The sequence below is a fragment of the Borostomias antarcticus genome (genome assembly GCF_949987555.1).
Source record: "Borostomias antarcticus genome assembly, chromosome: 3".
Taxonomy (NCBI): Eukaryota; Metazoa; Chordata; class Actinopteri; order Stomiiformes; family Stomiidae; genus Borostomias; species Borostomias antarcticus.
In genome coordinates, this window is record NC_140236.1 from 28555881 (window position 1) to 28627969 (window position 72089).

General features: G+C 43.9%; 4 protein-coding genes across 6 annotated transcripts; 1 reads left to right on the top strand and 3 right to left on the bottom strand.

Annotated features, from left to right (window-relative positions):
• Positions 1-731: 731 nt before the first annotated feature.
• Positions 732-12014, bottom strand: mindy4 (MINDY lysine 48 deubiquitinase 4). The gene is made up of 18 exons (XM_084461852.1): positions 11885-12014; positions 9424-9543; positions 9103-9296; positions 8176-8452; positions 7695-8035; positions 7503-7555; positions 7284-7393; positions 7076-7192; positions 5547-5635; positions 5286-5387; positions 5109-5172; positions 3748-3813; positions 3510-3577; positions 3244-3307; positions 2898-3059; positions 2187-2367; positions 1528-1612; positions 732-1420 (listed from the first exon to the last, which is right to left on the bottom strand). Exons 1-18 carry the CDS (start codon positions 11942-11944, stop codon positions 1372-1374), a joined length of 2202 nt encoding a protein of 733 aa, XP_084317978.1. The 5' UTR covers positions 11945-12014; the 3' UTR covers positions 732-1371.
• A 1079-nt stretch (positions 12015-13093) lies between these two features.
• nexn (nexilin (F actin binding protein)) lies at positions 13094-26703 on the bottom strand (the record flags this gene model as incomplete). Its single annotated transcript, XM_084436118.1, has 13 exons — positions 13094-13477; positions 13619-13807; positions 13923-14147; positions 14372-14566; positions 15266-15316; positions 21263-21454; positions 21553-21735; positions 22331-22507; positions 22682-22882; positions 24639-24787; positions 24925-25009; positions 25806-25997; positions 26302-26703. The coding sequence occupies 13 exons, from the start codon at positions 26701-26703 to the stop codon at positions 13094-13096; spliced, it is 2625 nt and encodes an 874-aa protein (XP_084292244.1).
• A 10475-nt stretch (positions 26704-37178) lies between these two features.
• On the top strand, positions 37179-49352 carry tab3 (TGF-beta activated kinase 1 (MAP3K7) binding protein 3). 3 transcript variants are annotated; one of them, XM_084436287.1, is made up of 7 exons: positions 37179-37558; positions 38726-38896; positions 39173-40418; positions 41349-41509; positions 45000-45093; positions 45603-45686; positions 48083-49352. In XM_084436287.1, the coding sequence occupies exons 2-7, from the start codon at positions 38795-38797 to the stop codon at positions 48226-48228; spliced, it is 1833 nt and encodes a 610-aa protein (XP_084292413.1). In that variant the 5' UTR covers positions 37179-37558; positions 38726-38794; the 3' UTR covers positions 48229-49352. The 3 variants fall into 3 exon arrangements, with proteins under 3 accessions (XP_084292413.1, XP_084292414.1, XP_084292415.1); XM_084436288.1 differs by lacking the exon at positions 38726-38896; XM_084436289.1 differs by lacking the exons at positions 45000-45093; positions 45603-45686; positions 48083-49352 and adding an exon at positions 42515-43142.
• Positions 49353-51074: 1722 nt separating this feature from the next.
• tmem47 (transmembrane protein 47) lies at positions 51075-55943 on the bottom strand (the record flags this gene model as incomplete). Its single annotated transcript, XM_084436450.1, has 3 exons — positions 51075-51253; positions 51499-51639; positions 55718-55943. 3 exons carry the CDS (start codon positions 55941-55943, stop codon positions 51075-51077), a joined length of 546 nt encoding a protein of 181 aa, XP_084292576.1.
• Positions 55944-72089: the final 16146 nt, after the last annotated feature.

Sequence of the window (72089 nt, forward strand, 5' to 3'; positions counted from 1 at the left end):
GCTAGAAAAGCACGTGTTACACAACAATACACAATTTTCGTGGGACAGTTTTCTCCTGTGTAGCATACTTTCCCAATGAATTATCAGGTAGGGTTAGGGTTAGGGTTAATAAACATTCAACATGTGTATTACGCAACAAGTACTGTAGCCTACACACAATGTTTGGGGGGGAAGAAAATTTGTATGTAAAACAAAGAACGAGTTGTTTACAATGATACTCCATCAAGCAGCTTTAAAGGTGCAGCTGCTCTTGTGAAATAGAGCAGAATGATTTGCTTCCGTAACACGGCCAGATTTCTAGATTGTTACATTTTCTTCAATCACAGTACCAGCTACTACAGTACTAGTACAAGTAGGAGCAAAACTCGGAGCAGCTTGTATGAACAGATCTTCCTCTAACCATCTTCATCTGAAGTGTCCCTCCATAAAAAATAATAAAAAATCAGCTTCAGTAGGATCACTGTCACTGAGTTCAATGTTTAATTATAAAGATTGCAAAAAAGTCACAATTGTAACCATTAGGCTGTTTGGTGAGGCTAAAAACCAGACCTGATATTGGTGTGTTCAAAGACATAAAGATATTGTATGTTTCTACCATACCAACATAGCTCTACCAGACCAGCATGAGTATATTTGGTCTCTGTGAGTCAAGATACAAGATGAGAAAAATAAAAACATATTAACTATGATTACACACATAAAAGCATGTATTGTAAGTATTGTATTAAAGCCATTACATCTACAGAATTTCACAAGTGAATGCATTTTATATCAAATGTTTTTAAAAATATACATCATTGAAGTAGCATACATTAAACCATATGGAGCAATCCTCTTGTTACGCTGGGACCAGCTTTATAGCTTTAGCTCTGTCAGTCGGTTGATCCATTATTTTTGTCAGATGTATTTTGTCAGATATAAAACACACAGGAGGTTATGATGGCACCGTAAAGGCTACACCAGACATACTGGAAGTCAAATAAAGGCGCAGGTCTGATAAGGTCAAGAGAAGGTAAGATAAACCATGTGTTAAACACGTATGTGATTGTGAATACAATTTGTAGAAGTCTCCATTATGAAATTCAACAAAAGAGGCACTGCAGCTTTATAGAGTACACTATTGCATGTAGTCTGGTTTCCTAAAGGGAGGCCATGCCTTAACTTTCAGTCATATTAATGGCTTCTAAATGTACAGTAATGTTAGTTATACACCACATATAATTAACCATGAAATACATGAATGTTGCCAAAACTAAAGCATATAATCATCACATAAACATCCTTTTCATCTGTACTGTAACAAAGATTCTAATGACAATTGCTCAAAGGTGGTCTCTTTCTCTTGAGGTCACTGTGATGATTTAACCATCATCAGATAATAGGCTCCGTGTCATTCCAATTAATAACTGCATCGCTCCATCTACAAAAAATACATACAAAAACATAAATATACTACCAGGAGAGACAACATTAATATTAACATCAGCTTGTAGAATGTGATGCATGACTGAGGTAGAATTTACTGACTTGGTTCTGATGCAGAGTTCAAGAGGAGGAGTGAGATCAGTGTGGGCATCTTGGGAGCCATGTGATTGGGCCTGGGTGCCTAGAGCTGAGAATAAGAACAGACTAAGCAAACAGCTTCATGCATTATGATTAAGTCTATAGTTGGCTACTAGGGATGCACGATATATCGGCAATAATATCGGTATCGGCCAATTTTAGTCATTTTTTAATATATCAGTATCAGTCCGATGTGCAAAAAAGGACTGATGTGAACAGCCGATAATTATTTCTGTCAAGCTGCTGTTATTTGTTGTTGTTTATGAGAGTAAACAATGTGGAAATCTATGATTTATAAGCTCCAAATGTTGTGGAAATAGAGACAGTGGCTCCATGTGTTTTTCAGTATGTAACATTTGATTATCATAGAAACGTGTTTTTATACAGAACATATCGACATCGGTAAATATCGGTTATCGGCCATGACAGCAATGTTAATACTGTATCTGTTATCAGTATGGGCCAAAATGTTCATATCGGTGCATTCCAATTGGCTACACTTGTCATGTGATTCTAATATTCTCAATAGCACCATTCCATGAATAGAGAGGATGCTAGTGAAATGAACCTACAGATTAATCACTAAACATAAAAATGCACAAGCATGAATACTGCATACTTACAGACAGTGAGGCGGATCTGCTCCTGTTGATTGGCTAGGCCATCATAGTAGTGCAGATCAAACTCCCTGACCTTGCTCTGGTTGGTCAACAGCTCTCTCTGCAGGCCAAACAGAACACTGAAATGGCTCTCACTGCAGACCACCCAAATAGGGAACCTTGGAGTCTTCAGGTTAGACCCAACCTTGAACATACAAATAAACATGACACTACAGTACATCAAAGGTACTCCAACATTAAGTTAGGGCACTGGTGACTTCAGTACTACAGGAAAATAAATGGATTATCTGAGTATTGCAATTGTCTTTTTCACAATTCAGAATCGATTCTCATAGACTTGGTATAAAAACAGATACATTTCAAGTTCTCAGATTGATTGTGCTTACCGTTCACGTAGGCAAAACGTAGGCTATCGTTCTCATAAACAAATGCAAGCTAGCTGTTGAAGTCTGTGGGTTTGCCAGATTAGCCATTTTTATCCCCCAAAGTAACAGTAGTCCTCACACAACAATAATGCACATACAGTACAGCAGTCTCACATACAGTATCTAAATACCAGGATGGTACACAGTATAGCTTGTATAAAATGTTCATAAATCCAGCAAATATATACAGCATGTTATATACATATACGGTATTATGTACATGTACTGTATAACAGGCTCTTCTTCTTCTTCTAAAATAAAGTAGAGATTGAGTCATGAGGTGTCTCACCTTGCAGATGCTGTAATGTTCAAATAAAGAGAGCAGTCCGATGTCACAGCGCCATCTGATCCCCCTGAGTAGAGTGAGATTTCCGTTGCCCGAGTCCAGCTCCATGTCATCGTCAAACACATTGGAAACAGCCCGCCCACACAGCAATAGATTGACCAGCTCCTGAAGGACATTATAAAAGAACATGAGAAATATTAAACAGACCACATACATAAAATATAGCAAGCACAATAAAACTCTGAACTTCACATCACTTACAGTACAACACTTATAGTACAACTTACAGTAATAGTTCAATGAATCCCCAAGGTATAGATTTAGTATTTAATGTTTAAGATAAACACACCTGTGTGCAGTAACCATGGGCTCCAAGGAGGGTAGTGGTGGGCACGTCCATGTCCTCCCTCACCCTGAGAAAAGGAGAATATCATCATAATGAGCTCAACTCCTGCATACAAAGCTCTTCTGTCTGTTTGTTTATCGTTGGCTATGGATACATGTCAAAAGTTACATGTTTTCTATGGTAAAAATATCAGCATCGTATTGTGCATTATGCAAGCTTTTTATCTGCCTGATCAAATCTGTCAATACTGAAAGCATTGAGACACGTACCTGGCAATAGATCTAGAGAGGATAACGGAGATGGTCAGTAGTATGCACCCTAGGGTTCCTGACTCAAACTATGAAGAGAGATCACCAATGTTTTATGTGAGGTACTAAAATCAAACAAAGACAAAAGGCTTCTTATAGATTTTAACCAGTTTGCTCATTTAAGCATGCAGTGCCTTTAAAAATGGAATAATCCCATATTAGGACATTAACAAGGCCTATACAGTACAATGCCACAAACCTGATTTATGTGCTGGTCCAGCAACAACTGAAGGTCCGATATGTTATCAACAGTAATACATGTAATCTAAAATAAAAGAGTAATGTAAATGTTATCTAAGGTTTGTAATCCAATTGAGTACCATACCCAAATGACATGCACGTGAAGGTTATGACTCATCACAACACCCATACTTAAATAATGATTGAGCAAAATGTGTTCCAGAACTGCTTAAAATGTCCAAAACCAGCAAATAGCGCAACCTATAACAATGTGCATGCTAGCCCCAGTATGTGACACCTAATACTTCTCATACTTTGACTGTCAAATAGGCTTCCAAGTAGGTGGTCTGGATTCAAATCCACAGTAATGCCTTTATCCATCTTATTGGACTGTGCCTCCTCTACACATTTCTGAGGGCCTGAGACCATGACAGAATATGGCTGTATTGTTCTCGCCAGACACCGTGAAATGCCTTAGTAAACCAGGTTTATTATACAACATGAAAAATGTATATTGATTGACTTAACCTTTGATGCCAAACCTTGCTAGTAGCCACGACTATGACAGTAAACAGCATACATGAGCTACAGTAGCTATCTTGCCAGTGATCACGACAGCTCTGATACTTTATTGAGCATGTGTACTAATGATCAGCATCGCCTGAGCTGTCAAATCACAAGAGCAACATGTGGCGAGACTAGGATTGCAAAGGGACAAACATGGGAAGTTAAGCTTGTGAATTTTGGAAATGTTGAGTTTTCGTGCAAATATTAGCCCACAGTATAATGCAAATGTTAGCCTATACTTTTATCCTGTTTTCTCCCAATTTGAGAGCCAATTGACCCTGGCCTAGTGTCCAATTAGCCTACCCCCTACTGTTGAGGATTTGTCGTGGTAATATGACAAGGTAAATACAGTTGGTATAAATAACCCCCAAATCTCAGTTTTATTCCCGTTAATTCCCATGGAAGGTTTCCAACTTTGAATATTACCGTAATTTTGCAACCAGAACTTCCAAGTGGAAAATACACTACAAATGTGATCTTAAACGTATCAGATTTTTTTTAATTTTTTTAAGTATTACAGTGTATCTTGCAATAACTAACAGTTTATGTTTTTTTCATTACCTCTAAACACCATTTCATAAAAAATCAAGTGTATTTCAGTAGTGAGGTTTTGGTTCATTTTAAGGACCAGTGCAAACCCTGACAATCACCTTGGAATGTCTGATTTAAAAACATATAATTGTTGGACACAAACACCGTGCATAATAATTTCGTGCTGGTTATTACAGTAGATTAACGTCACTGACAGCCAAGCAAGGAAGTTTGTCTGATATTCAAGAGATATGTCAACAATTGTCATAGTATATTTTTCACCTTCTCAAGTATGCCATCAGATCTGTACTGTCCTGAAGGAATGAAATGATTTCTTCCGGATGTTCTGTAACAACAACAAAAACAGCATGTATAGGGAATATTGTCCAGGAATGAATGTTGACCTATGCAGTAGCCTGAGTGTGCAGGCCAGGTCATTAGCCGGAGGGATTATCTCACACAGCAATGGTGGCTTTCTCCCCCTCGCCAGCCCGCCAAAGGACCTCAGCCACCACCAGCACCAGACACCTTGTTCTCCGTGTGTTTGAGGGCCTTAATCTCCTAGTGACAAAATGCCATGTGAATTAACTCCAGGTCATAGGGGGAAACAGAATAAATAATTACTTAACATGACTTAAACTGGCTTATAGAATCAAAACACTGCACATACTGTATACTGTATATGGGCTAGAGCGCGAGAGAAATGAGAGAAGGACTTACTGCAGTATTGTGTCAGAGCTGGACCCCTCAAACAGGAGATTCTTCAGGATAAAGGCTTGGATGGAAGCCAGAACTCCACATGGACCACCCTGGAAGACAAAACAGCCATGCTACTAAAACAGTAGTATAACCACACAGGATGGTTACACTTCAATGGGTTGGGTGAAGCCCAACATGCTGTATATTTCTGAAGTGTTAATAGAATTACAACATCACAGGTTCAGTAGCACATTCACCACACAGTGGCTTAACAGCACATGCATCCAAGGCCTAGATTACACTAGCGCGGATATACATGGCTACGTGTTCGAACGGGGAAAATGGTAAAAATGGTAAATGGACTGCACGTATATAGCGCTTTTATCCAAAGCGCTTTACAATGAAGGCCTCTCATTCACCCATTCACACACACATTCACACACCAATGGCGGCAGCTGCCACGCAAGGCGCTAGCCTGCTCATTGGGAGCAATTTGGGGTTCAGAGTCTTGCCCAAGGACACTTCGACAGGTAGTCAGGAGCCGGGATTCGAACCACTGACCCTACGATCACTGGACGACCCTCCTGAGCTAAGCCCCAGCCGACCCAAAACGATCCGCAATTACATGTGAAATTACACGTAAAGATCTGTTCAAATCTCACACGAACACGCCCGGAAACACATATCACACCACCATGAAAAGCGCAGGAGTGCTGGGAAGTTCAGACAGGTGTGATGAAGGAGCTATTTGGTCAGGAACATGAACTGAGCAGGGGAGCCTACCCACGCGTATAGCGGCATATCTCAATAAAGGCTTTTTAACTTTTTGCCAATTACCTTTCTTTGAAGGAGAGAATATTCTTATTTGAAGTGTCTACTCTTGTTAGGGGCCAGGCAGCCTCAGTTGCCAGTGCCTCTTGTATTTACCAATATTCATCTGACTTCCCATGCATGAAAAATTACCAAACTTTGCACAGAGGACCAGTCCTATACTGTACCAAAAGTCCTCAATAGCCTACAGTACATGTAGCTCCCATCGTGTTCTTTGTTCTTCTTCGTCGTGTGGGTACGTTGTTGCGTCCTCTCCCCCCCAGGCTCGGGGCCGAGGGGCTATCCCTTTACCACCCCGAGCCTGGGTGAGGGGGTCACCTGGGCTAAATATCCGGACACACCTCTAGGAGCCACTTCACCATTTCGTCATCCACGACCGGCCCTTTTTTTCCAAAAGCCTTCGGATCTGCCAATTACACTAGAACGCAGTTCCAGGCACTGGAGCAGCTGTCAACCCATTGACAGGTTATGGTGAATAACTATTGTGGCTTGTCATTTTGGTAGCTTCTGCACTTTCAATGATCCCAGTCAGGGCACTTGAGCAGACTCTTTGTTTGTTTACAAAACAGGTATAAACTCTCACTGCCCTCATAACACACAAACTCGTCATGTCAGGGCCTGTTTCAGTAGTAGTAATAGTAGTACACCCCTTATTTACTCAAATGCATTCATATAAGTCAAGACCCAGGGGATAGCAGTCGGTGACATTGTGTCCCTACCTTCTTTTGTACAATTCCATATCTCACATCAGGCGTGTCTAAAAACGTGAAGCTCTGACTCCTCCACTCTGCATTGAAGCAACTGGTGCTCGAGCCAAGGATGATCTCTTTGAGGGCCTGAAAAGACACAAATAATATAGTCAAGGCCAAAAACACTTCATATTTTAGTCCCACCACTGCATTATAAGCAATCGTGCAATCAAATTACAATGGCAGTGTGCTGGTCCATAGGATGAGTATCATGGCTGTGTTGAGGTAGTCTGGACTGGAAGGACACTCTGGACAGTTCCTCAAGCTCCTCGTCATCATCTATGTCATCTGCCATTAAACATACAAATAAAACACTGCGATAAGAGCAGTCCAAACAGAAACAACTTATTAGTTGTCAAATGTAGGATTCTAGAATTTCTTGTTAAAGATCAATTACCCAAAATCATCTCCGCCATGAGCTGATCATCAACATTTGTCACAGTTTTTGTACTAGGAAAAAGGGATGGATATGCACTAATGATTAACAAAATCATGATAAAGTCATCAAAATGTCCATACTGTACAGTACATACTGTACAATCTTAAATGTGACAACCCACAAAATATTACAAAAGTCAAACCTGCTTACTTGTGAGGTTTGTGTATATTTGTCTCTACTGTGTCAGATCCACAGCCCTCTTCCTCCTTGCCTTTCCCTGTCTGTGAGTTCCAGGACTGTTGGGTTCCTCTTCTGGTGCCGGTGGTGGAACGCTCTGCTAACCCAGGGCTTCTGGGGCCGGTGGTGGAGCGCTCTGCTAACCCAGGGCTTCTGGGGCCGGTAGTGGAGTGCTCTGCTAACCCAAGGCTCTTTCTTTCTTCCTGATTAGACACCAACATCCCATCTCTGGTATTTCTGTTGTCTTCATCGACCCCAAGAAGAGAATTGGGTACCCCCAACTTTCGAGTCTGGCGCTTTCTAATTGATACGTTCTAGACAACAAACCAGACAAACAAAATGATTATATCACAACTGTCAGCTCATTAGAAAAAATGCAATGTCAATACAGTCATGACAGCAGCGAGAACCTCCCACACAAACAGGCAAGGCTGTTTAAAATGAATAACTGTACCTCAGTTTTCACTATCGGACCAGCCATCATGCCTCGTCTGTCGCGGCCCGTTCTGCTCTTCTGAGCGCTCTCTGTGACAGCATGGTTTTTGTCTGACATCAGTTCTATCTTCATGGTGCTGTCATTCTCTTGGAAGGGAGGCACAGAACCACATTGTTGGTCTGGTCCGCTTTCTGACAGGCTCTCAGTCCAGCTTCTCTGTGTAAGTGTGGAGTATCTGTCTGTTCCTGAAGACAACGACAATCCTCGGGATGGAGCGCCAACCTCTGTCAATGACCTGTAAAACAGACTGATTATAAAGGAAACCTCAAACAACTCCCTTTCAAATCATCTAACAAACACAATCAAAACTGTAGCAGATTTCTCAGTCCACCTTTGTTCCCTGCAATTCTGCTACTGGCGGCTGAGTTTTGGTGATCTTGACGCATGCAGATGAAGAATGATGATGTGCAGAACCGTCGTTGCGTTTGAGCATTTATTGTCAGGTACTTCAAAGAGTCATTAATCAAAAATAAAACAAAAATAAACAATGTAATTTGATCAATTGTGTTTATGGCCTATAATGAATGGCACTGCATGCTCAAAAGACTGTTTGCTCTCCCAGCCATGTCTGGAGCTGCCACTCCTGGCTCTTAAGCCTTCCCCCGGTCTCCGCCTTCACCCTAGGCTCCGCCCTCCCCCTAGGCTCCTCCTTCTCCCTAGGCTCTGCCCTCCCCCTAGGCTCTGCCTTCAGCCTGGGGGGGGGGGGCATTCACCTGTGGCCATGCACACTCACTCACACACACACACACACACACACAGCACACACACAGCACACAAACAGCACACACACAGCACACACACAGCACACACACAGCACACACACACACTGATAACAACAAAGAAAGAATGAAAATCAACTCAAACATATCTGGCTCCTACAAGTACCTTGACATAACCGTTTCCCTGCCAATTAATCTTGATGAGCTGTCTTTTCTTCTGGTGTTGTCACACGCAGCCTGGGTGACTGACAAAGACTTCTGGAGAAGATCACTATTAAAGTTTGTCCGTCTTTCATGTTGTCCATCAGTGTGGTATTTCACAATGATCTCCAACATGGATTTTAGAGGATTGTCTAGAGTCTACAAAAATGAAATGTTACAATTAATCACAAACAGCTGACTACATTGACCATGGGTATGGATGGGCAATCAACAAGCAGGCCATTGCAAATGTAATTGGATAGCGTCTTGAATAGCCAGCAGTCACCTTATTGATCTGGTACAGACCCTCCATGTGAAGGATCTGTCTCAGGTCAGATCGGTTGTTGATACTGGTAACTGTGCGAGGATGCTCTTCCTCCATACAGGCAATCGTTCGCTTGAGTCCCTGAGGGCACGAAAACAAGCAGCCATGTTTAGACTGCTCCCCATCATGGTACAGTATATGATATTGACCTGCTAATGTTAGCTACTGTAGCTAATTTTGGTACCAAAGTACTGTAAAGTTGGTTTGATATGCAATACACTCTCAAAACAAAATGATGCTACATTAACCCTTTCTAATAATAGTAGAGTCCTCTGAAAAATCCTAAGCTTGTTATTGTCGCAACTCATACTGTCGCATTTTATATTTCAACAGCATAACCCTTGAGTCATTGGTAACAGCTGTGGATGTAATCTACTCCGTTATTGGTTAGAGACAGTGTTGATTGAGGGCTGTTGTTTTTCCTTTGTCGGTGTGAATTGAGTCTGACTTGTATAGAGCATTTCATACACAGAGGAAACACAATGCGCTTTACAGAGAACAAGAGAAGTGGATATACATATTCCAGAGGGAAGCAAAAAACAGTATCACCCAGGGGCCAGAAATGTGAGCTGTAAAAATCGTCTCTCAACGAGACGATCGAGCAAACTCCTGGAGTATGTTTGTCTAACGGCTAAGAACATAGAGCAATAAATTACATTAAATAACATTTTCAGAGCAAAAAAACGAATGCCATGGCATAACATGCTCTCTAGGAATAGGAGAATAACCTTCTGTTTGACTGCAAAAGCCCTGAGGCTACACAGAAAACGAAAGGCATTGTTGGACCCTAGAGGTTAATGATACGTTGGTCAGAAATGATATTATGGTAGAGGGGTTGACTGACATTGTGTAGGGGTTGACTTTATAAACTTACTGATGAGGAAATGTGGCTGCAAAGTGTTAAATGCTGAACTACAATCCATGAATAGGAGCCGAGCATTGGCCTTCTCCAGATTAGGGTTGCAAATTTCAAGGAATTTCATTAATCGATAAATGTTAACCTTAAGAAACGATAGTCGATTAATTGATAAGAACGTCCCACGCTGGACTGCGCTTTGCTCGCTTCATTTTTGTGTCTTCTTCTGCTGTGTCATTGAAATTTCCCGGCATCCCAATTAGCCTTCACTGCCCTCATGTGCAGTCAGACCTTAAATCATGATTACATTTCACACAACTCCTGTTGAAAACGTCCGTTCCCCCAAAAAAAGTTCTGTTTCATTAACAAGCAATTAATCAAGTAACCAAATCTTACTCAAGTAAATTCGTATCGGCAATTAATCGATAGTCAATTAACTATTAACATCCCTACTCCAGATGCATTGAGCAATTATACCTCATCAGTGTTTATGTACTGAAGCTTACACACCATGATCTTTCAAGACACTTAGTACAAAGTAGGCCAGGGTAACAGGTCTATAATAGTTTTTCTCTTTGGGAGAAGGCATTTTGGGAAGAGGGATGATGATGGCCTTCTTCCACAGATATGGAAGAGTGTGTAAATATACAGTACTCTGAAGACAGGGACCCACACTGTTGGGACTTTTCAGGAGAAAAGCGGAGACATCATCTGTGCCTTGTTGGTTTCCCCTCTTGGGGTCCACCCAATGTTCTCTCAGCCTATGTTCCCTCAGCCCTATGTTCCCTCAGCCGTGTTCCCTCACCCTATGTTTCCTCAACCCTATGTGCCCTATGTTCCCTCACCCGAAACCAACTTTTTGTCAACATAAGCAGACCAAACTACATTTTGAGTAGAGGTACCAGCCTCTACTCAAGTTACTTAATTTATAATGATTTGCTTGAATGTGTAAAATGTACGGGCCCACTGATATTTTAAATAATTGGTGACTATAAGTTGAAAATGGCTCACTTGGGGACACAATCACCAACAATAATGTGTGTTGAGCATGTCTGGTGGGAGTCAAAAGTTAGTGATTGATTTCATTTGTTGTTACTCATTGTACATACGAAGCACATTCTAATGATGATAGCGAAATTAGTTAGCCTGTAACAGTAGCCTACGATATCGGGTAACAGAAAACTGTTTGCTGCCCATTTCTATGTCATCAGATCAATAGAACACAGATCATCGTTAAGGTGTATTGTTAAAATGAGAAACGTAGTTTAGTCAGAATTACTGACCGCCTGTTTGTTTACACAGCCTCGTCAAGATAGCAAACGTTGCTAGCTAGTGTTAGCTATAGTTAGCACTGATACTAGTACCGTTATCGCATATAACTTTACGCCGTTACTGCTTCCCTCTTTGGCTATTTTGTAATTGCACCTGATGATGCTGGTAGCCTAACCTAACGATGTTGGCTAATGTTTGCTAAGTAACGTAAATGTCAGCTAACATTATTATAGTACTAGGCTAGCAAAGCTAGCTAACTTCGGCAACTACAGTATCACACACGAGTACACCCACCTTTCGACTGAGGTATTCTCGTACAAGGGATGCAGCAACTTCTTCCACTGGTGCAACCATGATAAAATAAAATAAAAAAGTCACTGACTTGTTCCACAAGCACAAGACAAGAGCTTTCCACAAGCAGCGTCTTCTATAGGAGGGCTGTCTGATGTATGCAGCTACTACGTTATGGTGCGCAGAATACTCGATTGTAAAGCATCACTGTCCACTTTAGTTTGAGACCATCCTTGGCTTTGAGATTTAAATCTGCGCAGGTGCGCTGCAGTTTTATTTTTTGGAACTGCCCGTTTCTATGGTTACATCGGCTGCCGATCACATGCAGGCTCATATGCAAAACAAACTGCACAGACGTCTTACTGTATGACCTTCTGGTTTATCAATCTATTCACACATTTCCTTTGTAAGTCTATTCTGTAAAAATAAGTAATGAAAGAAAAGCAGTTTTTGTATTTAGCACATTTTATTAAAACATTTCATAATAACATCACAAACATTCAGACTAGCCTGTATTAACCTACTAATAGGCCTAGTAGGTTCCTATTTTGTCACTATTCCAACCCATGAAACAATAGTCTCGAAGAAGTCAGTTATCATCAGTTTTACTTCATCTAAACATGAAAAATATTTTTGAGATGTGAAAAATCTAAGTGTACATTACAACCTAATATTTTATATAATGTAAATGAAATCTGAGCCTAAATGGAGGATTGTATTGATGACAAACTTTCAGATGTAGCCTACATTGATTACAGTGTACGTATAGGTCTACCTACACAGGAATTTCAAAAGGCTGGTTTGCTTGTTTCCCAAATTACTTTGTTACGTCACCAGTCACATGGAAACGAAAATGTCTGCTTTGGCACAGATTTCTTCCTATTCTAACAGGGAGTGCAGCTTTACTGATGAGCAATACGTAAACACCAACATCATATACTTTCCATGTTGTGTATCTCTCCCTTGAAGGAATGGCAAGCATACTGCTATTTCCTCCCTCCGCTGTTTGGCCCTACCATGAGAGATGCAATTTTACAAAAGGAGAGACAACAAGCAGAGGTCCAGAAAAGGAGATCAGTAGTCATCAGCTGTAAGAGAGATAACAGAAGAGCAGTTATACACAGCTGCAGCTCCAAGCCAATGAGGAGAGAGTAGCATGCGGTCCATTTGAGACAGACGGAAAACAGACAGAGACATCATGCAGGCATGCGATCACACCAATGTGCTCTTACTCTCTATGGATAGGATGCAGGTACTGGCCGCGGTGCCCCTGCTGTTGACGGCTCTGCACATGTACTCCCCCTCGTCCTCTGGGAAGGTCTCTGGCAGGTAGAGGCAGTAAGTCTCTCCTCTCTCTATGTACTGATAGTCCTCACAGTCCTGCAGCATCTCGCCTTCAAACCACCAGGTCACCTCTGGCTTGGGCTCCCCTGTGATCTTCACTGTGAACCGGACCGGCTCAGCGTCCACCACCGACTGGTTCTTCAGGGGCTTTTTGAACCACGGAGCCCCCGACCTGCCGTGATCTTCCTCATCTTCAAAGGCTGCTGAGCCATTGACGATGCTTCCCTCCTCCTCCTCATCATCCTCCTTTTTCTGCCAAAACATGACACGGAATATCACAAAATCATTACCGGGCCTGAGAAACACTCTCATCCCAACAACAGCAACTCTGGCATGCGTTCTACAACTTCTTGCTCAGTTTTGTCCACAGTTTTTATAGTGAATGATATTTACTTTTTGGAGGGCAGCATCGATCTCTTGCTGCTCAAACTGCATCCTCTGCAGCTTCTGTTCCTCCACCCTTCTCTTCTGCTCTTCCTCTCTGGCTTTGGCCATTTGTTCAAACCGAGCACGCATGTCCACCTTCTGCTTGAACGGAGAGTCGTCTGTCTTTCCCGTTTCCGTCTTTCCTTCCTCATTATCCTGAAAAAACAAACAGGCCCCTGAATGTGTAACACTTGAATAATGCCCTGAGGTAACATGCAGAACACGATTTCATGTTCACACGTGTCTCATTTCAATAAGATGAAATTCATACCTCCTCCTGGAATCGCTCTGCCTCTCTCTCTTTGATTTCCTCATCAATAGCTTTCCTTCGTGCTCTCTCTTCTTCAATCTTTTTCTGTATTTCCTCGTCAGTCAGCTGCTTGATCTTCTCAAACTTGGACTTCAGGTTCTTGGCCTGGATTGAGCCGGTCCTCTTGAGCTTGGTGAGCTCCTCATATTCTGTACTCACTGTGTCTGAGCTTTCATTAACCTCATCCTTTGGGAGAGCAAAACAATGAACCAGTTATGAACTATAATATTATATATATATATATATATATATATATATATATATTAACATCTGTATCAGGGAGTCTCCTGCTGTTATTTATGAATATATATATATATATATATATATATATATATAATTAATTAATATATATTATTCTTTGCTGAAATGTTCCTGATGTTGAGCATTGTGAATATACATTGAAGACTGACCTCTCCCATTTCTTGTCTGAGCTGCTCATACTCAAGTTTTTCCTGTTCCATTTTCTTCTTGCGTTCCTCCACCTTGTGCTTCCTCTCGGCCTCCTGCTTCTGCTTCAGTAGCTCCTCAAAGTTGATTTCCAGTCTCCCAGGATGCAGTGCTTCCTGTGACTCACTCCTGACCAGGCCGTCTTCCAGGTCTTGTCCCTGTCAGCACAAACAGACCGAGGGTTGAGTCACTGATGATTTCAACCTAAACCATGCTTGGATCTGATCTAAGTGAACAATCTCACATCAGTGTTCAGGAGGAATTCAACCCATCTACTTCATAAACCTTAAATTGCTTTTTTGACAACATCAGCACAGAGCAACCAAGCAAAAATACAGAAAAGGTAGCCTGGTAGTCTTTTCTCAGGCAGTAATACAATACAATCATACAGTAAGTTGTGGGAAAAAAATGTCAAGCTGCAACAGATGCATCAGTGTGCCTACTTAATTTCTATTCATACACACACCTATTCATATCATTATGACACTAATAAATAAAGCATTCACTAGCAGCATATGGACAATAATGGGTAACACTTTAGCTTGAGTGAACATTAGTCATTATATACTGTAACTAGTAACTACATACTATTAGTAGTAATGCAGTACCTGTAGTAACAACATTGTAGTTACATTGGATCTGCTATGTATTACAGTTAAGCAGTTTAGGGGGGGGTCGAGTGCTCCAAGGGTAGTGGATTTGTTATATAATAGTTCCTACTGTACGTAACAAAGGTGTTACCACAGGTAATTAAGGTACCACAGGTAATTAAGGTACACTTAAGGAAAATGTTACTAAATAATGTTACCGTCTTACTGTTCAAGTGCAATTGTGATTTTGAACTGAAAGTATCTTACTTCTCCATGTTCATATGTGGTCATAGACTTTTTCTGTTCCACGCCAGGGCTCTTAAAAAAATAATTTGTGAAATGGACAGCATTGCAGGAATACCAGTTGAGCACATCAGAGAAAGTACAGTGCATCCAAATATATGCTTAATTCTTGTCAGATTATATTCCAATTAGAATTGGACCAATTATAATTGAATTAGATACAAATACATCCTTGAATGTTAGTGTGGGTTTAGTTTTCAGAAAATTTAAACTGGATATATGCTCAAATGGTATGGATGATGAAGCAGAATGCAAAGCAAAAACAGCATTGAAATCTCAAAGAAAACAAAAAACAATTGCTTATGGTCATTTCAAAGCAATTCTATAAAATAACTGAATAAAAGACTGAATAAAAGTCATTCCAGTCTCTACACATACACATGCAATACATAAATACATACATACATACATACATACATACATACAGTTATGTCCATCCAATCCCAGGCTAGTTATGACTTCTGGAATCCCATATTATTGTTTATAATATTATATATTAGTGGATTCAGTGGTAGAATGCCGGTATCTCTGAGAGAGTGAAGGAAGTTAGGTTTTGCCTGTAAGAGCCCGCGAATGTGTACCCCTTTAAGAGACTTGAGATGGGTGTGTTTTTTTCCCCTGGCGTCCGGTTAAAGTGGCGTTCCTGGAGAGAGATAGGCAAATCAATAAACCCATGTGTCTGTCTCAGTCTATTGCCTGATATATCAGCCATGTTGTTGCACACTCCAGTATGGTAGGTGGCGGTATGCACCTTACGCTAGTCTGCGATCCGCCAATAGACCAAGGAAGAAGAAGAAGAAGTGAGATAGGCAGTGCCGTCCACTAGTGGAGCCGCATGTCGAATGGTACCAACCAATGCAGTGAGGAGACGACTCTAGAAATCGTCATAAGGGACGACTCTAGAAATAGAAAAGAAATCGCTCACTCAAGCTCTTGATGCTGGGTGATTTATTCAGACGTCTCAGCCTAGCGGCCGTTGTCAAAGTCTACCAGACTTTGGGTAGACAATCTGACGGGCGGCCATAGAGCGCTCTTTTCAGTGAGATGGTCAGTGAGATGATTCACCACCACAGCGGTATGCCTCAAGGCCAGAAGAGGCGATGGAGCCAGAACCAGCAGGTTGTCCAGGTACGCAAGGATCCTGATTCCCTGCCGGCGTAGTGGTCTCGGATGGAGAAAGTCCTGGGGGCGAGGGCATACTGGTATAGAGTCTGGTATACTCGTATGCCTTTCCCTGGAAGGCAAAGCGTAGAACTATCAGCACATGGAAGTAGGCCTATGCCTAATAGATCTATGCTGGTGCAAAAGTCGCCAGGAAGAAACGCTTCTAGCATCGCACCGTAAGCATGTGGAACTTCAATTTTGCCAACGCCTTGTGGAAGTGTGGAGGTACAAAATTGGTCTCACGCCTCCCATCTCCTTTGGCACAAGGAAGTAGCGGGAATAATATCGCTCGTTCCTCTGCTCCAACGGGACCACAGTCACCGCTCCCTTTGATAAAAGCTCTGCCATCTCTGCTGACAGCTGCAGCTTGATCGGGACGCGGCATCACCTTCACAACGCCCGTGAGAGGCCGGAGAACAGTGGATTCATTAGGTCGTCCTCAGACGAGCTTGACAGCAAAGTCTCCAATCCTGTCGGTCGTCCATTCATCCAGCCAGTTCCGCAGAACTCTCCACTCCTGCGACCCTCCTCAGTTCATCCACGTATGATGGTGTGGGATGTCCTCTTAATCGGTGCCCGTGTGTTGGTTCGCAGAGCACCAGCTTGCTGGCTGGGAGTTCATGATGTCTGTGGCAGTGGCCAGCAAGTTTCATCCTCCTGGATGCCACTTTCTCACTCGGCTTTTTTAGCCCCCCATACAGATGCTTGTTGGTAACATGCTCGTTCTGGTTGACATCTAGCACCACACACAGCATTCTGGTGTAGCACCCATCCAGAGACTTCTGCAGGGTGGGCTTCAGGGTCCAAGTTTCACAGTCGTATAGGAGGACAGACTCCACGGTCGCATGAAAGAAGCTCAGTTTGATGTGTCGAGGGAGACTGGAGTTCCACACACTATTCATGCCATTCAGGCCCCTCCATGCCAGCACCTTTCTCACCTTAAGGTCCTGTTCTGATGAGTTGACCCAGGAACCCAGGTATTTGAAATCGCTAACTTCTGCTAGAGCATTGCCCCCTGCTGTCTTGAGAGGTGGTTGGTCCGGGGGGGGGGGTTGTAAGTGATTGCCGCGGTCTTCTTTTTATTCAACCTAAGGCCAACCCTGGCACATTCGGCCTCTACTCTATTCAAGAGCTCCTGTGCCTGCTCCACACGGTTGGACATCAGACAGATGTCATCTGCATAGTCCAGGTCTGCCAGGACTATAGCAGGGTTTCTTCTAGACTTCCTAGGTGTTATTATGAAGCCAAGCTCCTGCTCCTGCCCACTACTGGCTTTCCTAAGCGTGTAGTCCAGGGCTACAATGAAGAGGAAGGGACATGAGGAATCCCCATAGGATTTCTCATGGCGTGCCTCTTTGCAAGGGTGAATGCCATCCCAGCCGGGAAGAGCTTCATTCATAAAAAGAGGAAGTGAGTCGGCTGCGTTTGCATTACAGACAACATGCCACCAATTTGCCCATTCAGACAAAATGGCGGTGATCTGAAAGAATTTTGCCACCTCATTTGCATATCCAAACGAAGCCAACCGAGGCACCTGTTGCCACTGGTACTGGTGATACAGAACGAGGCCCAGACAAAGTGTGGTCCTGGACATGGCGTAGAGCGGCTACATGTGAGCTAGCCGGCGCATGCACGTTGTGAGAGAGTGAGAACGCTGTCATTCACAACAGTTCTTGGGAACCTTCTCACCTCATTTCCATATCTAGCTGGAGCTGACACAGCATTCACTGCTGCCAGCACCAGCGAAACATGAGGTCCAGTCAAAGCTTTGTCGTAGACACTGTGCAAAGTGGCTGCATTTGAGCTAGTCGACTAGCCATCATTCACGACAGGCTCACTGTTTAATGAAGGCTGATTGTCGGTGTTAAAAACCTCGTACTACCGCTCATTTGCATAGCTAGACACACTGTCTGTCCCCAGTGAAACGGGGGAGTGTTTTACCTGCCGTAGAAGCAGAAAAACATAATGCCACTCGAACCGAGGACTCAACAACCCCGGGATTACACCCTTTGCTCGTCAAGCGTGCGGCCGATCAACCTGTTAAACCAACATTGCTAGCTCTGTTTGGGAACGGTAGCTTGGTTAGCTTGTTTATATTGTATGTGGTTAGACAGTAGCCTTTGACTTGTGGGTTAGCAAGCTATGGTGCTAGTGACTCTTTCATGTCATGTCTTTTTCATGTTGTAGCCTGAGGAGAGAGGAATTCCTCTGTTTTTTTGCAGCCTGGCTGGTTCATGCAGTCTGTGGTTCATTGGGTTCTTTGTATTTGGGCCTGGTTAGGTTGTAATGCTGTGATAGTGGATCAGCTTAGCCTGGTTTTGAGCAGCGGTACAGTGACCAGGAGGAGTGCCTCTGGGCTTTATGACCCGTGTTGGTGCTTCACGTTTGCCTGTGGTTCGGTTGGTTCCTTGCATTTGGGCCCTGTTGTAGTTATGTTGCAGTGTGTATTTCTTGCCTAGAGTGTAGCGGTCAGACAGCGAGTCTGGTGTGTCTGGTTAGAATCAGACCAGTAGAGGACTGTGCTCACCTAGATGCTAGGGGAGCAGCCACAGTATGGCTAGCGAATCTAGGGGAAGAGGGCCTCCTTGGTTTCTACTGGTGCGTTTGTGCAGCAGCGTCCTAGATGGCAGAGTCTTACTAGGTCATGGCTAGCTGAGCTGGCTAAGGTGAGTGGCGTAATGGAGGCCATCTCTATGAAAATAAGTGATTTGATAGCTCTACTGAAAGAGTGTCTTTCTTTAGAGGCACTGTGGGAAAAACAGAGGCAAGACAGGGAGCGTCAAAGACAGTTTGAGGAGGGAGAGAGAGAGACAGTTTCAGCTTGAGCTTGAGAAGATTCGGGCTGGGCCACGTTAGGGTGCGCTAGGGTAGGCACGCCGCCTTATTACCATATTCATTTCAGCCAAAAGTAGTAATTGGATAGAGCGTGCAAATTTGCCTTACAGCAAGAAGGTCTCCGGGCCTTTCTGTGCGGAGTTTGCATGTTCTCCCCATATTCGCCTCCCCTAAGAACCCAATATGAAAAACATGCAGAAGAACAGAGGCTCTTCAGTCCGGTCCCTGACCTGGACTGAGCACAAGGAAACCACATTTTTCTTTATCGTTTTGTGGGTGTCTAGTTGTTGAGCATAATGTTGTTCTAGGGTGGAATTCTCCTTTAAGAGGTTGTCAGTCGTTGAGAAGAGGGCCCTGGAATGGTTTTGATTTCTGTTTTGATTGGGACCTAGGGGAGATGGATCGGGAGGATTTTCAACAAGATGTCAGCACCTGAGGGCTCTGATGTTATTTGTTTCCATATGTAGAATGGGGTAGCTGGCCAGGATGCTTGCGAGTTTGTGATGAAGATCACAGACTCGAGCACCTGGGAAACAGTGAACTCTGGAGGAGCCTCCAGATGAGGGAGAGATGTAAATGTCTCTGACTATAGAGCTGCCAATAATAATGGGGGAGGTGGTCGAGTCGGGGGGGAGCAGCGGGCGAGGAGCAGCTGGCCGAAAGGAGAGGCAGGGGAAAGAGGCAGGGGAAAGAGGCAGGGGGCTGGAGAGGAGACTGTATTGGGGGTGGGGCTCGGGGAGTCTGCATGGTGATGTCACTTCCTGTCTTCAGGCTGCGTGGCGATGTAATCTCCAGGCACAGTGTTGCATCTAGCTAACACCTTTCTGTGCCATCTAGAGGCTGGTGAGGTCCTTTATGTGCCATCTAGAGGCTGGTGAGGTGACTAAAGGATCACACCACCAGGTAGTTTGAGTAGACATGCTGTGGTTGAACCTGCAGTGACGGCCGTTGGCCAGCAGGGGGAGCTGATGCCGGAGCCTGAGGCTGCCAGAGTGATAAAAGGTGAACCTTCAGTAGCTGAGACCTTGTTAACTGATAGCTTTGCAGTGAAGGGAGGAGTTGTGGACAGGACTGTAACCTCTTAACCAGAGAACCCCATAGAGCAAGAAGAGGCGTGTCAGTTTGTGCTGTATGAGGAAAAGGTGGAGGCAGGCCATGCTTGTGAGCCTGTTGTTGTGAGTGTGATTGAGTCATGTCCAAGGTTGTGTAGCAGTACCTCTGGCCTGACTCAGCTTGTGGTATCCAACACGGTCACTAGGGGTGCTGCACCAGTCAAACAACCCTTCTCCTGGTCATCCCCTCTAAACCGTGCTTTGATGCAGCGTATGGGGCTTCCTGTTTGAGCTGGACTCTGTTGAGTGGGATTTCCCAACTCCTTTTGGTCCAGGTGGAGATGGGATCACGCGTGTTGTGAACGGCACCGTCGCAGCTTTTCCCTTTTTTTTTTTTTTTTAAACCATTGTTTATTTTATTTTTATTTTATTTTTATTTTTTTTGAGAGATTTTATTTTATTTGAGAGATTTTATTTTATTTAAATTCCATCCCTTTCAGGCTGGAATAGCATTGAATCTTTGAGGACTGTTTGAATGAGCTTCTAAGAAGGACGGAGCTAGCCGCGAGGAGGACGTACAGTAGATCAGCCTCGGGGCTGTAGACGGAGAAGGCGAGTCTCTTCACGACTCAGGTGAGCCCTGCTTCTCAGCTCTTCACAACGCTAGTGTGTGGACAGGGTGGAGGACACTGGGGGGTTCAATCAGCCAGACCCACCCCTAGACCAAACAACCTAGCCAAAGCCCTGTACAGTGTATTAGGTTGAGAGCCGGGGTAGACTTCCCAGCCACCTGTCCCCTTACCACACACACACACACACACACACACACACACACACACACACAGACATAGCAGACACATGCCAGTGCTGAGTCATATGCATGCAGAGGCTGTGTGGCACCCCGTCCTACCATGCTCTTGCGAGCCTCTGCGAAGAGTCTCTTCTCCTCCTCCAGCCTCCTCTTGGCCTCCTCCTCGGCCTTCCTCTGCTCCTCCTCCCTCCTCTGGCGCTCCATCTCCTCAAAGCTGACACACAGCTTCCCTGGCTTACTGCCCTCCAGATTCAGCATGGCTAGCAACACCTCGTCATCATCATCAACCATCTGGCAAGGGGAACAAACAGAGGGTTCAAAAGGAGCATCAAATCACGCTAGACAGTAGACTGCAATTCTTCTCTTTCGACAGGAAAGCTCAAACTGACCATGCTCTTCCTGGCCTCGGCGAAAGCTCTCCTTTCCTCCTCCATGCGTCTCTTGGCCTCCTCCTCTGCTTTCTTGCGTTCCTCCTTTACTCTCTGTCTCTCCAGCTCCTCGAAGCTCAGCCTCAGTTTCCCAGGGCTGAACTCCTCCCCCTCAGAGCCCTGGAAGTCCTCCACATCCTCCCCCTGCAAACACACACAGATCCACAATCTTTAACTTTACTTTATTTGTTTATTTCGTCAGGACAATGCACATTAATGGACAAGCTGACATACACAGAGAGCTCTATATATGAACAAACATGTAAATATGCCGGATTTAGCTATTAGCTCATTTGCATCCGCAGTCCACAAACATACAGTAAAATAAAATACAATACATACAATAAAGGACATCTAGTACAAATTGAAAATAAACAGTTGTAAGTACAAGCATATATAAATATTATACGTGTCGGGCATTTAGTGAGGGCATTTTTGACTGCTTAACAGCCATTCTTTGAGCGGCCTTTTGAAGCAGCTGAAGTTGGGGCTTTCCCTGGTGTGAGTCGGGACATTGTTCCAGTTTGCACACCCTGTGATGGACAGGGCATTCTCAATCACACTGATCATGAAACTGGAGTTAAACTGGAGAGCTCTGTTGACGTTAGCAACACAAGGTTTTGAGGTTCAAGCATCACATAATCTAAAACATTCTCTATAATGCCTCTCTTTAATACCGTACGTAATGCCAACACAGTAAATAGATTTTGTGTGTTTTGACAGGAGAAGTCTTACTAACCATTTCCAGCTTGGCCTCCTCAAAGGCTCTCTTCTCCTCCTTTAAGCGACGCTTGGCCTGCTCCTCTGCCTTCCTCCTACGCTGCTCCTGTCTCTCCTTCTCCTGCTCCTCGAAGGTCAGTTTCAGCTTCCCAGGAGTCACCTGCTCCCTCTCTGGACGTTTGTCCTCATCTTCAGGCTTTTGAGGACAAAATTATGTTTAGGAAAACTTACTGTATCGCATACAAATAGAAAATCCAAACAAACAAACCAAGGTGTTTTCTGTGCTAGCGTAGTAGGATACTTCACATTCAATTGCAATGAGTATTCCCTCCTGCTAAAGCCAATCTTTGAGTGACTTCCCACAAATCACCTGATCAACAACAGAGTTACGTTTAGCCTCCCGGAAGGAGCGTTTGTTCTCGTCATAGCGTCTCTTTTTCTCATCCTCTGTCCTCTTCCTCAGCTCCTCTTCGCGGTTCTTCTCGATGTCCTCAAAGTTCATCTTAATCCTGCCTGGAGGTCGCGAGCGCTTCTCTGGCACCACCTGTACCAGAATGCTATCATCTCCCTCCTGGCGGAAGTTGGAAACACAAACGGGATTTTAGACATGAAGTGAAATGCTATAGCTTAAGAGTAACTTTATGTACAGTAGAAACATACTCTACTATACACACACACGCAAACACACACAATAACTGAAGATAAGCAATCTGAGGAGAACATTCTTTTGGTCTAATGACCGCCAGTTGCAGTGGGTCAGTCAGTGAGTGTCAGCCCCAAGATAGGAGTGTCTAATTTGGTCAGAGAGCGGAGATGGAGGAGGAGGAGGGGGAGGCCAGGCGCTAATTCAGTCTGTCACTGGTGTGGGAAACAGTTGGCAGTCACATGCTGTCTACACCTGGCAGTGTCTGTTGCCCTGGCTGTCCGGTTATCAGCACTCTGGTCCCATTGTTTCTAGCTCACTCAGTCAGAACTTCCTCAGATTACAGACACTTCCTGGTCTAGAGTTGCTCTTCATGGAAGATGGTCTCAACTATTTAAACAAAATAATGGAGAATTAGTGTGACTTGCATGTAAGACACTGAGAGCGGTCAATACGTTTTTTGTTTGTTTTCCATCAATCCACCATGCATAAGATATTAACATAGAATTATTTTGGGGGTAATAACTTGATAAATATAACTGTTTCTGGAGCCGAAAAAGTGTGATGGTGACGCTAAGATGCTTTTACCTCATTTGTATGGTCATACTTTCTTTGGCATGCAAAAATGACTATCAATTTATTACCCACCACCAAATAAATAGAGCAAAGCATCCCTTTAATTAATCTAGGTCAATATCAACTAGGCAAGCAAGCTCTGACTACAGCTACTGCTAGCCTCAGTGTATAGCACTTAAAACCATATGCATTTCAGGTGGCCTGTATCTCTTTATTCTTATTTAATTTGTAACCAGCTTGCTTTTATTTATTCAAAGCGGCAATAAGCGATTTCCTACCGCTAGATGGCAATGGGAGACAAACGAAAGGCCTAAAACGTGTAATATGTACGTTTAAGGCACAGGGGCGGAGCAAAGTTACGGCCGTAATTTCACAACACAGGAAGAAATGCTGGAATAACAAGACATGCGAAAGGTAGGGGTGAGTCATTGAAGTTGGACACTATGGTTCAATGAAACAATCTGATATGTTGGTTTTAACGTTAATTAGTTTTGACAAAATGGTGGTCTTGTTGAGATTAAAAATGCTTTTCTTGTGTGTGTGGTCTTTTTAAGAGAGACCTGACCAAGAAAAGCAGCACATGCACAATTCAGACAAGTTGCAATAAAACATAGAAGCAACTGTGTGAGGTGATGTCAGTCCCTGTCCCTCAGACCCTGTCCCTCAGTCCCTGTCCCTCAGTCCCTGTCCCTCAGACCCTGTCCCTCAGTCCCTGTCCCTCAGACCCTGTCCCTCAGACCCTGTCCCTCAGACCCTGTCCCTCAGACCCTGTCCCTCAGACCCTGTCCCTCAGTCCCTGTCCCTCAGACCCTGTCCCTCAGACCCTGTCCCTCAGACCCTGTCCCTCAGACCCTGTCCTCTCCACGCCACCTGAGGGTTATTGTGGCCATTCAGCTCCCATCTCCACTGGCTTTACATCCAGCCTGCACCAACTGTTACTGCAGGCTTTCAAATGACACTTAAAATAACCCAGAAAGGCAGCTGAGGATTACCTGAATGATTACAGAATGGAAGCCAATCCCTCAATGGAGTCAGTGGCTGAGCAAAGCTTGCCAACATTGTCCCATTTCTCTCTGTAGCCCTGTGCCAGAGCCCCACGCTAACATACCTCTGCAGCCTTCTTAGCCAGCTCCTTCTTCATCTTGGCCTTCTCCATGACGTCCTGGGCAGCACGCTTCTTCCTCTCTTCCTCCATCCTCTTCCTCTCCTCCTCCTGTCTCTGCTTCTCCATCACGGCAAACTTCCCTTTCACGCTGCCTGAGGTGCCCACAAAGAGATGAAACCATGAAACAACCACAAACGGTCAAATTAGAGTCTCCACAGGCCGTTCCAGGACCTCCAGCGGCCTCCCCTCCCCCTCCCTGCCCTCCCCCTCGTCCCCAGCCCCATCCTACCTGTGATCTTGGGTACGTAGGATTTCTCCACCTTGGCTGGCTTCACCTCCTCCTCCTCATCGCTAGAGGCGAGCAGTTCTTTTATCTGCGGGCGAATCGGACGGGAGATCATGGTGAGGTTCGGCTTGATCTGGGATCATCTACTTTGCCACCTCGGAGCCATGCTGGTCCCCCAAGCACTCTGGGGCCTAATCCCTGCTAATAGCATGGTCATGTGATGGATGGTGAAGCCTGTGATTGGAGGATTCTGTTGTGACATGGGGAGAGATCAACGTGTGGGCATCCAGTCTGGAGAAGCTTCTGTGTGAGGGAGGGTTTTCTCTCTCTGTGTTGTACTGTTAATCCCTCCCTCTGACAATGTGTTGAATCAGAATGATTCCTGAGATACATGTTGTGATTAGGCACCAAACTGGTCAAACACAGGAGTTAGAAGGTTGTTCATCATAAACCTCATGGATATTAGCACCAATTAATGTTAAATGTACAGTATTTGTAAGGATTAATGTGGTGATTATTCATGGTGTTGTAATGCCACAGACTATAGACTATATGCACAACTCCAGTACTTCCTTAAATTAGACATGCTTCTCCATTTCCTGTCCTACACTATTGGATGAAGTGATTAACCAGGTGTGCCTGACTGCAGCACAATGATCAAATATGAATAATCATTTCATCCAATAGTGTAAGACCGGAAATAGAGAAGCATGTCTAATTTCAGGAAGTACTGGAGTTGTGCATATAGCCCATTCTACATTAAGTATAGTTTAAATGTAGTGCAAACAACAAAATCTCAAACACACCAGCAGTCGTTGCGGAAGGCCATGCCTCATGCCATGCAGGTAGGCCTTGGTTAGTGGGAGGGGTTATCTGTCTGTGACCTGCTGCTTCCTGCGGTTCCACTCTCTCTCCTTGATGTACTGCTCCTTCCTCTTCTGGTGCTCATCCACGTTCCTCTTCTTGTTGCGCTCCTCTCTGGCCTTCTGCATGGCCTCAAACTTGTTCTTCACATCGCCCTTGTTCAGCTTGGGCACATAGCTACGGGCCACTGCCTTTTTGGAGCTGAGCAGTTTCTATGGTAAGACCGTGAGACATTAATGTAAATGAATATGAAATAGATAGAAAACCAGTGGATAAAGTTGGCTTGAGAGAGTGAGTTAAAGGGAAATGTCCTGGGTGAAAGCCACAGATGTGGAGGTAATGTAGACACAGAACTTTGAATTGAACATTGTGGAGGTAAGGTAGACACAGAACCTCAATAAAAAATACTTTGTATTAAACTATGGTGGAAAAACTAAACAGACTTTGAGGAAAGCTAAATATTGAGGAGATAAAATATCAGGAGACATCAAACTTTCTTTATGGAGACAGACTCACCTCTTGTTTCAGGTGAACTTCAGAGATGTTCTGTGACTCGTCGTTTGTGTTATTGGGTGTGTCATTGTTTGAGTCATGCGATGTGCCATTTACAGAGTGTGCCTTATCCTTCTTGCTGTTTGCCATGTCATCCTTTTGGTGAGCCTCATCACTCTTATCGTGTGCATTATCTTCATCATCCTCATCCTCTTCGTCTGCCACGTCGTTCAAATCGAGTGCTTCGTCGCTCTTATTGTGTGCTTCATAATCTCTGCTGTTTTTCTTGTCATGGTCTTTGTGCACTTCATCACTCTCTTCCTGTGCTCTGTCCTCTTCTTCGTGTGTTACATCATCAGTCACATTGTGGGCAACATCAGCCATGTCATGCGCCAAATCAATGATATTCTCTGCCACCTCAGTCATGCTTGCGCCACAATGACAAGTTGACAGGGCCCTTGACGAACGTTACCTGCAAAACAAGTATGATGGTCATCAAAACAGAGCAACCTGAGTGGAGCTTTTCCTGACCCAAAGTGTGATAAATGCAGTAGCTGAGCATCCAGTGATGTTTCAGGTTCCACTCTTTTTACCCAGAACAGTTTGCAGAAGTGGAGAGGCTGTCCAGGCCAGTCACTTCATGACCACAGCGTAGAGAGAGAAACCCACTACCCAGTATTGTGAGATACTGTGCAGGACTCTAATAATAACCCACTTGTGCGTTCAGGACATGTGATCATGTCTATTTCTGATGAGTGATACGCGCTTGGACAAAACAAGCGTTGGCACCCCCATGTCTCCCAACAGGCCCTTGACAAAATGGCCAGAATTAGTACCAGACAATCAGATGAGTAAGAGATGTTTAGAACCTTAGTCAGAGTCTAAAGGTTGCTGTTTATCAATGTTTGGAAACATAATAATAGATAGATACCCCTGTGTCTGCTGTGGATGATATGGCATGTCCGTAGAATATTTTCTCTCCTATGATGCTTTTAGCCTCTCTCACTCTGAAATGTAATTTAATGCAATGTATTGCTTTATAAATGTTCTTAGCCGGTAGACAAACATACTCCTGGAGCTTGTTGTTGAGAGGGGTCAGGGAAGAATTTTTACAGCTCACTTATCTGGCCCCCGGGTGATTACTGTTTTTTTGCTTCCCTCTGGAATATGTTGAGAGTGGGTCGTATGCCCACCTCCCTTGTTCTCTGTAAAGCGCATTGTGTTGCCTCTGGGTATGAAATGCGCTATACAAATAAAGCTTTGATTGATTGATTGATTGATTGATTGATGAATAATCTATTATAGTGTAACTACTCATTTGGAAAATATTACCATCAATCCACTTGGTTGCCATTTCTGAGTATTCAAAAGCACCATCACAGCTGCTTATTTCCTGGTTTATTTGTTGATGTACAGCCTACTGTCCTGAGGCACTGGACACTGTCTCGGAGAAGCAGTGCGCCAAAAGACCACCAGTTGGTTGTTCAGTTTACTGCAGGTTTGATCTGACCTGAACCAACCAGCTGTACTGAAGATATGTGTTGTACTAAATGTGATGTTTTAGACATGAATATATTTACTCCTTTAACGACACCAGTGAACTGAGATCTGAACATCTATCTCAGCTGGTTACCTAGAGATAATCACTTCCTCCAATCTCATTTTAACCCTACACAGTAATAACAATGGGTCATAATATATATTATATACTTCTCTTCATTTGGACATTTATTGAGTTTGAGTAGGAAAGTTATTTCAGCATTATCTAACCACTTTTATTTGATCATTATATATATATATAGCTTACAGTTTATTTCATTTACACAAATAGGCCCGGCAGGCGAGTCCTATTTATGACTTACATTAGGCTCTACTGTTGAATATTTTGTACCTTTTTATTTTGCAGGAGACCTAGAATCACAGACATCACGAATAGTTTATTATTTACTGTGGGTTTACGCCATAGCACAGAACCCTGTGGGAATCATCTGCTAAAATGTTCCTAATCAAGGCCTTTTCAGTTCAGCTAGAACCATTATGGGTTCCAAACAGCACTTTTTACATGTAGCATTATCTCACGTCAGACTGCTTTCTATAGTAGGCCTAGCCATGGCCCGACTGTCCTAGAAAAGTAAACTTAAGTAGTCTATCCGTGGTGAATTTCTAGATCATTCAGAGCTAGATCACTCGACAGTTGCAGCCACGTGTCCAAAACTTAGCATATTTCGCGTGTCAATCAAATACAAAGGTTTACCTTGTTCTGTAGCTGTAGCTTTGTCCTTGTCCTTATTTTCAAACTTCTCTGCGCATATAGGCTAGTTGATTCAATAAAAGGTAGGGTAATGCCAAATAGAATCCCTACTTGTACAGTCACGGAGATGCGTTCTCTCCGCTCCCTCTGAGACCACTCAAAGTCAAATGGGTGAGGTTACGTATCGTTTAGCAGTTTCTTTAAAAATAGCCTTCCGCACCGTTACTTTTGCCGTCAACCGCATTCCGCGCGCGCCAGTGGCACGGTTCAGCTGTTGCTTCACGCACGCGTGGTCTTCCTGATATCATGGGTCAGATGCAGCTCTACTCTGCCATGTTGGATGTTAATTAGCCTACAGCAATTTCCTCAAAGCTCAATTTCTTTAATAGCCTAATTGCTCTCCGGCTGCCTGTAATTGATGCTGCTTGGCTTGCTTTAGGCATTCACCTACTCTTGCGTTGACATTTAGGGTTTGCTTTTTTGCAAATTAAAGATGATCTTTATGGTTTTACCCTCGGGTATGATCTGGCTGACTACTTCTCAGGATCGCTGCTGTGGAGACTAGACAATCATCAAATCAAACAAATTAAACTTTAGTTAAAGGATAAACACACTTTACAGAGGTGAATATTAAAAAGCACTTGTCATCTGTGAGAGGCAGAGCTGATCAGTTCTGAGGAACAGCAGGTTGCTTGTTGTTTTCGCTAGCAGTAACCTGGATCCCAGTCACTGTGCAATAACAGTTAGGCCTTTATCAGTATCTCAAGGGCCAGTCATGCTGTAGCCTACAACATGTTCCCAATAAACACACCCCAATGAACTCTACAACATGAGTCATTTAAGGACATGCATACGTGAATCTACAGTATACTGTCTTGGGACCAATCACAATGAAAACCCATACCTCAACCAAACTACTACTGGTTACAGAGTAACTCCATGTCTGGAGGATGTAAATAGAAACACTGATTCAGAGACATCTGTCTGCTCTTCTCAGTCTCATTAATGGTCCAAGCTGCTGACTCACTGGCCCCTGTCCTTCTACATGATGCCACTCAAATCACTAAGAGCATTTAGCTACAGATGATGTGCACATAAAACATGAGATACAGTCTACTGTGTTCACAGATAATGTGATCTTAATGTGACCAATGTGAATAGAATGGGAGAATATTAGCATGTCCTTGCAGCAGTCAGTAGGGTCAGATGGTGTGTGGCCAGGCCTTGGGAAAGCCCTGGGTATGAGCACCATACCTCCAGCTAATGAAGTGAAACCTGAGAACCAGACTGGCATGCATCTCCCAGCATGCATCAGGTCGAGAAAGTGACAGAATACTGTACAGTTTCTGAATGGACCGGGTGAATAGACAGGCTGAGTTCAGAGTAGCTGAGCGAACCACAGAAGTATTAGAAGGGGAGAGACAGACAGGACAGGTAAACTTGACACAGGTGGCATGAATAAAAAAGAAGGGAAGACAAGCCTCCATAATAACAAATCTCTCAACACGTTATGTTGTTGAAGCAGCAATATGAAAGTATGTTGCCAGAATAGGGATCACTTGAAAGTTAATTAATAGGGGTTCCAACATTGGAGAGGTTCACTTCCTCCAATGGGGTCAGAGTGAGTGGAGGGAGCCAGTTCCTTCAACTATACGTCTAGAGAGCTCTGTTATGTCCATGGACCTGCAGGCCACTGGAGACAGGAAGGGGGTTTCCTTAAATAGCCCTACAGCTGTGGGAAGCAATCAACACTGTGGAAACAAATAGTCTGAGTCAGGCTGGACCTGAGCCTCAGCTGCTGCAATACAGCCACCCCTCTGACCGGCATCAGAGTGGTACATCCGCTGCACCCCCCTGACCGGCAACAGAGTGGTACATCCTCTGCACTCCTCTGAGTGGAATAGTTCATCATATTATACTGATACCCAGCCATAAGAAACAACACAAGACTAGAACGATGCTATTTGTTCAATACTGTAGTAAAATTTTGATTGCCACTGAACTTTATAGCTTGCTTTATGATTGGCTCTTCTGCTGAAATAGACAATACAAGCTTGGGAAATTATTTCTGCTTCAAGAGCAACAATCGTGTGATTCATCCTAATTTGTTTTATTTATGTTCATTACTGTTGCCTTGTAACCTCTTATTTCTATGTATTTATTATTATTAGGGATCCATGCTGCGCATTTTAGGAATATTATTTCACTTCTCCCTTGTCTGTGATGGTAAGTGCTAAAAAAAAAAAAATCATTTCAAGGGGCAGTATGATAAGCAATAACATGTGAGTGTCTTGCCCATTGCCCCGTCTGACCTACACTGTAGACTTCTGATAGTCTACCTGCTACACGTGTTCTTTGGAGTGGTATACAGTATACAGACACAGTAGGTACAACCGTGTAAGCTGGACTTTTTGATGATGCCATGATGATGTAGGCTACATACATTTGCACAATGTGTTGCAAACATGAAATGTAGGCTACTCCTCTCAGACTCTTCAGCAGATCATTATATAAATATCAAAAGTAGGCCTATGTGATATAAAACATTGCACATACATTAACACATTGTAGATACAGTATAGGCCTACTGCATAGCATTTTGAATTTGCCCAAAACAGTGACATCTGAATACAAACCAGTCAGATCCCTTAGATCGTCAAGTAAAGCTCTGCTCACTATTCCCAAGGTTAATTCTAAATCAGCTTCTGGTACCTTCAGCTATTATGGTCCTACTATCTGGAACTCCCTAATACATGAATTAAGGTCTGCTACAACTGTGTCTTCTTTTAAAAACAGGCTAAAAACATATCTCTTTGCACAAGCTTTTAACCTCTAAGTTTGCTTTATACTCTTATTGTCTCTGTACTGTAATTATTTTATTATCACATGTTATGTTATCTTACATGATTTTATATTTGTAAAACATTATTTTAGGTTCTGTCGCATGAAATGTGCTATATCAAATAAACTTGACTTGACTTGACCTGTTACATAGGCCTCTCATCCCATCATAACATGTCCAGTTAACATGTCCAGTTGAGTCAGGAGAGGGCGTTAGTGTCAGACTGGACTACTCTCCTCAAGCCTAAACAACACATCATGAGTTCCAGTCACCACTCTTAATCACTCCTTCCAGTTGCCCTAACTAAGAGGGTTAGCTGTGTTGACTATAAGCTCAACTGTTATTACACAGATAAAGTGCATGCCTGCTAGAGAGAACTAGCCACTATGAGAGGGCCACCATTTAAAAAAAACAAAAAAAAAACATTATTTGATGGAATGCAAGTTGCAGTTGCCACTCTTCTGCTTTTAACTACAAAATATTGATGGGAAAGACTACAACATCCATAAGGACAGTGCTCCCTGGGACATATGTAGGTCCCACCTGTTGGTGCTCAACTGTCTGGTTTAGAAAGGCAACGCTCTCCCTCGGGGACAGGCTGGGCTGCCACAGGACGGTTTTGGACAGTGGGACTATTTTAGGGCTGACACAACTACACTAGACTTGTGTTTGTTTGACTTTATTCTTTCCCTTTACTCTAACAGAAAATACAACACTAATGTAAAGATGGAAAGTGATACCTTTGCCAATGAACGATTTTAACAAAATGTGAACTCTTAGGCTGTTTTAGGAGCACACATTAGAGCGGAATCCATTCCAAACCTGGGCCCAGGATAGAAAATACCTCTACTTATGTACACCTAATGTCAGTACTATCAGCTAACAGGCACTAGCTATATTAAGGCCCCTGACAAGTGAGACTTGGCTGTGTGCCTAAGCGGCCATTTGAGCAGTTGACTTATCAATTACAAATAACTTTTCCATGATCCGAAGCTCAGATCTGGGTCACAGATTGGACCATTTGACACTGACCTAGAAACATGCACTTTAATACAGTTGGTGTATGTTAATAACCTTAACTACTCATCTATCACAGGCTGGGTCAAGCGTGAGACAGTGTGGCCAGTATCCAACCTAGTCTGAATACAACGTGGTCCCACATTAGTTTCCACAAAGTAGCAATGACTTTGGGGTCCACAGGTATTATTTTCCAAGTACGATATACCTTTTTCCTATCCATAAACATTAATAATGCATTTCATATAGCATTCTCTCCACCGAATTAAATAATAAATCTCTTCTATCAGAATGAATATTTTGCACGTATGTTTGTCTGCATGTATGAAGTCTGGGAGAGTTGATATTCAGTCTTCTTCCTTCTACAGGTGCATCAGGTTCTATAGTCATTAATGCCCCCTAGTGGACACTGCCAAAGTCTGCAATAAATAAAAATCCACATGGACACAACAACCAGGCCAGGTCCAGCCTGGTTTATGTATGTGGCTGGTTTGTTTCTGTTCAGGACTGGTAGGATGGAAGCTAGTCATGCCACTGAAATAGCTGTGAATTGAAATGACATGAAATAATGTCTGATAAATTAAGATAGGTCTTGTCGCCTGGACACATCCGTTTCAATGCTTCCAATGCTAATCCAGCACAATAAGAGCGGGATAGCCAGTTAGCTCATGAGCTCACAACAACTAGCAGCAGCTTCCATAACATTAAAGGTACCCCGAGGAGTTTATTTTTGGTTACGAAAGTCTCATTTTAATGTGGGTGAATCTACATTACCCACACTTGTTTATGTGTCCATTTTCGACAAATGTCGTTTCTTCTATGTAGTTTATTTTTAGATTAGCATTTCGTGGTCGGGTCGTCCAGGACTTCCTTGGAATGACGAAACGATTTACTGCAGTAGCCTAGGCTGCCGACAAGAGACAGCGCGAGCAAATATGACCGTTATATATTAGTAAGACCTATGTAATTACCTCGTCGGTGGCCATCGTTCCGTCTTCAAAACACCCGGCTCAAGTAGCTAAGGTTTACGACAGTGCGCAGGGAGGTTCATGGGAAATGTGGTCTTTTTGGGCGGAAAACACTTCCCTCAGTGTCTGACCTCACAAATGCTCTTCTGGATGAATGGGCAAAAATTCCCACAGACACACTCCAAAATCTTGTAGAAATCCTTCCCAGAAGAGGGGGAGCTGTTATAGCTGCAAAAGAGGGACCAACTCCATATTAATGGCTATGAATTTAGAATGGGATGTTAAAAGCTCCTGTAGGTGTAATGTGTAGGTGTCCCAATACTTTTGTCCAAACAGTGTAGCAAGGGTGAGTTTCAAGGGTGCTCAAAAATGATATTCCTGTTTGAGTGTAGGGTAGAGTAGATAGTGGATTTGTCAAGTTATCTGACAAGCTTCTATCATTGGTGCAAAAGTGGAAATGTGTACCTTGACTTCTTCTAAAATATTTGCAAGCATGGCATTGTTGCTGCCACCAGCAGTTTCAGAATAACTTACCTGCTGCCCGTCTGAGTGCCAGATAGGCACGGCATAGGTACAGTACTGTATGCACTCAACAGGGGGCAGCAAAATCACTTTGATACAGCCATTATGGATTCATCAAAGTTGGAGTTTGGCTACAATTCCACGTGCCTCTGGGATGTTCCAAATAAGGACATCCAGGGTGAGTTGAAAGCTAAAAGTTACATTTCACAGCTAGAGCTGTGTTCTCTGGATACATGGTCTCTGGCTACATAGAGGTCCCAACTTAAAGTATGAAGACATGTTTGTGACCTTAGCATACTCACTTCATAGCATCCCAAACTAGCATGGCAGTTAAAACATAGCTGGTCATCATCCTCACTTTTGGGGTAAAAAACTAGAAGTCTTTCAGGACCATGACGGCTTGTGCCGCTAATGACATTGCCCTGCAAACTGAATCACTATAAGAAATCAGAATGATTACCAGTAAAGATGTAGGCTACAGGCCTTTGGACGTGTTCAGATTGGGCATGCCATGCTGATGTGAAAGATATTTGCAGGTTACGGTTGCATACTTACCTTGCAGGCTTAGTACCTCCATCTTTCAGTTTAGATTTGTTTTCTCGTTTCTCAGGTAAGTGTGAATATAGCTGCTCTAGGTAATATCCAGTTGCACTCTCGCTTTTACCACGATCTTCTACTGAAGCATGAGGTTCCCCCACACAGCTTTTGATCAACACCCATGTAGGCCTATTCTGATTTTGACAGCTCAAGCGACGCATTTTGTCACATCTGTATTGCTCAATAATCAGTGCAGGCTCATCGTAATGTTGAGATTCCGATATTACTTCACATCTACAGGGTTGACAACTTTTCAGAAAAGCTTGGAGTGAGACTGACATTTTTTGGGGGGGCGGCTGTCCTCACATCTTTAATATTCGTTTTTACCTCTGCCCCGATGACGGCACGTCCCATGGCCATACCGCCATATCTGGAGATGGGCAGGTCACAGGAACGAAGGGTTCAGAATGATGCTCTCAAGCGCTCAAAAAGAACTACAAAATTAATTCATGGGCAGAGGTCTGAGCACCATTTGTAGTTGTACTGTAAGAAACGTGACCATTTAAACATTTCCCAGGTTTCATAATTTATAACCCCTCAACCTACAACAGTTTTGGCCACCAGAGGGATCTGATGAGACCTTATTGTCAACAATGGGGTAAACACAGCATGACCCAAGACATGGTTCAATATGTGCAGGTTTATTTGGCGATATTGAAATGTCAACTATTATAAAAAAGAAAAGAATTTACAGTCTTCACATACTCATATTGTTCAGATTTTAAGACGTTTGAATTTTTACAACTTTTCAAATATATTTATTGCCACAAGAATAATCACAGATTTCAATAATAATCAAGACTACAAGACTAGATGACATACATCAACACCGTGGCATAAATCTTACAAGGATAACAAGAACTTGGAATACTGAATAGCAGTAGTGGGATTATACCATCCTGCTCAGGGTTAAAGAACAAGAATGTTACATATACTGTAACTGTTTTTGTTTTACTATGCCATAGGTCTACTAAGCTGAGTGCTCCTTGTTGTACTGGCCTGTGGCCTTCTTTGAGGCCTTGATGAGCGCTGGGGGAGGGCTCCCACTAAAGCAAGGCTCCAGGTTAGCCATCTTGATGGTCATGATTGAGGACAGGGTTCCAGGGCCAGTCTGTTCAGGTCTTGGTCTTGTTGAGCCCCACCATGGAAAACACTCGCTCTGCGTCTGCATTGGAGTGGGGCAGAACCAGGGCCAGCTTTGCGATGCTGCTGAGCCTCTTGAACTGGCTAACCTCCGTCATTAACCTCATCTTTGAAGATTGAACTGGAGGTGGAGGTCTGGTGGAGGTGGAGGTCTGGTCAGAGGGGGAGGTCTGGTCAGAGGTGGAGGTCTGGTCAGAGGGGGAGGTCTGGTCAGAGGTGGAGGTCTGGTCAGAGGTGGAGGGTTGGTCAGAGTGGAGGTCTGGTCAGAGGTGGAGGTCTGAGGCTGCCCAGCCCAGCCCCTAAGTCTGAAGTGCTAACAGTAACTATAGTAACAGTACTCCTATATGCTAACATGGATATCTTAATAACAACACTAAAGCTTACAATGAGAATCAGAATCAGTTTTTTTGATTAAAATCGGTTTTTATTTAGTTTTATAATTTGCCACCACCACCGCCTCCTCCTCCGAGCCAGGGAAGAGGAGAGAGAGAGAAGAGGACATGTCCCTCTCTCGCCCTGACTCTCTCTCAGTGGTCCAGAGAGAGAGAGAGAGGAGAAGGAGATACCATCTTGACATCTCGTTCAAAATAAAGCAACTGCCAAAAGTTAAAAAAAAAGTATTTATTGAGATATGCCGCTAGGGCGTGGGTATAGGCTCCCCAGAACTCCTGCCCTTTTCTTTTTTAAATAATATTCTCTATTCAATAATCTAATTCTGTCAAAATGTTCCAATATACAGTCCTTATTATCAATTTGTTTTAAGTCCTTCATCCATTCCCGCACGTTATAGCTCCCATATTATGACGAGACTTGAATATGACGAGACGTAAGAATGGGTTTATGTCAACAATCCTTACGCAGAAGTTGTTGTTTGTGAATATATATTCGGGTGTGTAAATGTTTTTACGAATACGCCAACGAATACGTCGATGTCCCGCAAATAGCCTAGCCTGTTACACTACAGTTTAATCGTTCTGAAATCGGAATCGGAATTAGTCTGTTCGTGTGAGTCAATGATCAAAAATCAAAACAGGAATTGGATATGGAGTTTGGATTACAGGAAATGAACTTTACGTTTGAAAGATCCGTGGTGAACCGAGTAATACCTTTCCACCAAGCTCTAAACTCCGCATTGCTTCCCATGAAATCACAGTGATCAGCATGATAATCACTGGCCTCTAATAAATATATTGTAATACGTGTATCAAGCTCTTCTTTTGCACTACATTCTAGGCCTATACTTCGTTTCATGTTACTTTTGCATCGTATGGGCGCAATGCAGCAACTGCACATCCATAGCTGTTCACATTGGTGCGTAGTCAAGAGATAGATAGAATTCCAAATGTTTTACTTTCAATTATTTTCATCTCAAAACTGGGAGGACTAGCCTGACAAGCCATCATATGACCAACCTACCAGAAGACCGGGAACTTGTGGAAAGCTTTTTTTAAGGCAGCTGACGAGTCAAGAAGGGGGGTTCCGCTTCATTAATGCGCGAATCGCCACCTACCGGCGAAACAGTGTTACGACAGGTTTCGTGCATTTGAATTGAACAGCAGATATACGACGTGGAACAGCTGTGTTACTGTTATAGCCTAATATGATTTTGCGTTCGTTAGCTTTGCTCCCCTGTCCGGATGCTAACAAGTAGCCTCAATGCATTTCCAAAGACATAACATGATTTCCAGCTAACTTTCTGCAAAATCAACAACAACGTTCAGGTGCTTCCAAAAAAGCGTATTAGCTGAGTACTTCCTGGTCCAGCTAACATCTATCGCGATAGAGCTTATTTCATGCACTTATTGACGACGGACGGCGTGTTCTTCGATGCGAAAGAATCAATTTTGACCGTAGCAAGAGTATCTATTAAGATACATCTGTGCATAATTGGAACCTAAAGTTAGCTATGACCCAGAGCAGAAGAGAGAAGCGTATCCAAAGGTAAGTCAATAATAGCTAGACTAGCCTGCTAACATGTCAGCTGATGACAACAGCAGGCTGAGTAAGCTAACGTTAGCTAGTAGTAGCAGCATTAGAAGTATGTTAACGTTAGAGATATATATGTGGCTGCAGTGTAGAGTCCCCCAGCCCGTGCAACTAGCAAAAGTGCTTGCTTTAGGCTAGCTAGCTACGTTAGATAACTTTCATCGAAGTACGACGGTAGCCAACAAGCTATCTTTACTGTAACCAGCTGTCTTATCATGTGAAGCAGCTTTAAACGACGCTAGGCTAACCTTACGTTGTTAGCTAGTGGGCTAACGTATCTATGATACTTCTTATTAGCAAAGCAAGGCGGGGACGATATTTCACTTGTTTGTTTGGTTGTTCTGCAAGCCCGGAACTTTGATAACAAGCACAGCAAGCGAGCATTGAGCTAGCGTTAGCTACCTAGCTATCTAATTCGTGTTAGCTAGCTAACTAGCTAACTCCGGCCAGGCACGCAGTCGTATTAGCAAGCTAGAAAGCACGCTAGCTATATAATGTTGGTGGCTTGCTAGTTAGCTAAACACTGGCCTGTCCCCTTGTCTTGGATTCCATGTCCTTGCTTGGAGTAGGCATGACTAAACAAACACTGAAGACACAGACCCCTGTCCATGTCTGCTCACCCATCGAAGGCCGTACAGCCGCCTCGCAAGCTAGTTAAGCTAGCTAACATTAACAGTTACATTAAACGCACTGTCACTGGAATGTGTAGTTAAGTTATCCAGTTAAAATGTTATTGAAACGCCAGCTATCTAGGGGATTGTCGGCGCCGTTGCTAATTCTATCAAGGAACTGCTTGTTTTGTTCAGTATTTTTAGCTGGCTAGTAGAGTTTACCTAGCTACCTAACGTTAATCCACAGAGTTGATACAGTTCTGGGCGATCCCCCTAGTTAAGATAATATGCAGCTATCTAGCTATTGTTGAAGCCCAGGCAAGAGCTGCATTATTTGCCCCTGTCCGCCATAAAATTGGTGGCTAGCCTAAATGATATCTGGACAGGAACATAGTTTACCATAAGGCCTGAAGATTGATATTAGTTTTCCATGACACTTTGGCTAGGACCAATTGTGTGTTGATTCCGTGCGTGTGTGCGTGTGTGTGTGTTTGTGTCTGTCTGTCTGCAGGGGATGAGAGAAGGACAGGTGCAGCGTTCACGGCTGTGGGCTCAGTGAGTCTCTCTCTGTGGGCTCAGGATGGCGCAGGGAGGCCCTCAGCTAGACTATCACATCTTGCAGGACCTGAAGCAGCGCTTCCCAGAGATCCCAGAGGGAGTAGTGTCCCAGTGCCTTCTGCAGGTACTCTGTCTAGTGTAGTTATTAATGGACAAAGGAGCCCTCACATTGCTTCTTTGAAATAATAGCAGACTTGTCAGGTCTACCTGCAGCTATTTGAATGATTGTGGCAAGCTATGATTCACCTCGACTATTGGTATCCAGTTAGTGTTTTACCTCTCCATCTGAATAGGCAATAGAAACATGACTGACAAGCTATGGATTAGCCCTAGCACCCACATTTATCCTTTCTCAACATCACTGAACCTGTGTTGTGTGCTCTCTACTGATCTCCTCCAGAACAACAATAACCTGGATCTATGCTGCCACCTGCTGGCCCAGGAGAGTAATAGATACCTCTATGGGGAGTTCCACAGTCCAGACGAAGGGGTACGCCTGAGCCGGAACCACATGTTGCACATCAGCCTGGGCTACCCTCCAACAGAGGGGGCCAAGGCTAATGGAGCAGGGGGAGGGCGTTCCCTGGTGCACAGCTCCAGTGATGGTCACATCGAGCCCCAGCGGGGGAGCTTCCCAGAACCCCTCTCGGCCCCTGCAACTATGGCCCCCTCGCCTGGGTACAACCCCTTCTTCATGAACGAACAGGGACGTTCGGCCAGCACCCCCACCCCCCCTCCCACCATGCAGGGCATGTCCCCCACGTACTCCCCCATCCCACGCTACACAATGAACCCCATCACGGTCACCCTCTCCCAGAACCTGCCCCCTGCCCCTCAGGCCCTGCAGATACCCCCTGGTCACTATGGCAACAGCGGCGGGAACGCCCTTTACATCCGGCCCTCCCCCTCCCAGAGTCCTCAGCCTGCCCCCTGGTCCTCACCGGCGCCGCCTGTCTACCAGGCCTCGCCCTACGCCACGCCCCCGTACCCCTCCCCCTATAGCTCCCCCCAGCACCAGGTCCAGCCCCAGCATCAGGTCCAGCACCAGCCCCAACACCAGATCCAGCCCCAGCAGACCTCCCACGTCTTCCTTCCCATCAGCCCCCCGACCCTGCCTACCAGCATGCCCTACCACCACCACCAGCAGCAGCAGCAGCAGCCCTTCCGGCCCTACCTCTCCAAGAAGAACCAGATCGAGATCACCCTGGAGGGCCCACGTCCACGCAGCAACTCCCCTGTGCACGGCCCCCAGGGGGCCCTCTACATGGCCACCAGCCCCTCGCCCAGCTCCCCCTCCAGGGGCATTAGCATGAGCGGGCCCCAGGGGCCCCCGGCCTTCCATCCAGGGATGTACCTGCAGCACCAGGGCCCGGCAAGGCCCCGCCCAGCCTCCTCCCCCCAGCCCGCCCAGTCCGCCTACACCTTCAAGATCAAAGTGTCCCCCGGAGGCCAGGGCCAGAGGCTCCCAGGGTCCCCGCCCGTGGCGGAGGCAGAGTCTCTGCTCAACCTGGTGGACCAGGGGGAGCACCACGCCGCCCCGGCGCCCATCCTGCCCATCTCCGCCCTGCCGGGGAACATCGCCAGCCAGATCAGCCGCATGCCGCGCCGGTCCAGCTCGGGCTCCGATGACTACGCCTACACCCAGGGTAGGTGTGTCTGTGTTTGTCTGTGTTTGTCTGTGTTTGTCTGTGTGTGTCTGTGTGTGTCTGTGTGTGTCTGTGTGTCTGTGTGTCTGTGTGTGTGTGTGTGTACAGGAGCAAGAGTGTGTTTGATTTGAAACTACATGTGACTGACAGGAGCATAGCGACCGGAGCGTAGCGTCAGTCTTTGGACGTTGACCTCTGCACTGGACACATCGAGACGCTTCTAGCTAGCGACAGTGAAGCAATAACGGCAGTTAAACTTGTAGTACCACCTTGGGTTTAATAGTACATCTCACTTTTCTTACAAATCATCTACACCTAGGAACCTCAGCATCTTTGTAAGTAAATTGTTTGAATTACAATTGCGCCAACATTTATTTAATATTTTTTTAAGTTTCAAGATTATAGAGTTTATGTGCAAATTTCTATTATTTGATATTATGTACTCACTTATTTCTTCCTGGGACACATTCTCATTACTCTAGAAATAGACTTGATGCGTGAAACTATGTTGCTTGCTTCACAGACTTTGCAATATAGCCTGTCTCTTTCACACAGCCTGGGACTCAGGCGACATGGTGAAATGGTGACGTGACAGAGTTGGTAGTTTTGGCGTGAGCGAGAGAGAGTAGACAGAAGTGTGTATGTGTGCGTGCGTGCATGTGTACGTGCGTGCGTGTGTGTGGGCGTGTGTGTGTTAGGCGTGTGTGCATGCGTGTGTGTGTGTCTGAAGTCCTCGGGCCTCATTTATCATTGTGGATACACCCTATTTCATCTACACCTGATTTTTGTACTTTTCTCCGCAATATTTCCCATTGAGTTTTGTCATGATACATCACATTATTTGCGGAGAAAAGTAAGTACAAAAATCAGGTGTAAATGAAAAATGGTGTATCCACAATGATAAATGAGGCCCCTGTTGTGTTTCCCCAGCCCTCCTGCTGCACCAGAGGGCCCGAATGGAGCGCTTGCTGAAGGAGCTGCTGATGGAGAGACAGAAGCTGGAGCAGTTGAAGACTGACGTCAACAACATGGAGTATGATGCCCTCCAAAGACGCTTCAGAAGAGTCAACAGCACCAGCCTCATCCCCAGGGTAAGAGCAGACTACTCCTAGAAGATGCACATCTGGAGAAAAACAGTTTGTTTGGTGTAAGAAAAAAGACAAAGAAAAAAAGAAATAGTGAAGCAATTATGAAGACTAGACGAAAACGCGACGATATCTCCATTGAAGTCATCATTTGTTTTCATTTTAGTAAATTCTGACATTTTTGTACATTCTACAATGTCCTGTTTGTGTCATTGGGACCAGTCCACATTCTGTTGCTGCATAAAAAAGTTGTATAATGACTAGGGCTGTCAATTTAATTAGGGCTGGGTTAAATTTTTTAAATTCAGAATCGATTCATGAATCCCCAAATCGATCTTTTATTTAATTAATAAATTAATGAATGGTTAATTAATTCATTCAATGATTCATTCATTCATTTTTGGAAATCAGTTTTGATACCCAGCCCTAGTATTGATGTGTTGCATAACTTGGCAGTCATGTAATTAAGCTTACAGCTAAAAAAAACTAAAAAAAACAGGTTTGAGTAACACTAACCGAATCGATATTGAATCGAATTGTGATAATCGATTCTGAACCTTGTGAATTGGAATCGAATCGATTCTTGAAATTCGAATTGATACCCAGCCCTAAATTTAATGCATTTAAGATAACACATTAAAAAAATTACGCAAATTAATTGAAATTCTAACAAAATATATATATATATATTATATTAATCGATTTTGCCCAGTTGACTCCGTACACTGCATAGAGCAGGCCGCACAGAATGAGTAGGCTAGTCTACCTCAGACAAATAGACAAACTCGGTCACAAAATGAATTGCTATGGACTGCAGGTCAAGTACTATGGTAGAAGACAAGGGCTTAATGGAAGCGATGCAAATTAAGTCCTCCAATACAGCTACATGCTGCCATCAAGAGAGGGATTACGGTAAGAGGATGGAATTAAAATTCAAACAAGGCGGCCTCAGAAGTGTGTGGCAGGGATTAAACACCATGACTGACTATAAGGGATCTCCCTCCTCCTTAGGAGATATAGACGCTGCTCTCCTGAACAGCCTGAACACTTTCCATGCTCGCTTTGAGACCAACAATGGCTGGATGGCCGTCGGGCCTGAGGCGGAGGAGAGTGGAGGGGAGGAAAGAGCACTCACTCTCTCTGAACACCACGTCAGAAGGGTGTTTAAACAGGAGAACACCAGGAAAGCTGCGGGACCAGAGGGTATCGCAGGGCGGGTCCTCAAGGCGTGCGCCGAACAGCTAGCTCCTGTGTTCACAGTGATATTCAACCTGTCCCTGGTCCAGTCCATCTCCACACATGCTTCAAGAAGTCCTCCATCATCCCCGTACCGAAGAAGCCAAGACCAGCCTGTCTCAATGACTACTGTCAGAGAAATTGTAATTTCACTACCTCCCTCAACCTTTCACATAGCTGTGCTAACCTCATTTATAACAGGATGACCTCTCCAGGAGGTCGACACACCTAGACGTTGTCTGTCCTAGAATAACCATTCTTTGTTCCATTGTCCTTGCAAGATGTACCGCCCTTTCTCATGTCACGTGTCTCAACTCTTGACCATTGTTGACGATGTCTGCCATTTAATATGACGTGTACAGATGGGTTAGCCAATCACATCCCTGGAAGCGCCATACCTGTGTATTGCTTGAATATAAGGCCGCGCAAGACCAGACTGCGGCACTTCTGTTCGGATGAACCACTCTGTGATTTATCCTGAAGTCCTTGCGCTCGTATGTTTTCTCAATAAATCAGACTTAACCTCTTTGAGTGAACCTTGGCAAATCTTTTACTTTAGATCAGATTAAATTCCATTACACTACCGCCCGATAGCTCTCACCTCCGTGGTGATGAAGTGCTTTGAGAAGCTGGTCAAGGAACACATCTGCTCCACACTGCCCAGCACACTAGACCCCATACAGTTCACATACAAACCCAACAGATCCACAGAGGATGCGATAGCTCACATCCTCCACACCACTTAGCCCACCTAGACAAGAGCAAGGGGAACGTGTCGGGTTGTGTGAGAGTGCTGTTCATTGACTGCAGTTCAGCTTTCAACTCTATAACCCCACCCAGACTGGACACCAAGCTCAGGTTCCTTGGGCAAAACGACACTCTCTGCAAGTGGATCCTGGACTTCCTGTCAGACAGACCCCTGGTGGTGAAGGCAGGCAACCACACCTCATCCTCCCTCAACACAGGAGCCCCAGGGCTGTGTGCTGTCCCCAGTACTGTACTCCCTGTACACGCACGACTGTACAGCCACCTTTGACTCCAATGTTATCGTCAAGTTTGCTGACGAGACAGCAGTGATAGGCCTGATCACCAACAATGATGAGAGGGCCTTCCTGTAGGAGGTGAGGCTCCACAACCTCCATCTGAACGTCAGCAAGACAAAGGAGGTGGTGGACTCGGGGAGGAAGGAGGAGATGAACTACACTCTTCTAATCATCAAATGGAATGTCCGTTTTGTAATGTTGATTCAATGCTTTACTCATCTGCCACAATAATGTAATATTTAATTTAAATGTCTTCATTTGGGGGCTTTTCCCAACAAAAAATGATTGCGATAATTAACTACAGATCATGTAATTAATTCGCTGAATTTCTAAATCGATTGACAGCCCTAATAATGACAACAATGGAAAGAAACAAAAACAGTTTATTGTTTTGCAATAACAATTGTTTTGCAAGAACAGGTTTTGTTCATGGTATTTTTCCATCTTCATGTGTTTGAGTGCATGTGAAAGTACTGCAGCTACAGCTGCTGTAGGAACAAGACAGCCTATTTGAATTAGGAGGATTAAGAGGATGCTCTAGAATTAATGGTCAGAATCGGAAGTAGCAGAGCTTATCTGATCAATTTGGAAACGCATCCCCTTCCCAGCAGCGCATGGCGTGCACACACACACACACACACACACTCAAGAGCTCCAGCCTCAACCCCTAGGTAGGGCCTGCTAGGAATGTAACAGTAACCGGTATGATGATAAACCGTGATAAAATTTGATTAATTTTATTGTGATAAGATTATCATTAAAACCGTTTTTGATTTCCGCACTTTTAAAAACTCACTGTAAATACTGTCCAGCATCAAAGTTAGCAACAGTCTCCAAGATTCATTCTTTTAATGTTTATGCAAACAAAAAGTGCATAGTGCTGCAAATTTTATTTGTGGTTTTCAATATAAAACTAGGTGCAACTTCAGTGTCTGTATCAGTAGTTTTTAAAAAATTTCAGCACATTTTAATACCGCCATAATACCGATAACTGTGATAATTTTGATGACTGTAATCGTGATGTGAAATTTTCATACCGTTACATCTCTAGTAGGGCTTGCTTCCACAGGAGAGGCCACATGGACTCACAAATTCACTCAGAAATGATCTACAGGATGTGAACAGGATTTCTGACCCAAACGCAGAGAGGGAAGTAGTCATAGGAAATCTGTGTCTATTTTAGCTTTATCAAACCCGCTGCTGTTTGTCTGCTCTAGCCGGAAGAGATGACCCGATTACGCAGTCTGAACAGACAGCTCCAGATTGATATTGACTGCACCCTGAAGGAAACAGATCTGCTGCAGTCTAGAGGTAACACACACGCATACACACACACACACACGCACTGGAAGCCATGACGCAGGTTTTGTGTAGAGCAGCACACTATGATAGTTGACAAAGTGATGATTAATGTAGCCTTTTTTAGCGATATCACTAATATAGCTAACACATATTGGCCTACCATGTAGGCAACATCAATGTCACTATTTGTATACTCTATTAATAGTCATGTCTCTTCTATGAAGTATTTAGCTCATGTTTATTGCTCTGTAAATGTTCTTAGCTAATAGACAAACATTTTCCAGGAGCTTGCTCGATCATCTCGTTGAGAGAGGTGAGGGAAGAATTTTTACAGCTCACTTTTTCGGCCCCTGGGTGAACTGCTTTTTTGCTTCCCTCTGGAAAATGTAGTGGAAGGCTCTATGTCCATCCTCCCATTGCTCTCTGTACAGCGCATTGTGTTGTCTCTGTGGATCACATGCGCTATACAAATAAAGTTTGGTTTGATTTGGTTTGATTTAATCCTGGGATCTTTACAGGGAAGTTTGATCCGAAAGCCATGAACAACTTTTATGACAACATCGAGCCTGGCCCTGTGGTGCCCCCCAAACCAGGAAAGAGAGGTGAGAACTCAGCCCCCTCACTCCCTCTGAGAGGTTCCACCCCCTCACTCCCTCTGAGAACTTCCACCCCCTCACTCCCTCTGAGAACTCAACCCCCTCACTCCCTCTGAGAACTCAACCTCCTCACTCCCTCCGAGAACTTCTACCCCCTCACTCCCTCTGAGAGGTTCCACCCCCTCACTCCCTCTGAGAGGTTCCACCCCCTCACTCCCTCTGAGAGGTTCCACCCCCTCACTCCCTCTGAGAGGTTCCACCCCCTCACTCCCGCTGAGAGGTTCTACCCCCTCAATCCCTCTGAGAGGTTCCACCTCCTCACTCCCTCTGAGAACCTCAACCCCCTCACTCCCTCTGAGAGGTTCCACCTCCTCACTCCCTCTGAGAACCTCAACCTCCTCACTCCCTCTGAGAGGTTCCACCTCCTCACTCCCTCTGATAGCCCTTTTCCACCAAAGGAACTCTGATTCGTGAACCAGTTCGTTTCAAAATTCCTGGAACCTTGGTTCTGTCCAGAGAACGGGCCTGCGTTTCGACCAGTTTTGAGCCGAACCGTTGTAGGTCAGCCCACGCCTATGATGTCGTCACGGTTCGCACTGAAAAACCTACTATTTTGTGGTGCCGGTTCGGAACCAGCTTTCGGGTTCCCGAACTCATTTCTTTTTGGTCTAAATCAGGGGTGTCAAACTCAAATACACAGTGGGCCAAAATGTAAAACTTGAACAAAGTCGCGGGCCAACATTGAACAAATGAATATTTTAATATGGACCCAAACAAGTTTTGCTTTAACATTGAATATGGAACAAGCAACGCTTATTACCATACAATATATAACTTAATAGTGCAGACATGCAAAATCGAATTTCAAATAAAAAACACATCAATGTTATTCATTCATAAAATAAAATTTAAATAAAAATCGTATGCCTCTTTTCTATTTGCAGCCTTCTGATTTAAATATCAAAATAAATTTTTTTCACAGGCTATTAAATTTAAAAATAAAATAACAATAATAAATGAATCATGTCCAGGTCCTTGTACTTGTCGTGGTGTTTCGTTTCATAGTGTCGTCTAATGTTGTACTCCTTAGTTATAGCCACGTTGGCTCCACAAACAAGACAAACAGGTCTATCTTTTACATATGTAAACAGATATTCTGCCTCCCACCTGTCCAGAAAGCTTCTGTTTTCTGCCTTTCTTTTCGCCATTTTAAAGAAGGGGTAACACGGTTACAGTTGTAGTATGAGATTGCTATGACTACTGTCACAGAAGAGAGGGCGTTTCTGGGTCCTGTCTTGATTGACGCGCCAAAACCACAGCAGAGCATTATGGGATTTGTAGTATTAGCGGTGAATGCGCTGTATAATACTGGCGGGCCAGCTCTAGTAGTCATTTGGTATTGCCTCGCGGGCCAAATATAATTACACTGCGGGCCAAATTTGGCCCGCGGGCCAGAGTTTGACACCCATGGTCTAAATGCTCGGAACCATTCAAAATTAGGTTTGCGAACCGACACCGAACCGGTTCCCTCTTGGTGGAAAAGGCCTATGAGAGGTTCCACCTCCTCACTCCCTCTGAGGAATCCACCTCCTCACTCCCTCTGAGAGGTTCCACCTCCTCACTCTCTCTGAGAGGTTCCACCTCCTCACTCCCTCTAAGAGGTTCCACCTCCTCACTCCCTCTGAGAGGTTCTCTGATCAGTTCTGTCATGCCAGACTGATGTGGAAAGTAGGGCTGGTAGATTTCACAAGTCCAATTATTACAATTATTTTGTTAAAAACAAAACAAACAAAAAATGATTCCAGTCGAATGGAAATATTGCAAGGATATGTGCCCCATACCTGGTTTACAGTGGGTGGATTTAAGGAATTAAACCTTAAATTAGAATTAAATTGAATTTGAGCCCAAAATACGCCATTCAATGTTATTGTACCATCACTGAACATCATTTAAAGACACTTCCTGCTAATCATGTGTGCCCTGCTTGATGCCATCTGCTCTGGTGCATTTAACTTCAAACACAATTTGAATATTGAAGTTATAGTAAATATTCACAATTTGACAGCGTAATGAAAGAACCCAGTGAATCGTTTGTGTTAGCTGGAGCTGGACTGTTGGTTTGGAAACAAGTGTAGTTGTCCCCCCAGTCTATCTTTTATTTCCGATAGTATGAGTGTATACAGGCCCGTAGCCAGGGGGGAATCGGAGGGATCGAACAAGCCCCCCCTCACGACCAATGGTCCAGAATTCAGGACCAAAGGTGCCGCGATGAGGTCCACTTAAAAAAAATCAAAATAACGAACCCCACAAGGCTGGCTACGGGCCTGGTATACATAAAGTAATGTATAGTACATAGAGCTGTTTGCTCTCTGTGATGTTGACTGTCTGTGTGTTTGTCTCAGAGCGGGAGCGGGGCCCCAGGTCGGCCGCGGGGCCCCAGAGGGACGAGGACTTTGAAGGGGCCCAGTGGAACTGTGAAAGCTGCACCTTCCTCAACCACCCTGCACTCAACCGCTGTGAACAATGTGAGATGCCGCGCTACACCTGAGCCTAGCCCCGCCCACACTGACCCAGGCCCCGCCCCTCGATAGTAATTGTACTGTCTCCTTTAATTCCTCCATCCTAATCCTACGTCTTGTGACTCTGCCCTTGCACCTGTCAATCTATGTATCTGCCCATCCCACCTGCTGAGGAAGAGCCACTTTCCCCCACCCCCTTCAGATCCTTAAAGGAACCTCCATGCACTTTGACCCTCGTCTCTATTGGAGGAAGATGCTTTTCCCAGGAAGACACTGGGATACTGTTCCCTTGACGATGCAAAAAAGGGAGTGACAAGCTGCGGACTGGACTACTGGTGTGGGTCGAGGGAGTGACGAGCTGTGGACTGGACCATGGTGTCTTGGTCGAGGGAATGACAAGCTGTGGACTGGACCATGGTGTCTTGGTCGAGGGGGTGACAAGCCGTGGACTTGACCATGGGGTTTTGATCGAGGGGGTGACAAGCCGTGAACTGGACCATGGTGTCTTGGTCGAGGGGGTGACAAGACGTGGACTGGACCATGGTGTCTTAGTCGAGGGGGTGACAAGCCGTGGACTGGACCATGGTGTCTTGGTCGAGGGGGTGACAAGCCGTGGACTGGACCATGGTGTCTTAGTCGTGGGGGTGACAAGCCGTGGACTGGACCATGGTGTCTTAGTCGAGGGGGTGACAAGCCGTGGACTGGACCATGGTGTCTTGGTCGAGGGGGTGACAAGCCGTGGACTGGACCATGGTGTGGGTGGAGCATGGACTAAACAGGATCAGAAGGGGAGGAGCTTGTGGTTTACCGAGTGAACATTCCATGCAGAATGAGACTGCCCTGTTTACAAGAAAGCCCATTCCCTAACCCAATAGAGGACTTCTTACAGAGGGCTGTCACCATTTAGCAGGACCGGAACTCTCTTCTACTGTGGGTCAATGCAATGAGATGTGTGGGAAAATGCAATGATATGCATAGGGTTTGTCCGACTAATACTTCTGTAGACTTTACACTGTATCAGCTCCTGAACTCAAGAGCTCCTCTCATTGAATGAAGAACACTAAAGAGGGTTGCATATGAATATATTCCTGGTACTTTTATGCATATTATGCCACACTGTATTCCGTGTTAAAGATGTTGATTCATTGTGCAAATGCCTCAAGTTGCTGTACTTAATAAAGGACATGATTCTATGTGACTGGTTTGTGCAGCGGGCATTTTATTTTTATTTTTTCTGGACCTCTACGGCCAGACACACAACCTCTCTCCCAAATGAACTCACACTCGTCTTTCATCACACATTTATTGTGTTAGTAAACAAACCAACGGGCATCAGATACACTACGGAAGGCAATGTTACCATACACACATTCATACGCAACTCACTATTCTCTTGCTCTCACATACACTCGTCTCAAAACCACACATTCCTACCTCCTACTACAGTCTTGCTTTTGATGTAAAGACCGACTCTACCTTTAATTTAAATTTGTCAAAGAGGAACTAGAGGTATACTAGGGTTTTGCTGAGCCACTCGGCCTATGTCCTATAATGCCTCGTTAGTATTGAGAGGTCTTTGAACAGAATATTCCGTCTGGGTTGAGTAGAGGCATCACGAGGGGAGTGTTTGAGTAGCCTGGCAGCCATGCTCATCACGTGAGCTCACATTCGCTTTCTCTCAACAGATCTTTCACATTTCCAAGTATACAGGTCTGGCGATGCCGGGTTAGTGTGTGAGCATCTCTGGGTTAAACTATCACTCTATGCTCCCCGCACATTTAACACATGCACTCACTTGCCTTTTTCATTTCTTTATGGTGGATTAGAAATGCAGAGCTTTAGGAGAGTGTCCGATCTACAGGACAGTACTTGCATATCATAGCGCGGCTGCTTCTGTCACAGGCAGATGCAGCTGGGGGTTAGGAAGGCCCCGTGTTTGAGTTAGTGGCCCAAGGTCTCAGATTAGGCTTCACGGCTGATTCTAGTCATGTGTGCGCGTGGGAGTGCGTGTGCTAATGTTTAACCAAGTCATATTTTCCTCATGACACGGCTTGTGTAGCCTAACGAATTAGATTATAGCCCCTCGGGTGCAGCTCGGGGCCTGTTGACTCCCAGTCTTGTTCTGTGAAGCCACTTTGTAACTGTGTTTTGAAAAGAGCTATACAAATAAAATATATGTTGTGATTGAGGAAATGTGCCTCTTTTCCTTCTCTCTTCTCCTTCCCCCATCCCAACCCCACTCTCTTTACACGGGGGGGACGTTAGAGCGATCGCAGCAGACAGCATGCGCTACTACACCATGTGTCTTCTGGTGTCAGTGCATTAGCTGATTAACTAAAGGCATGTACTGTAAAACAATTATCTGATACCTGTGTGGGTGCATGCAACCTTCCACTGGGTGGGTCTATCAAACATCCCCTCTCTTGCCCGTGACCGGTCTTTCTGAATTTTGTATGACATTGTTTTTTTGCCTGGCAAGACATACTGGAATTCCTATTGAAAGGGCTTGCCGTATGTTTCACTGAAGTATCTCATTGCTCATATAGCTTCATAACACTGCCTAATGGCTGCTCAGCCAGTTAGGACTTCAGTTTCACACTGATAAGGGACACCTTTGGAGAAAGCAGCTTACTGCACTACGCACTAACGCGTTCCTTTAACCTTTATATGAAACCATCGAGGATGGCACATTAATCTAACTGATATCTGAAACTGACAGTAAAGGTAGTTTGTTAATTCTCCAGTCTCTGTGTGTCTGTACTGTGCTGTGTATTGTGTTCATGGTAACAGTTGTGTATAAAGACAGACATCAGAGCGCTGTCTGCTATCATGAGGAGAATACTGGAGAGAATGAGCCTCCTTCATTCTTCACACTCTAGTAGTAGTCTTCGTAGTTCTTGGGGTTCAGGCAGTAGAGGACGGCTCCTCCGAAGGAGAAAATGGTGGCCCCCCAGGCCAGGCCATAGCCCCAGTTAAACTCATGGTACACCCTCAGGCTGACAGTCTCAATGAACTTGATGGGATACAGGACCAGACTGCAGGCCTGAAGCACCACTGTGGAGGTAGAAGGAGAGAGAGAGAGATGGAGAGAGACGATAAAATCACACGTCATTGTGCAGTATTAGATCGATGTGTTTGTGCGTGTGCATGTGTGTGTGGATACATAATGTGTGTGGACTCGTGTGTGTGCGGGCGCGCGCGTGCTAGTTCTAGTGCTAGTGCAAGTTCTAGTGCTAGTTCTAGTGCTAGTTCTAGTTCTAGCGCTAGTTCTAGTGCTAGTTCTAGTTCTAGTGCCGTACCTGCAGCAAACAGCATCACGGCCACCGGTCTGTAGCAGCGGCTCCTGGACCCGAGGCACACGGACACCAGGCCCACCAGCAGGGCCAGCAGGATGAGGCCGGCGCCACCCAGCAGCAGGGCCAGCGTGGCGATCTGCCAGTCTGCCAGGGTCACGGGGAGGAGGGGGGGGGGGGGGGGGACAGGAAGAGAGACAGAGTAAGGAAACCACACTCAGAGGTAGAGCTGCAAATTTCAAGGAATTTCATTAATCGCTAACTGTTAACCTTAACAAATGATAGTCGATTAATCGATAAGAACGTTTTGCTCGCTTCATTTTTTTGTCTTCTTCGGCTGTGTCGTTGAAATTTCCCAGCATCCCAATTAACCTTCACTACATGGCGGGGCGCCCTCATCTGCAGTCAGACCTTAAATCATGATTACATTTCACGCAACTGCCGGTGATAACGCCCCCCCCCCCCCCCAAAAAAAGGGCTGTTCCATTAACAAGCAATTAATCGAGTACCCAAATCTTACTCGAGTAAATTCTTATCGGCAATTAATCGATAGTCGATTAACTATTAACATCCCTACTCGGAGGTAGTGAAGAGTGAGGGATCACTAGAGCCCCCTCTGCCTGTAGAGGGAGGGGAAGAGGGGCGGGGCCGGGAGGGGGGGGGGGGGGGGGGGTGGTCAGAAAGTCATGCTCAGGTTCGGTGGCACTGCGGTGCTAGGTCTCACAGACATGCCTAATCACACTGACCCGGTGAGAAGTGACCGACCCTCACTGAGTCCGGGTGGTAAAGTATCGCGTTGCACACAGGCTGCTTTCCTCATGTTTGCAAGGAAACGTTTTGCTGTGGGTTAGTGATTCAGATTCATAGACTTGTGAAGGGTTCAGAAATGCTACTCGTCCGCTGGGTAACACATCCCTGCCTAACAAACCAGACTGACGGAAGCAAACAAGATGCACACGTTGCGTGTAAATGCACATACTGTAACACACACACAGTCACATACACACGGTCACACACTTCACTGTTATTCATAATGAATCCAATGCAGCATGATGCAAAGAAAATGTCTGGGTGACTCATAATACATTTCCTTCCCTCATACCTGATGCAAAGTCAGTAGCATTCATTTCATTCAGAAGTGCTTCAAAGACCCTTAACCGGGAACTAGAAAAAGCGCTATCCTCTCTGGAATGCTAACATGGAGAGGGGGGGGGGGGTTCAAGAATGCAAAAGGGGAGGGAGAGATATGATTTGACACCATGCCCACACATGACTAGGCCGTGGGTGGATCTTAGCACAGAAATAGCACAGAGAATAATATCAGATAGATATCACACCTATTTTGAACATTTTTTAAAGATTGTCTAAAAAAAATAGCTATTGAGTGAATGGCACTGCATATGAAAATAATATACGTAGCCCACAATGCTGATTTACATTTCAAACAGGTTAGTCTAATCTCACTTGTTTGTACTTGATCTTCCTAGACTGACCACAGAGGCTTTTAATGAAGTGATGGTGTGTGCAGGGTGGGACTCTTCAACCATATTGATCCAGGCTATAGTTAGTATTAGTTTATCAACAAACACGTGATATTGAATATATTGATGATGTGACGTGACATTGAAAATGTGATGTGATACTGAAAAGATGTGTGATACTGAAAATATGATGAATGTCTGATGTGAAGAATGGTGGACCCCAGGAAGATGTGCTGGTGCCATTAGAATCAGCTGATGAGGATCCTTTAAAATAAATAGATAAATAAATAAACAGGCCTGGGGAAACAGCTTATCAACAGAGAGGGGAAGTTATGATAGGTTATCTGATTCCACTGAAAGGAAATATTCTACTGTATGGTGTATACTGTATAAATGGTGTAATTCATAGAATCAAAAATGATCACAGCACGGGAGGATATCCACTCAAATGCTACTTTTAAATGTAAACATATTTGACATAGAAGTTTTTGAAAGCTTGTTCTCATAAGTTCCATAAGCCAGAGAAAGCGACACCACTTTAATAGTTTAACAGATCACACTCCTGTCGGGGGAGACTTCCCTCTGGGGGCCAAGCGCCTCAAACATAAACAAACATCAACTTCTTTGACCAAATATGGCTTAAAGATTTAAGAGTTAAAATGGTCCTGTCACCACAGGATGTTGGAGAGAACCCACAGAGAGCAGAGCTTTGCAGAGCAGAACCAGCCCCAGTCCTCTCCTCTCAGTTCGCTGGCAGCCTTGGAGACACGGAGAACGTGGATCTCCTTTTTCTCTGTCTCCCTTCCTTGGCATTCCAGTCATCCTACAGCCAACTTTGCAAATAAATTAGTCTTATCAGCCTGCATCTCAAAGACAACTCTGAGATTAGGGTCGGACCCAGCAGGCAGCATAAAAATACAGCCAGAATCAGAGTGTTTGAGGGGCAGGAATCTCCAGATATTAATCAGAGACCTGCATGATGACAGATGGACGAGGAGATATGTGAGATCCAATCTGTGGAGTAATTACAGCTTCCAAGGTGTGTGTTGCAGGGGATGCTGGCTTCGTAATCGAAAATCACAGACCAATCTCCTTGCGGAGACAATAGGGAGAAAGTGTGTCATAAGAGACCCTGGGGTCTCTTTCTACGTTCTCCTCTGCCTCTGACTGAACTGGATTCAACACTGTGACAAGCGGATTGGCCTGCTAACATACTCTCTCTACATTTGTCCCTACCCTAACGCTCTCACACAAATGTTACACATTCCTGAGACCGTGTCAAATCTTTTATCTGACCGCTGGCCCGTAGTGTGTGTGTGCATATAGCCTACATGCTGCATAACTGTGTAATAACATGTTTATTACCATCACATTTTATCCACCCCACAACAGACTGCAGTCTCCACTTAACATGTTGTGGAGAACCTAAAAATATCTTGTTCAGGGCTGCAATGTGATAAATCACAAAGCTAACAGGATTTGTTTAATGCTCGGGGCATGACGCTGAGAAAACATCGCTATTGGGAGAGAAACGGATTACTGTGAGTGACTCAAATCAATATCCAGGGCCTAGCCAAGCACAAACCACAGGAAATGGACAGTTTGATGCATGCAGTGACTGTGGTATGCCGAGTGCTGCTGACATGGAGACTCCATGTCTTTATATGGAGTCTAGCTCACCTTCTCTGGAGAGTGACAGGAAAGGACTGGGCCCATGCAGTCCAGTTTAACCCATGGCAGTAAAACAAAATTGTTGTCAGACAAACAAACAATATGCTACATTTTAAACAGCCTCAATCCGTAACAGCACATGAACAAATCCAACCCTCAAAGGAATAGTTAAGGAGCAGTAACTGAAAATCAGACTGTTTTCAGAGGGGCCTCCATGCGCAGTTTATGAAGTTGAAGAAGTTTCCTTTTTGTGAGTAACAGCATTACTAACACGCGCCACTTGTTTCCGTGGTTACTAATCTCCCGGGGTTTGGATCGACGGAGTTCTCCTCAGCTCAGCTCTCCTCACAGTCGCCGTCGCTCCTTGGCCGGTAAAGGAAGGCCAACAAAGGCGCATTTTGTCAGCAACAAAAGCCGAATGAAACCCCAGCTGGACCGCGGCTCGCAAGACCGAATTCCCACATCATTCAGTAGCGGACGGACACTAGGGCTGCACAGAGCCTTTTCTGCATGCTGACGTTTTCATTGATTTAATAATAAAAAACAACAATATGCCTAATGGTTATAATAATAGCCTAGCGTAGGCTAGGCATATATAGGCTTGAAACTGCCTACCATTGTTCGTCTTTTTCTTGTAGGCTAGTAGAAGGGTATTTTTAAATAATTAATAAGACTTATTTTAGGAGAAAAAATAAATAAATAAAAATAGCCTGCATTCCGCTAGGCTAATGGTGCAAACAACTGCATTGAGAAATGATTTAACAATCAAATGATCGTGCCAGTGGGCTGGAGGACTGTAGGCTATGGGTTCAACAACATGGGTTGGAAACATGGATGTATTGGAAGTTACTTCTGAGAGCAATGACGCTGTGTCGTCATACTCAATGGATCCCAGTAGATGATTAATATAAATGTGAACCCATAAAGCTAGGTGACTACCATCTTTAATAACGTAAAAATAACCCTATTGTGGCAGCATGCATCTGAGCACGATAAAGTGATAACTTTCGGCTACGCAGGCTATGTGCATGGGGCAGTGTGCATGGGGCAGTTTGCACGGGGCAGCAACTCACCAGTCTTTAAAGTGGTGTTGCACTCCCAGCTCTCGGACGTGACGGGCTTCCAGCACGACTCCCACAGAGACAGGTAATACTGGTCGTCTGCGGTGACCCACGCCGGACTCAACACGGCTCCTATATCCAGGCACAAAGCGAGGAGGACGCACACCAAGCCCACCAACTTCAAAGGCGTCAACGAGGACACGCGCACCTCCTCCGTTTCGCTCACGGATGAAGCCATGTTTGCTGGATATAGGCCTCGCGATGGCAAAACAAAAGTATCTTCCTCGGATTGAGTGGTTTTGTCATCGGCTCACAAACGTAGAATTGGACAGATTTCCCCTCCCAGCGGTCAGTGTTTGAGGGTGGGAAGCCACTGCACGCGCGCCCAGGGACGCCGCCGCTACCGTCGCGTTACTGCTGCTGCGGCTCGTTGGTGAAACATCACTGCTGCACCTGCAGGGTCCTAGTGCCTGAACCCACGAGCTTTTCATCAGTCTCTTACCGAAGTAGCCTACGATGTGCTGTTATGCACAGCCCCCCTCACGTTAAAGGAGTAGTAAAGGGAAAATGCATGTTTAACCCTGTTTTAAGGTTACTTATGATCATATGCAATGGTTCAGATCAACACGTTGACAAAACTAGCACTTTTGAGAAAGTCTGATAATTGCTCTACCACCGTTTTGGTCATACAATGGATGTGGGTGGGCATCTTGAAAAATCTTAAAAACATGTTAAACTCTCGATTTCAAAGACAAGAGGCTCACCGAGGGGGTAATTCGTGTCTATTGGTGTTCTGACATCAAATTTGCCACAAAGTATGAATCCTGTATGGTTTTATTGATCATTTTATGAAATCCATTGACTTGTATTGACACGACCGTTGTAGATGTGTAGATCAGGGTATTCAGGAAGCGGAACTATTTACTGTAGCTATTGTTATTGTCTATGTTGCTAGGCTACCTAGTTTGCGGAGGTTTACACACGTATGTGCTGCGACTAAATAGTTATATGCTAAATATTTTAAAAAGCCTTTCCAGATGAACTAGAATCTTACTTTATGGCGAATTATATGTCAGAACGCCAACTAACACCTCGGTGAGTTTCTTGTCTTTGAAATCGAGAGTTTAACATGTTTTTGAAAGATTTTTCAAGATGCCCACCCACATCCATTGTATGACCAAAACGGTGGTAGAGCAATTATCAGACTTTCTCAAAAGTGCTAGTTTTGTCAACGTTTTGATCTGAACCATTGTATATGATCATAAGTAACCTTAAAACAAGGCTAAAAATGCATTTTCCCTTTACTACTCCTTTAAGAAACTGGGATATCCAATAATTTTTCATAAATATAATATATTAATGACCCGAAGGGATATAGAAAAATATCACTCTTGGGATGCACACATTCGCACACAATATGATCACTTTTAAAGTTTTTAATTAATTTAAATTTCAGATTTGATGTAAAATGCAAATATTCAACTATCATGGGAGGACCAATGCTGAGCACCTAGGCACGTTTTATACATATGTGGCTAGTCAAGTCATTTAAGTAATAAACCATACAAACATTATGGTGTAAACACACACACATGTACACGCACACACACCCACCTTGCAGATCAGTTGTCAGAGCACAGTGCTGATCTCATAAGTGGTACTGAGCACTCCTCTCTAAAACTGCTCAAGTGATCCCCTTTCTCTCTCACTCTCTCTAGCAGCACTTTCTCTCTCTCTCTCTCTCTTTCTATCCCTCTCTCTCATGCACTTTCTCTATAGGCCTAGTTATCTCTTTATTTCTCACACTGATTCTGTTTGTGATTTTTGTTATTAGAATCTTTGGGATGGGCCTTTTTTCCCCAAGCTTTCAGAGAGCAAGAAGTCACCTCCACAACTGCTCCTATAGTACAATGTCACCTATTATCCATTCTATATGTTTTCATTTCCCTACATGAGATTCCTTGACGTGGTGGTGTGCTGATAATCCTGGATGGCTGGCTACTGACCAGAATTCTGTCTGTCTGTCTGTCTGTCTGTCTGTCTCTCTCTCTCTCTCTCTCTCTCTCTCTCTCTCTCTCTCTCTCTCTCTCTCTCTCTCTCTCTCTCTCTCTCACACACACACACAATAATAATAATAAAAGTAATAATAATAATAATAACAATAACATTATTATTATTAATAATAATAATAATCACAATAATAATAATTCTGGAACTTAAGGGTCTTTATTGGCCACATGTGAAACACACAACATACGTGAGTGAGGGGCGACACAGCACACACACACACACACACACACACACACACACATACATACATACACACATCTTCAGTGGTCGCCGGTGGACATTGTCCTCTGCATTTATCCTATCCAAGCTGTCTTCCTCCAGGGGCAGCCAGGAGCAGTGGGCAGCCTTGGCAGTGGTACCCAGGGACCAAGTCCAAGTGCTCAGTCCAGGTCCTGGTCAGGGCCCGGACTGAAAAGCATCTGTTCTTCTGCATGTTTTTTCGTATTGTGTTCTTGCGAACATGGAGAACATGCAACCTCCACACAGAAAGGAAGACCTTCTTTCTGTGATGTGACAGTACTATGCCATCATGCCACACGTGAGCGATTTTGGGGTTCAGTGTCTTGCGGAAGGACACTTTGGCAGGAGCTGCTGAGACCTGGGATCGAACCAGGGACCTTGTGATCCCCAGCTGGCCACTCTACCTCACACATGCACATGCACACGCACACACACCCACACACACTTCCATTTTTAGTCCAAAGCAAATCAATTTATAGTCTGTGGTCGATAAACTGTCTACGACCTTTGACCTCTATTCGTCTGGTACGGTAATCCTATGAGGCTGCACTGAGGCCTTCTAGAGATCATCACACACACAGGAACTGTGTGTCCGTACTTCTTGTGTGATGTAGCAAATTAGGTAAGTATAAACATTAAATAACACATACAAAATGGATTTCAAAAAGGAAAGAATTTTGTGTAGTACACAGAGAAGTTGTCAAAAAACTAAGGCCTCTAAAGACTATTGTAAAGCAAGATAGACATATTAGTCTGAGCTATAATGAAGAATTATTCTAAAAGACATTGTTTCTTTCTCTGTAGCAGCCCCTCAAGGGCCCAAACTATTGATGAGCCCAGTCAGGCCGAGGTAGGAGACATTGTCCGAATCACAGTCAAGGAATTATGTAGGATCATCTGGATATCTACAATTTTCATGTATTCAAGCTTTTGCTTGGATGGAAATATGAGCCAGTCTTGTCCAAACGTATCTAAGTTGTGCACCAGAAGGCATCTGCCTCAAAAGTAGCTTGAGAGCTCACTTACCAACTGATAGACAGTGTGAACAGTTGTCCACCAGATGTCTCTATAGAACTAAAGTATACTGGAGATACTGCTGGGATTATGTTGAACCTGCTAAAATTCATCATGAATCCACATATTGATAAGGGATCACTATAATCACTAATCCAATACTTCATTCTCTTTAATTATGCTATGTTGATGTCTAATGTAATAGTTCTAAATTGCTCATGGTCCCATTCAGCAGCCTCTATGCATTTCAGTTGACTCTGAAAGGGTAGAGATCAATTCATAAAGCATTATACACTCGCATTACACACTTGCATTACACACACTCAGATTACACACTCGCATTACACACTCACATTACACACTCACATTCATATACTGTACAGTAGCTCATAGCTGTTGACTGGCTATATACATGTTACACATTACATTAATATGTCACTGAAAGTGGTTTATGAGGAATGTTGTGTGGAGGTTGTTTTAGAAATTTCTGTCACAGAGTATAATTGTTCAGGAGAAAGTGAATGCCAACATTCTAAGTTTAACAAAGTTTTTATTACATGCAAGCAGGCAAGCAACCCAGTAGCCACATATGAAAAGTACAAACAGCAGGATAACATACAAACACCACCAATAACCCGTCTCAAGAAGGGGACCGTCAAAATCTCAGTTGCTTCATGCACACAGCAGTCTGCAACGTGAGAAAATGGCGGCCCAGATCTGCGGTTACAGTCAACATTTATACAGTCAAAAACAACCTTGGTGTCTGAGTTACTTCCCTGCCCTCACTTCCCACCCCCAGTCCAGCCAGATTCCTGTTGTCCACAGAGAGACCAGCAAGGCTAGGGTGCGAGCAGAGACAGTCACTTATACAAAAACATAAGATTACAAGTACACAGCATTCTTTCTCTAGCCAAGGTACAGTATGAGAGGCCAGCTCTGTGGCCTAAACAGCAGACAGTGTTAGAGAGATCTAACCAAGGTTTAGTATGTCAAATGAATTCAAATAATGTCTAATAACACAGAACTTTCCATTACAAGGTCAGTGAAATACATTAAACTAGACACTAAAGGTGTATTTTGTCTTCTCCTCCAAATCCCCACTCTAGAAGGAGGTGCTCGCTGAGCCTCTGTTCACCTGGGCCGAGGTTGGGGGGGCTCTGCTGGACAGGAGAGAGGTGCATGATGGGAGGAAGCGGGGCTGGAGCGCGTTCTGGCTGAGCTCAACTGCTCCATGTTCCACTGCACTGCCCAGAACCCTCTGGGCTCCACGGACACACACACACACACACCTCATAGTGTTTGGTGAGTGAGAGTGTGTGTGTGTGTGTGTGTGTGTGTGTGTGTGTGTGTGTGTGTGTGTGTGGGAGATCACATCACAAGGGTTGTTTTTATTAGTCTATCCTTTATCAGGGCTTTGCTCAAGCTGCTATTGCACTATTCAATGTTTATATTGTTCTATTTCACTGTACTTTGATGCTTGCACGGTATATTTGTTGTTTTCTGTCCATGCGTTTTCACATTTCACATTTGTCTGTCCATGTTCTTGTCTGTTCATTTCTGTGTCGTTTTTAATTTTGTTGTAAAGTGCATTGAGGCACCTCGGTATGATTTTGCACTCAAAGGAAAAAATCATATCAGCTTCACAGGACAGCACAAAAACTTGAGTCCATAACAGACATCCTATGAGAAAGGGTGACTTCAAATTCTCTGACTTAAGATGGGGCAGCAGATATTTCCTGGTAAGAATCTAGAAGATATGTGTCCGTGAATAAAGGGAATAGTAAGAAATGGTAAGAAATGGATGTAAGTAATAAAATAAACCCACAGAGGGTGATCTAAGTCTTCTATCTGTACATTAGCTGATGACGCGTGCTGTAAGGAGATGCCAGGGCTGACCACCATGCTGCTTCTTCTCACCCTCACACTGGGGCTGACGTGATCAGGAAATGGAGGCCCGTTCTTCTGCTCTCTCTCCTCATGTTGAATCCCCAAATCAATCCCTATCAGAGAGAATTTCATGCAGCCAATAAGAAGGCAAGGTGAAGCAATCACCATTATAGTTGGAACCTGAATGATCCTGTCAGATCTGTGTGGGAGGGTGGGGGGGGGGCTAAGAGCTGGAGGATCCACCCCACTCTGACCGCTTTTTACTCAAGAACAGCACAAGAACTAAAACACCACAATATTCATCCATCCCTACTTTTGAAGCTTCCATGTTGTCAGACTGCCTCCAGGATTAACTGTAGCTGGCGTAGTATTGTATGATCTCCTAGTATTAATAGTTCAAAGGGTGTTCTAAGGACACAAGCAAAAATGTAAATTTGGACAGGACAACTATTGTATCCTATGAATATGTTTCCAATGAAACAGTGGTGATTTAATTGCAGCATTAAGGCTGGCAGATAGTTGTCGTTTTATCAGCCTCTTTGACATTACGCAGGCTGGCCCACTAGTCTGTCACATCTTCATGTGTTATTTGAAGGGTAGACAATGCACTGTATCATGAAGTCCTTGAATAAAGAATGAATATGATATGGTTCTAAAGACTGATGCTTTAGTTTATGATTTGAGATTTTTGTTGTTGTTTATTACTACGTTATCTGAACTTGGATGGTCATGTTTTAAGATTCCAAGTCACTCAAAATTCCCAAAGTTTATCTATGAAGGACTATCCATGGCCTTGGAAGTCTGATGGATGCTGGTCTCACCAGTAGCCTGTTTAGAGACTTTTGAGAAGGGGCGAACCTTGGCCCCAGAGTGACCTCTCTTCTCCAGGTCTTTGGCAATGCCCTCACACAGCTCGAAGGCTTTCAGAGATTCTTCATAAACAGTTACAGTTGAGCTGTTCAAGATTTTGGAATCTAAAGGTTTCCCAAAAGGTTTTTCTGGGCTGGTGCATATCAGCTCAAACATTGTACTTTAACTTTTAAAGCTCAGCTGCAGTGCCTCTGGGGATGGCAGATGACTTCACGAGGCTGGACAATAGTGTGAGGCTAGTTATCTGTTTTGGTGGTATTCTGGGTTTGGGCTGCAAAGGCCCTCACAGACCGGGAGACAAGGTTGGGAAGATGAAGACGGTATAGTATAACTTTATACTTTATGCTACACTCCAGTAGATCCCTGGGCTCACGAGAGATGAATGGTGCCTCCACACCTTGGGAGAACAGATGACACTGTGGTCCTGAGACTGATGTGACCTTTTTCAATCCTGACCTGGTTCTGGAAGCTGAACGTTCTTTGTCTTCTTGTGTCTGATCTTTCTGATTATTAAGGAGATGCTAAGATTCATCAGCAGTGTCATTTCGGGATAATTTTCCAAAAGTTTTTTAAGATATGAGTTTTGAGAAAATGAGCCATATTCGGCCACAAACCCCCATACACACAAACGAACTCCCTAGAGTACCTCTCAGGTTATAAAATGTTTATTAAAAAAGGTTTATGAAAAAAACATTCTGAAAAGTTCAAAATGCAGCTGTCCAGCCATCCAACCAACAGTCACCAACAAATACATTTCCATCCCAGTGTTTGTTCCATGTCTGGTGCACATTTCAAGTCTTCTCGTAATATGGGAGCTATATCATGAGGGAATGGATGAAGGACTTAAACAAACCGATTGTAAGGACTATATATTGGAGCATTTGGACTGAATTTGATGAATGAATTGAGAATATTATTCAAAAAGAAAAGGGAAGGAGTGCTTGAAAGTTCAGACAGGTGTGATGAAGGTACTATTTGGTCGGGAACAAAAAAGATCAGTCCGCTTGGCTGACTAACTATCGTATCCACTAAGATACTATATAGCTCAAACTCGTAAATCACCCTTTTGATTGTTATAATGTGAACTGAACACAGCGTTACAATGTAGGCCTTTTCCTATAGTTTTTTCAAAAGGCTCTGGATCTGCCTATTAGACTAGAACGCAGCTCCAGATTTCGAGCGCTAAAACATAGCCCCAGCAGTATCCGGAGGCCTTTGGGTTCGAGCTTCATTTTGGCTGCGGTAGTGTCATTGCTAGACACAAATGTAGCCGAAAACGCGGAAAAACACAGTAGTGTAATCCAGGTCCATTCCAATTTACATGACAGGTCTTTCTCTTTCTCCAACTCCCTTCTCCTTCATGTATCGCTTCTTGAATAGGTGGTGGTGAACCTGAGAGGAGAGAGGAAGAGGGAATAAGAAAGAGAGAGAAAGAGTCGGGGGGTATTGATATCAAACATACACACACACATACACAATATTGCTTACAAAGATGGGGTCCTTGTTGAGGCAGGCTTCAGTGAACTTTGTGCAGCTCTTGGATGAACTGTATGAACACCGGTGTCTCTGACTGAAGTTCTTCCCACACTGGTCACAGTGGTATGGCTTCTCTCCTGTATGAACATGCTGGTGCATCTTTAAGTTTCCTGACTGAGTGAAGTTCCTCCCACACTGGTCACAGTGGTACGGCCTCTCTTCTATATGAACATGTTGGTGTATCTTTAACTCTCCTGACTGAGTGAAGTTCTTCCCACACTGGTCACACTGGTACGGCTTCTCTCCTGTATGAACATGCTGGTGAATCTTTAAGTGTCCTGAAAGAGTGAAGTTTTTCCCACACTGGTCACGGTGGTATGGCTTCTCTCCTGTATGAACACGTTGGTGTGTCTTTAAGCCTCCTGACGTAGTGAAGTTCTTCCCAGACTGGTCACAGTGGTACGGCTTCTCTCCTGTATGAACACGCTGGTGGTGTATCTTTAACTCTGCTGACTTAGTGAAGTTCTTCCCACAGTGGTATGGCTTCTCTCCTGTATGAACACGCTGGTGCCTCTTTAAGTTTCCTGACTGAATGAAGTTCTTCCCACACTGGTCACAGTGGTATGGCTTCTCTCCTATATGAACACGTTGGTGTGTCTTTAAATCTCCTGACGTAGTGAAGTTCTTCCCACACTGGTCACAGTGGTATGGCTTCTCTCCTGTATGAACACGCTGGTGTATCTTTAAGTCTTCTGACCTAGTGAAGTTCTTCCCACACTGGTCACAGTGGTACGGCTTCTCTCCTGTATGAACACGCTGGTGCCTCTTTAAGTTTCCTGACTGAGTGAAGTTCTTCCCAGACTGGTCACAGTGGTATGGCTTCTCTCCTATATGAACACGTTGGTGTGTCTTTAAGTCTCCTGACGTAGTGAAGTTCTTCCCACACTGGTCACAGTGGTATGGCTTCTCTCCTGTATGAACACGTTGGTGGGTCTTTAAGTGTCCTGACTGAGTGAAGTTCTTCCCACATTGGTCACAGTGGTATGGCTTCTCTCCTATATGAACACGGAGTATCTTTAAGTCTCCTGACTCCCTGAAGTTCTTCTCACACTGGTCACAGTGGTATGGCTTCTCTCCTGTATGAACACGCTGGTGTGTCTTTAATTCTCCTGACGTAGTGAAGTTCTTCCCACATTGGTCACAGTGGTATGGCCTCTCTCCTGTATGAACACGCTGGTGCATCTTTAAGTATCCTGACTGAGTTAAGTTCTTTTCACACTGGTCACAGTGGTATGGCTTCTCTCCTGTATGAACATGCTGGTGAATCTTTAAGTGTCCTGACAGAGTGAAGTTTTTCCCACACTGGTCACGGTGGTATGGCTTCTCTCCTGTATGAACACGCTGGTGTTTCTTTAAGTTTTCTGACCTAGTGAAGTTCTTTCCACACTGGTCACAGTGGTACGGCTTCTCTCCTGTATGAACACGCTGGTGCATCTTTAAGTATCCTGACTGAGTGAAGTTCTTCTCACACTGGTCACAGTGGTATGGCTTCTCTCCTGTATGAACACGTTGGTGGGTCTTTAAGTGTCTTGACTGAGTGAAGTTCTTCCCACATTGGTCACAGTGGTATGGCTTCTCTCCTATATGAACACAGAGTATCTTTAAGTCTCCTGACTCCCTGAAGTTCTTTTCACACTGGTCACAGTGGTATGGCTTCTCTCCTGTATGAACACACTGGTGCATCTTTAAGTATCCTGACTGAGTGAAGTTCTTCTCACACTGGTCAGAGTGGTATGGCTTCTCTCCTGTGAGAACACGTTGGTGCATCTTTAACTTTCCTGACATAGTGAAGTTCTTTCCACACTGGTCACAGTGGTATGACTTCTCTCCTGTATGAACTACACTGGTGTGTCTTTAAGTTTCCTGACTCCCTGAAGTTCTTTCCAAACTGGTCACAGTGGTATGGCTTCTCTCCTTTATGAACACGCTGGTGTGTCTTGTGATTAGCCTTTAGACTTTAGTTCTTCCCACACTGGTCACACTAGTACAATCTTGGCTTGTCAATGTCTCTCTGCCTCTGGCCGGGAGCTGTGGTGAGCGGGGTGTTGGAGGTGGTGATAGGGAGTGATCAAGCGCAGCAGGAGGACAGAGTCTCTGGTCTGATCTCTCTGTTTCTTAGCAGAGAAATGTAGAGGTTGTCACGGCTCCTCTTAATGTGATTTTGGAGTAAAATATGGGAGTTTTAGGAGAATTGGCACTCGGCCCAGGAGCACACCTGGGGCAAGTCTGACATCACTTCTGGGAGAGTGAAAGAGAGAGACACAAACATTAAAGAGGATTATCACACATTTAGCACAAGTTCAAATACTGTATAGAGTGATTATATGTAGCTAGTGGGGGGGGGGGGGGGCACAACCACACGAAAACTTCAGATTGTGGACAGGAGAAAGAAAGATATGCAAGAGGCTCCTCTGGCTGAGCTCGAATGAGGGAAAGGTACAGAGAGAGAGAGAGAGAAGTGACAAAAAGAAAAGAGAGAGAGGAGAGAAAACATGTATTATGTTGAAGCCCAAGGTGTTAACGTAGATAGCTAGAATAGAATAAGAATAAGACAGCTACCTCTAGCGGTGCTCTTTTTGTCCCAGAAGTAGTCGAAGGAGATGCTCTTCTATCTGTACTCCTGTCCGTACCAGACCAGCAGCTCCTCCCCGACAGCCAGCAGCAGCAAAACAGGATCCCTCCACGGTACTGAAACGCTACCAGGTTCTGCTCTTCCTCAGTACGGGCACAGTTCACATACTGTACCTAGGAGAAAGGTGAGGGAGGGAGAGATGGGAGGAAGGAATGATGAAGGAAGAGAGGGAGGGAGAAAAAGTGGGTGAGATGTAGGGTCTGACTGTATGGAGGGAGGGAGGGAGGGAGGGAGGGAGGGAGGGAGGGAGGGAGGGAGGGAGGGAGGGAGGGAGGGAGGGAGGGAGGGAGGGAGGGAAGGACATTTTCAAGACTGGAGAGGTGGTTTATTTTGAGTGGGAGCAGCAGAATAAGAAATCTGAGAAATGAGCATGTGTTCATATTTCTTCACCTGATTGTAATGCCTAATTATTCTACAGTTTACACATGCAAAGATGGGTCCATCCCTGACATGATCTCTAAAAAGTCATATTCTGCCTATTTTTGTCCTGTTGCATTAATCATGCAGTCTTTCCCTTAACATAGCCTGTAAGAGCCAAATTCAGGTTAATTGGGGCAATGCGTTGCTCCTCCCATTAGGAACTGATGATATTTAGGTAGGAACTCACCTGTTGTTGGCTAGGTGTTGCTGCACGGAGGGAAAACTGTTTTTGACCACACACACTCACAAACATGCGTACCGGGTTGTTTGCTGGATTATTGGATTATTGATTATGGAAGGACAATAAATGGACAAAGTGTTCGCACAGTAGATTATTGGCGGACTATACTTCATCAACAAACACGGTAATGTAAAATGTGCGTCAATTAGAGAGATTGCTTTTAACTTCTGGAAGGGACTTGGATCTATAGACTGAACTAGAATTTATTAAGTATAATTTTTTTACTCTAGGTAGTGCTAAGTCGTCAGTGTCGTTGTGAAGCTGCTTTGTTAGTCAATTCTATTGTGAGAGTTAGTTTTTGCCTGAGATAGACTAATTGCCCTGGTGATTGCCCTGAGGGACTGGCCTACTCTCCTAGCGGAGGATTAGTAATCAGCAGCAACAGGCCTTAAACACTGCTGGCCTAGACAGCGACAGCGCCCTCTGGTGCGGAACTGAAGGCTAGGGCTACCAAAGGCACCGGGCGACTTATTAAAAAGCGACTTTGTCAAGGAAGCCTGATTCAGGAAAGCAGTACGTCTGCATTTATTTCTGTATCTGTTTTGTTACCATTTTGTGTTTGCATCCTATTCCTGTTGTGTTCCCTCTCCAGGGGTCACGCAGACATTGGGTCACCCCCAGACTCCGTAACCCCTCTAACCTGCTCCAGACCTGCCAACCATGAAGAATGTTTTTGAGTACCACTTTATCGCGAAAAACCTTTCAGTGCATGTACATGTTGTACGGCCAAAAACGGACAGGGGCATCACGCAACACAAAAAAAACGAGAAACGGGAAATGTATCACAGAGAAGGACCCCTTCATGGTTTCATGTCAAGGTTAGTAACTCTCTGAGAAATATTGAGATAATTTGACATTTTAGGATATGGTCAGGTATGATTAGGTTTACATGACAAATGGTGTAACCAGTGAAAAACATTGATTATTGATCTTTATCATAAAAACAAGTATTTACTATAAAAAGTATGTTTGAAAGTAGCTAGGTCAACTAGTTAGCTTTCATGGGTGTCCATGTAAATGCCTGACAAAACACGATTTTTAAAGTTAATGACAAATGGTGTAACCAGTTACACCATTTGATTCAAATATGATTCCTCCTTTCTGTTTGATGCTATTTTAGGCAAGGACCAATATTTTATGATGCAGCACAAGGACAACTAGCCATCTTAAGAAGAATTTTTTATTTTTAGTCAGTTTTATTTATTTTCCAAGTATTCTTTCGAGAAAAGGGGAATTGTCATTTAGGCCTACAGTATTCTGAAAAGTATACTGAAACAGCATGTTTACATGAAATATCCTTTCTTTAATTTTGAGTTATGGGGTGAGAATAAAAGATAGAATGTTTTATTTAATAAAAATGTATGTTTGATGCCCATTGATGCTTAACTGCATAGTCATACCGTAAATCATCAGACTGTCTTTCTAATCTCTCATCTTCACTCTCTCCTGTCCCCTTCCTTCTCCTCTTCTCCTGCTCTCCTCTTAACAACCTCTATCCTCTCCTCACCTGTCCCTCAACTCTGTGCTGGTCCTGTCTTCTCCTACCACAATCACTGCTGTTTTAACATACCTTACATAGATTTTTAAAGTAAATGTAAAATGGTGTAACCAGTAACACCATTTGACTCAAATATGATTCCTCCTTTCTGTTTGATGCTATTTTAGGCAAGGACCAATATTTTATGATGCAGCACAAGGACAACTAGCCATCTTAAGAAGACATTTTTAGTTTTCTTCAGTTTTATTTATTTTCCAAGTATTCTTAGAGAAAAGGGGAATTGTCATTTACATCATAGAATGTCTGGCCAAATAACGTGTTGAGACTCAGAGATGGCCTGCCTAATAAGTCAGATACTTGTCTGCCATTTCATCATTAATACAATATAATAAATGTGGTAAATGTGGATGGTTACACCAATTGACACTGGGTTGTGTCAAATGGTGTAACCAGTGTTTTTGTTCATGAAAATATGATATTATACAGGAATATTAATTATATTCCTATTCCTATCTAAGCATTATATTTTACTGTAGTGTAACAATATGTTTTTAGCCATTTTGACATACATTTCCATAGATTATAACAAAAACCAAGGTGTTTTCAGCATACCATATGACCCACTCGATGTTGCAAAACTGGTGAAATATAAAAATTTGAGATCACCCCGATAAAATCTATTCTTAGGTAACATGTTGCAATTGATTATTATTATTAGTACACCTACATACACTCAAGGTTAATAAAATATTGAATGTTTACCACTTTTCTCTGGTTACACCACTTGACATTTTCAAGCGCATTTGGTCTTTTTGAAAAGAAAAAGTGCAAAGTAATTTAAAATTAAATAAAACTAACATTAATACAAAATCCACATATTAACACACCTGATGCATGCTTTTAAAACAATATTTCCCCCCCATTTTTTTTTTTTCATCTTTCCCACCCTTATTTGTCACTGACGTATGAAGTATATTGAATGTGATATAGCCTACTGAATAGCATAATATTTTGAGGACCTGTTCATCAGTAAGGACAGCCTTAATCTAGCCTTAATGTATGCAAGCAGACCATGAAAATGTGTTTATCTGAGATGAGGCGAGGGGGGGGGGGGGGGGGTTCCAGGTCCAGAGTTAATTTGGAAGAAACCAAATCCACCGGGAAAGGGGGTGTTTCGCTTTTTGAAAGAGGTTATGGTGGCTTTTCTATGTGGTCTATGACATAATAAAAATAATACATTCAGCTCAGTAGAGAAAATAATCATAGCTCCGCATTGTAAAATGTAATGGTAAACAAACAATAACAGAAATGTATTGATAGGCATGACGCCTCTGCACATATTTTGGATAGCTGACTCAGTGTTTCCTGTGGAATTGATCTCTTGGTGTGGTGGTGCCAAGCTCAAGAGAGCCAAATTAGGGAGGATTTCTATACCATGCGGGGGTCTGGGGCTCGATTAATTGGATTTTAATCTAGATTAAGATTTGGGCTGTCAACGATCATTAAAACAAAGTAATTGCCATAAAACGATTTTGCACAAATCAAGCGCACCCTACACTGCAGAGCTATACTGTGCTTGACCCCTCCCCCACCCCCCAAAGCCCCAAAACAAACCCTTTAGTTCAAAGCGAGACGAGTTGTCAAGCGAGGCACATGCATGCTCCTCTCGAACAAAACACGACAAGAAGAATATTATGGCAGCAGAAAGAGAGGTGGACAAGAGAGCTAAAACAACGTCAGTGGTGTGGAAACACTATGGGTTCGCGGAGACAGATTTGGACCAAGTTGACACGGTGTGTTAAATTTGCTACGCAGTCGTAGCTGCCCCTCAAAGTAGCCCTTCGCATTCCGCTTACTCATGCCAGACAACAGTCCTTTGCCGGTCCATTCACTTTGCCATCAAAATAAATCGGTGTCGGCCTATTTAGGAGAGGCGCTCATATTTACAAGTGAAACATGAAACTTCACTTATCCAAGCAAAAGGGTCTATTTTAACAAATGCTGGGTTTTGAAACCTCGTCGCTACCATTAAATAACTTATTTAGACGCGTTCTGTCCTAGTGAAATTATTTTTCCGAGGTAGTCTTCTTCTGTGGTGGTGGCGGTGCTTTGAACCTTCTTTATTTATCAGTTTTGGCACTTTTATTTATTTATCAAGGTCAAGGTTCACCATTTGTCTCCCATGGGAGAAATGTATCTAATCCAAAGAACATTGTTAAAAAGAAAAGCCACTGTCAATATTTAATAAATTAATTGTTATCAAAGTCAATGTATAATTTGATTTGTTAAGAAAATGTTAAAACTTTTGCAAAAAAAAAAAAATCTATGAATAATCGTGTTAAATAATCGTGATCTCAATATCAATCAAAATAATCGTGATTTAGATTTTTGCCATAATCGAGCAGCCCTAGTCTGGGGGCCCTCCCCGAGAAAATAATAGTTTCTGAGAGTTAGTTTCCTGTATTCTGGCGACTTTTAAGGGGAGACACCCCAGGTGAATAGGAAAAAAAAAATCCTTAATAGGTATCACCATCAAACTCCCCCAGTTTGTTAGGTACATTAAGGAGCATCTTTTTTGTATTACAGGTTTTCTGAAATCTTATGGATTAATATGCAAATTAGGCATTATATGCGCTAAATATGTGCTAATTTGCATAATTTCGGGACATCAATTTTTTTAATTGGTTCAAGCCAGATTAAAAATTCTTGTTTCATTTTGTTCACATATCCTTATTCAAAACTTTGTCCAAGGGGGATTTTTGATATCTCCTTTCTTCACTTCAGAAATCAGAAAATACGGTCAACAGTCATAAAAAGACCAATTTTCGCCATGTTTTAGGGATAAACTGTTATATAAATCAGGCTATGAATGAAATTTTAAAAGTCCCTCTTGGCCAAACCCTTCAGAATATGGATTGGAACAAAACTGGAAAGTTAGGTGTATGTAGGTGCTACTCAAGTGGTGGTTTTGATGTCCCAAAGATGAGAAATAACTCATTTTGAGAAAACGGGCTTTGAAAATTTGTATTGTAAAAAACCATACATTTGCATTGTAAACCAATATTTACAAACACAATATTCAATCACATTATTAGTAACAACATTACACAACATCTGAAAACACATAGAAACTGAAATCTGAATAACACAGCATGTTGTGGATTCAGAATAGTCCAGGGGCCTCATATATCACTGAGGTACGCCTTCTTTTACACGGCCTTTTCCGCGATTTCAGGCGTACGCCATTTTCGCTTTTGTAGGACACCTCTCAACTTGTCGTACCGATTTACATGGTTTTCTACACCCTTTTTGAACACAGGGGGAACTGGCGACGCAGGTGGTGCATCGGTGAATTACAATGTTTGATGGAGAGAATAAGAGCGAATGTTTATGAACGCACAATCATGTAGGCTAATAGCCCAATTCAGCACAAACATATATCGCAATGCAAGATCGTATCCTCTAATGGTCCGATATGGATTTGTTCCCCAAACTTAACCTATGCGTACACCTAATGCAGGCACTCCATCAAACGGCAATAATTGACCAATTAGATTGTCATTAATATGTGATCATGTGGACCCGTTTGCTGTTTGGTAAGCATATAAATGATAGTCCTCCTGTGCGTAATGCGAGCCTAAATGAATTCGGCGCTACTCGGCCTACTAGCTGAGATAGAACTCCAAAGAGGTGACGGCGATGGCGACTGCACCCACATATTGATAAGGGCACCATCAGTGAATGAATACGTCTATGTGAATCGCAAAAATGTGCACACTATAAATACCCAAATCATATGTGACGCCGACATGCTCATCACAAGTGTAGTGGCACGGTGGCCTGGCTCCACGCATGACTCATTCATCCTGGCGCACAGCAGGGTAGGGGCTAGACTGGAGGCAGGTGCTGCGCGTGACGGCTGGCTTGTTGGTGTGTGCATAGCCAAGATACATATTCTTTTTCTTTTTTACTTTAA

Coding starts and splice junctions, on each gene's coding strand:
- mindy4 (XM_084461852.1), bottom strand. CDS start 11,944: ATGGTTGCACCAGTGGAAGAAGTTGCTGCATCCCTTGTACGAGAATAC. Junction 7,556..7,694: donor AATATACACAAACCTCACAA/GTAAGCAGGTTT, acceptor CCTTTTTCCTAG/TACAAAAACTGTGACAAATG. Junction 2,368..2,897: donor AACATTACAGCATCTGCAAG/GTGAGACACCTC, acceptor TGTATGTTCAAG/GTTGGGTCTAACCTGAAGAC.
- tab3 (XM_084436287.1), top strand. CDS start 38,795: ATGGCGCAGGGAGGCCCTCAGCTAGACTATCACATCTTGCAGGACCTG. Junction 40,419..41,348: donor TGACTACGCCTACACCCAGG/GTAGGTGTGTCT, acceptor GTGTTTCCCCAG/CCCTCCTGCTGCACCAGAGG. Junction 41,510..44,999: donor GCACCAGCCTCATCCCCAGG/GTAAGAGCAGAC, acceptor TGTCTGCTCTAG/CCGGAAGAGATGACCCGATT.